Here is a 72,089-nt window from a genome sequence, read left to right as displayed (position 1 = left end):
CCGCTCATTTTGAGTGAGAAGTTAAATTGTTCCAAAATGCTGTGTTGACCCAAAATATGACCTCTTCTCACTTCTTTTAATAACTAAACATAAAAGGGAAAAGTCATGTAGCAAGACTCTATGAACTCTCGTTTGCACTGTGTCACATTTAGATCAGTTGCTCATCTCATACATTCATATTTTCTCTTCAATCTAAAGAGATTATTCAACGTACCTCCTTACTGAGGCTTTCTGTGACTGATGTCAAATGAATAATCCCAAAAGACAATGTTGCGGTCACAATAGGCTGACTACACTAAAGCCTGAACCTCTTGGACATTTTCATTTAATTAGTGAAAGCAGGGGAAGCAGACAGTTAAAGGCTGCTGCAGCATCTTTTGGGATGCCTGTCAATCAAACTTGGAGCCTTCATAAAATCTGAATGTTTTTGTTTTTTTTTTAATTTAAGTAATGTCCCCTCACCCTTCCAACTGCTGGTTATGAAGGAGTGAAACAGCAACGCCTTTCTTCTATTATTAACACGGTGTCGGTGTTTTCCCCCGCAGGTTTTTCCCTGTTTCCTTGAACTTTGAACGTGACTTTTGCCTTGGGTGGTGTTATTTGTAAAAGAGCAGTTCCACATTCGATGTTTAGAACTTGCATAACATCTTGGGAAACTACAATCTCGGAAGTGAATAATGAGAAAATCATTTTCCTTTTAATTTATGCTTTAAGCGCAAAAGAGCAGCGATCTACAAGTCTGTTCAGTCTCACCAAAGAAAGGTGTCGCAAACTGAACGAGAGGTGAAAGCAATACTTTAAGCTGCAAGCAAAGTGCTCTCAGGCTGCACTGAAACTCATTTAATGAACACTACCTGCACCTTCACACAAGTGGCAACTTGCACAGTTTCTACAGTAGGAACCAAAGAAAAACGTGACTTAATGCTCTGCACACACAGACACACACAGACTGTCCTGCAGGTCATACAGGGTACACACAGGGTACACACAATAGTTCTTTTATTACTCAAGCATGTTACCACATTTGTTTGACTGATATCAGTTGAAACTTGTTGTTCTTTGTGTGGCTCTTTGAAGGCAAAGACACCATTTAACAATGAAGCCTTTTATCAGGTTCACATGTAGCAAGTAAACCATACGTTTATCAATGCAGAGACATCATCAGCAGTTAGGAGAGAAAACTCAAAGGTGATATAGAACAGAGAGAAGGATATCAGCATAGCATACAAAGCTTGACAAGAAAATATGCAGACAGGCAAAGGTTAGCAGCTCCCAAAGGCTCTTTATTCTAATCCACTGCTGCCACCTGTTGGTAAATCCTCGCACATACACGTTCTCTGAACAGGGACCATGCAGTGAGTAATAGGAACACTAGATGGCTGCAGACGACTAGGTTTTCAAAACACTATATACTATCGTTTTAAGGTTAGGCTTCATGAGAAGATGATGCAAGAGAGGCTGAAGGTTCAATGGAAGCAGGCAGTAAAGACATCATTTCATGGCGGCAGTCCACATGCTGCTGCAGTCAAGCAATCCTCAGATAGGGCGCGGGGGGGTGCTCAAAATTAACCGGGCTGAGTCACAACAACCCACATTCATCAAGAATCTAATATGGAATCACATCTATCTGTCAGCAGGTGGAGACAATGCAAAGCGCGCATGTTTTGATTGACAATGTTGCTGCTGAGGGGTTACTGCTGCTGCTGCTGATAGTGCTGGAGGGCGGGGCTGTGCTGGGCTGAAAAAGTCCATAGGAGAGATGGTAGCTGATTACAGTTTTTTGCAGTCGCTAACAAGCGTTTGTCCAAACAGTTGTCACATTTGCAAAACTCTAAACACAATTAGCACAGCATCGGTCTGTTGTGGCCATACCATTCACACATTTCATGTCGTGTTCACCCAATATGCAGTCAGTGAACACATTTCCACGATGCTTACATTTTCTTAACAGTCAAGCTATACCTCCCAACAAAATTATGGACTGTTTTTGTAGTATCTACGAATGTTAACACACAACATCCCACAATAGCAAAAACAATATTCCAAACCTTAGATACAGTATAAAAACCTCTGCCTCTGCAATGATATCAGTACAAAAACAATATCAATATCAAAAATATATCTCAGCTGATAATAAACAAACAATTAAATAATTGACACACAGCTGATTTATGTTGGGTAAATTGGGCCAACCACAGCTTCTTCCATTCTGGCTTAGACTCAGTGGGGTTTATAAGGCAAGACCTTGAGGAGTGATGTTTTTGGAAACAAAAAAAAGACAAACACTGTAATGTCTGGTCGAGGAAGAGTAAGAGCAAGGGGCCCAGGGAGAAGAGCAGGCCCAAGGAGAGGGCAAGGTAGAGGTGTAAGAATGCGTGGTGGTGGCATTCCAAGGGCTGCAAGAACAGTAGTCAGTGATGAAATTCGTGCCACTATCATTGACCATGTAATCAACCATGGTCTTTCACTAAGAGAGGCTGGTGAAAGAGTGCAGCCCAATTTGAGGCGGTCAACGGTTGCCTCCATTATACGCATCTTTCAACAAACCAACAGGTAAGTATTGCATTTTACATGGATTGTTTCTATTCTCACTTGACATGTCAATATGGTCATACAGTAATGCATATGTTGAATTTTCTGTCTTTCTAAAGAATGCAACGTCTTCCACCCTCTGGGGGAAGAGGAAAGCTCCTCAGTAATGATCAGGAGCTTGCCATTGTAGAAATGGTTACTGCAAATAATGCAATAAAACTGCGTGAAATTCAAACTAGAATTGTGGCGGACCATGAGATATTTGACAATATCGATAGAATCAGCCTCACAACCATTACGCGGACATTGTCCAAACACAGAGTGCGGATGAAGCAGCTCTACACTGTTCTCTTTGAGAGGAACAGTGAGAGGGTCAAGGAGCTACGACGACAATATGTCCAGGTATAGTGTATATTCAATCCAATGTCCAGTTCTATAAGCTTTGCACTTTGCAAGTAGGTAACCTACACAATACTAGGTTACAGTACAGTATGGTATACAGTAATAACATGACTTACATAAACTTTGTTTCAGAGAGTTATGGAATTGGAGGCCAACCAGGCCCCTCATGAATTCATATACATCGATGAGGCAGGATTCAATCTGGCCAAAAGGCGTCGACGTGGACGAAATGTAATTGAAAAAAGGGCCACAGTTGATGTGCCAGGACAGAGAGGGGCAAACATTACCATGTGTGCAGCAATTGCAAATGCAGGATTACTCCTTCACAGATGTCAGGTTGGACCCTATAATACAGAGCGCTTGCTTGCCTTTCTCAATGATCTCCACCAGCGCCTGGTTCCAGAGCAGGGTCAGGAGGGTGAAAACATGAGGACCTTTGTAATTACCTGGGACAATGTGGCTTTCCATCACTCGCAAGCAATAACAACATGGTTTGAAGTCCACCCAAGACTGGTAAGTCTCTTCCTTCCACCCTATTCACCTTTCCTCAACCCCATAGAGGAGTTCTTTTCTGCATGGAGGTGGAAGGTTTATGACCATCAGCCACATGACCAGATGTCCCTCCTTGAAGCCATGGATGCTGGCTCCAGGGACATCACAGTTGACGATTGCCAAGGGTGGATCCGACATACCAGGCAGTTTTATCCCAGGTGCATCGACTTGGATAACATCAGATGTGATGTTGATGAAAACATGTGGCCTAACCCTGAAGATCGCAGAGATTAGATGCAAAGTTTTTGCCTTTTTTTAGCCCCCCTCCCCCCTTTTTATCTTGGCTTTTTGCTGTTGTTTTTTTGTTCAGAATGCTCTTGTGTGTTTCATGGATATTTTGTTCACTGTAAGCAATACTGTAAAACTTTCTCTGTCCTATCATACCGTGTTTCTACTGTACCTCCTGTAGTAAACAGTAAAGAAACAAAAACTTGTTTGCTTTTTACTGGAATGCTTTTGAATGTGAACATTACTGTACATGTGGACATACAGTTACCAACCAAGACATTTCTGGTGTCAAAATGGTGGATTGCATGTTTCGCATGCAAATACCTGTAAAACTGAAACATAAAAGTCTATGCAGTTTTTGTAATGTCAATACAGTTTTTTTCAATCGCTAACAAGCGCCTACCCATACTTCAGATACTTTTTCTAAACTCTTAACACAGACTCACACCTACAAAACACAAACTTTTCTTCTCAAAAATACATTTTGTTAAATATATATTAACTCTTCATTTCAAAATAGAACACATCTTTCTCTGCACACACTAACATGACAAAAACACTATAAATCTGACTCAAAATGAAATTAGTCTGTCAAAGAATAACACTTGTTTTCACCTCACAAGGTACATGCAGTCAATCAAAGTACACCAGGTTTCAAAATACTGGCTATTATTGACATTACAAAAACTGCATAGACTTTTATGTTTCAGTTTTACAGGTATTTGCATGCGAAACATGCAATCCACCATTTTGACACCAGAAATGTCTTGGTTGGTAACTGTATGTCCACATGTACAGTAATGTTCACATTCAAAAGCATTCCAGTAAAAAGCAAACAAGTTTTTGTTTCTTTACTGTTTACCACAGGAGGTACAGTAGAAACACGGTATGATAGGACAGAGAAAGTTTTACAGTATTGCTTACAGTGAACAAAATATCCATGAAACACACAAGAGCATTCTGAACAAAAAAACAACAGCAAAAAGCCAAGATAAAAAGGGGGGGAGGGGGGCTAAAAAAAGGCAAAAAATTTGCATCTAATCTCTGCGATCTTCAGGGTTAGGCCACATGTTTTCATCAACATCACATCTGATGTTATCCAAGTCGATGCACCTGGGATAAAACCGCCTGGTATGTCGGATCCACCCTTGGCAATCGTCAACTGTGATGTCCCTGGAGCCAGCATCCATGGCTTCAAGGAGGGACATCTGGTCATGTGGCTGATGGTCATAAACCTTCCACCGCCATGCAGAAAAGAACTCCTCTATGGGGTTGAGGAAAGGTGAATAGGGTGGAAGGAAGAGACTTACCAGTCTTGGGTGGACTTCAAACCATGTTGTTATTGCTTGCGAGTGATGGAAAGCCACATTGTCCCAGGTAATTACAAAGGTCCTCATGTTTTCACCCTCCTGACCCTGCTCTGGAACCAGGCGCTGGTGGAGATCATTGAGAAAGGCAAGCAAGCGCTCTGTATTATAGGGTCCAACCTGACATCTGTGAAGGAGTAATCCTGCATTTGCAATTGCTGCACACATGGTAATGTTTGCCCCTCTCTGTCCTGGCACATCAACTGTGGCCCTTTTTTCAATTACATTTCGTCCACGTCGACGCCTTTTGGCCAGATTGAATCCTGCCTCATCGATGTATATGAATTCATGAGGGGCCTGGTTGGCCTCCAATTCCATAACTCTCTGAAACAAAGTTTATGTAAGTCATGTTATTACTGTATACCATACTGTACTGTAATCTAGTATTGTGTAGGTTACCTACTTGCAAAGTGCAAAGCTTATAGAACTGGACATTGGATTGAATATACACTATACCTGGACATATTGTCGTCGTAGCTCCTTGACCCTCTCACTGTTCCTCTCAAAGAGAACAGTGTAGAGCTGCTTCATCCGCACTCTGTGTTTGGACAATGTCCGCGTAATGGTTGTGAGGCTGATTCTATCGATATTGTCAAATATCTCATGGTCCGCCACAATTCTAGTTTGAATTTCACGCAGTTTTATTGCATTATTTGCAGTAACCATTTCTACAATGGCAAGCTCCTGATCATTACTGAGGAGCTTTCCTCTTCCCCCAGAGGGTGGAAGACGTTGCATTCTTTAGAAAGACAAAAAATTCAACATATGCATTACTGTATGACCATATTGACATGTCAAGTGAGAATAGAAACAATCCATGTAAAATGCAATACTTACCTGTTGGTTTGTTGAAAGATGCGTATAATGGAGGCAACCGTTGACCGCCTCAAATTGGGCTGCACTCTTTCACCAGCCTCTCTTAGTGAAAGACCATGGTTGATTACATGGTCAATGATAGTGGCACGAATTTCATCACTGACTACTGTTCTTGCAGCCCTTGGAATGCCACCACCACGCATTCTTACACCTCTACCTTGCCCTCTCCTTGGGCCTGCTCTTCTCCCTGGGCCCCTTGCTCTTACTCTTCCTCGACCAGACATTACAGTGTTTGTCTTTTTTTTGTTTCCAAAAACATCACTCCTCAAGGTCTTGCCTTATAAACCCCACTGAGTCTAAGCCAGAATGGAAGAAGCTGTGGTTGGCCCAATTTACCCAATTCGTAGATACTACAAAAACAGTCCATAATTTTGTTGGGAGGTATAGCTTGTCTGTTAAGAAAATGTAAGCATTGTGGAAATGTGTTCACTGACTGCATATTGGGTGAACACGACATGAAATGTGTGAATGGTATGGCCACAACAGACCGATGCTGTGCTAATTGTGTTTAGAGTTTTGCAAATGTGACAACTGTTTGGACAAACGCTTGTTAGCGACTGCAAAAAACTGTAATAGCCAGTATTTTGAAACAAGGTGTACTTTGATTGACTGCATGTACCTTGTGAGGTGAAAACAAGTGTTATTCTTTGACAGACTAATTTCATTTTGAGTCAGGTTTATAGTGTTTTTGTCATGTTAGTGTGTGCAGAGAAAGATGTGTTCTATTTTGAAATGAAGAGTTAATATATATTTAACAAAATGTATTTTTGAGAAGAAAATTATCCATTTGGCCAATTGTGTTTTGTAGGTGTGAGTCTGTGTTAAGAGTTTAGAAAAAGTATCTGAAGTATGGGTAGGCGCTTGTTAGCGATTGAAAAAAACTGTATTCCTAAATTTATCAGACACTTTTCTTATACCTTGATCGAACCAAAATTTAAAACCTGCATCCGCCCTACCAGGAAGAAAGCTGTTATTTCCAAATATCAGAGTAAACCGAGACAGTTGTAACATTTCTCCCAAGTAGTTATGTGTTTCTAACCAGATCATTATAGTGTTTTTTAAAAAGGGGTTCTTAGTTTGCATATTTAGTGTCTTCCTGTCGGCTGAGTAAAGATATAAGTTAGGGTTCTGTGAAGGTTCTCAGTCAAAGGAGCTTGCAAAGAAAAGCGTCTGGACTTCTTTAAGTTGCTTGAAGACGTTTCACCTCTCATCCGAGAAGCTTCTTCAGTTCTAAGGTCAAATGGTGGAGAGTCCCAGATTTAAACCTAGTGGGAGTTTCCCCCCACAGAGGGACAAAGGACCCCCTGATCGCCTGAGACAAGGTGTGAAACTGGGTGTGGGTCCCAATCAACCAGAGTTTCGGGTGTGTTCATTGTGAAACCTGGCCCCACCTTATCATGCGAATTCCTGAGGTCAGATGGCCCAGGATGTGAGTGGGCGTTAAGGCGTCTGGGAAGGATCTCAAAACTGGATTATAGATGGCAGAGAGTTGGTGTCGTAAACCCCGCCTCTGTTCAAAGATGGTCGCTCACAGTGCACATAGATGCTTCTTTCACTCCTCTTTCAAACCATCTGTCCTCTCTGTCCAAAATGTGAACATTGGCATCCTCGAAAGAGTGACCTTTGACCTTAAGATGCAGATGGACTGCTGAGTCTTGTCCTGTGGAGGTGGCTCTTCTGTGTTGTGCCATGCGCTTGTGAAGTGGTTGTTTGGTCTCTCCAATGTAGAGGTCTGAGCATTCCTCGCTGCACTGTACAGCATACACCACATTGTTAAGTCTGTGTTTTGGCGTTTTGTCTTTCGGGTGAACCAGTTTCTGTCTGAGCGTGTTGCTGGGTCTGAAATGCACCGGGATGTCATGCTTGGAGAAAACTCTCCTGAGTTTCTCTGATACACCGGCTACATAGGGGATGACAATGTTGTTGCGTCTGTCCTTCTTATCCTCCCTCGCTGGTGTCTGGTCTTCTTTTCTGTGCCTCTTTGCTGACTTTATGAACGCCCATTTAGGATAGCCGCACGTTTTGAGTGCTTCCTTTACATGCGTGTGTTCCTTCTTTTTCCCTTCAGGCTTAGAGGGAACATGTTCTGCCCGGTGGTGTAGGGTCCTAATTACTCCAAGTTTGTGTTCCAGAGGGTGATGGGAGTCAAAGAGGAGGTACTGGTCCGTGTGTGTGGGCTTCCGGTAAACTTCGATGTTGAGGTTGCCGTTCTCTTCAATGTGCACAGCGCAGTCCAGGAAAGGCAAACAGTTGTCCTTTGTGTCTTCCCTGGTGAACTTGATGTTTTTATCCACAGCGTTAATGTGCACAGTGAAGGATTCCACTTCTTGTGTCTTGATTTTGACCCAGGTGTCGTCCACATATCTGTACCAGTGGCTGGGTACTCTTCCTTTGAAAGAGCCAAGAGCCTTCCTTTCCACTTCCTCCATGTAAAGGTTGCTACAATAGGTGACACGGGGGAGCCCATGGCACAGCCATGCTTTTGTCTGTAAAAGCCTTCGTTGTACTTGAAATATGTAGTGGTGAGGCAGAGGTCTAACAGTGTGCAGATCTGATCGGGTGTGAAGTTGGTCCTGTCCTCCAAGGAGCTGTCTTCTTGTAGTCGTTTTCTGACAGTCTCCACGGCCTCCGTGGTGGGTATGCAAGTGAAGAGAGAGACTACATCAAAGGACACCATGGTTTCATCTGGATCCAGGGGAAGTTTCTGGACCTTGTCGGTGAAGTCGGTGGAGTTCTTGATGTGGTGTGGGGTGTTCCCCACGAGAGGAGCAAGGATGGTAGCAAGGTGTTTAGCAATGTTATAAGTGGCTGAGTTTATGCTACTGACTATGGGTCTGAGTGGGACAGCTTCCTTGTGGATTTTAGGAAGTCCGTAAATGCAGGGTATGGTATCCCCTGGGTAAAGGCGGTGATATGTAAGGCGGTCAATGATTTTGTCCTTTTCAAGGTCTTGAAGGCTTTGGCTACACCTTAGTTCACAGATTCACTTTGTCTAAGGTTTATTTCTGGGATTTCACACAACCCAGGATTCAAATCATGAATACATAATGGGCTTGGATTTATATTATTATGAATGAAATGTGCTCTATTTGGAAGCAGCCGCCCCCCTATCGACGGGTTGTGTGTGAGACTTTAAATCATCAAACAAAATATAAAATAAATATAAATATAATAAACGTGCACTGAAGCCACAAAATTTAGAAATACACAGTTGCAAAAACTTCAGTGACCAATTACCTTTCCTGAATGACATATGCAATGCAAAAAATAAGAGTATTGTCAATAGGGACCAATTCCCACATTTTACATGATCAAAATTATTCACAAAAGGCTTCAATAAACAGAAAATGTGTGCCGACAAGAGAGCAGTGCACAAACATGAAAAGATATTTGAGCTCGACGCTTTAATGGGTTTAACATGACTTAGTCAGCACTCCGCACCGTACAGGTAGTACAAGCACACCTGAAAACACTGACCAGCTAACAGCTTTAAGCATTTGGGCGCAACCTCGGTAGTTCACCGATTCACCTGTTGCAAACGTCCAAGTTTCTATCAAGTCTCATAAATCCATCGGCAAATTACCTAACTAGTCTTTTGAGTCTCCACATTCAGAGATATTGACAATTTGTCTTTAAATGACAATATCCTGGTAGCTTAAAAGTCAAAACAAACAGTACTAAGAACGCATTTCGGACTTCTCTCGAATAAGTGAAAAAAACACTTACCTTCAGACTGATTAGCAGGTTCCGATCCAACTTTAATGTGTCCCATGTCAGTCCGTTTTAGGGAAAAAGTGTTAAGTGGTTTCATTTAATTTTGAGATACTCCCGCATGGACGAGGAATTTGGAGTCTAGCAGAGTTACCACGAATAGCATATGACCTTCAGATATAATCCAATCAACCTTGCATTTAACCCGATTGAACATCCAGTTACCTCTGACTACTTCTAAGTTGCACATGTTAACGGTCTCATCATCACTCTGTGCTGCAGCGAACTGTATCTGTGGCACAGAATAGTTGATGGCCATGTTGTTCTCCTGCTTTGCAGCTTTTTTTGAGTCTGAATTGCGGCTTAAACGTGCAAAACTAAGAGAAGCAGATCAATATTTTCTTCTTCTTGTTATTTAATGGTGGTTGGCAACCAGCGAAAGGAGCATTAACCACCTCGAGCAATATTTTCTATCCCCATTGTTGTTTTGAAAGTGAATACCCGACGTGTGCGTCATACGTCACGTTGTACGTCAGGTGAAGGTGTGGCGTCGGCTATCGCACCTGTCACATTACAAAGCTTTAAAAACGTAACCCGACACGCTAAACATGAACAAACATGAACAAACTATATTAGGTCAGTTCACTGTAGTTAGGCAGAGGTGTCTTAAAAAGTACCACCTTATACAAAACAAATGAAGGTCCAGTATAAGAAAGAATAAGAAGAGAAAAAAAGCAACATCCTGCTAAATGAAGTCATTTTTAAACATTACTCTAAATGTAGCCATTAGTTTTTGTTGCTGGCCATACAAAAAACAAGCATACTTCAATTATATTTCCCAAGTATACCTTACCTAGTACGTATACTAATAATGCTTCTTGGGACTATATTGGCCCCCGTTTTAGTACATAACAGTATTCTTGAAATGAACTTTTAGATGTACTTTTTGTTCACCATAATTGTACTAGCATAATGTCATAATGTCTACAAGGGTATAATTAAAATATACTCGACTCTATCACAATACTAACCTTACAAGTATACTATTAATTAATAGTATTACTAATGTTTCACATTGTTTGAATAAACAAATACATTTATTAATATATGAGGTTCCACTCAGTTCAAGGAATTAAATTTTAGTGTGGCTGCAACTTACTCCTTAAGTTAAAAATGATGCTGTATATTGTAGTTTATATGTTATACTGCTTTCACAGTGAATCACATTTTATAGTAACACACTCTGAATGAGGATTTAAGTAATTACTCTTAGATCTACAGTAGAAAACAACATAAATCCGGATGGTGTAACAGTATAATCTCAGTAACATCACCAATTGTTACATTTGCTGTATTTTACAGCTGTTTCCATGAGTACGGTGAGTTACCGTAAAAATAATGTAATCTCATGGAATTTTCATGCAAATTACAGTACCAAACTGCTAACATCCTTTAGAGTTTTTTACTGTTGATTTTGCAGTACTAAGCTATGGAAATTACTGCAAAGGCTAACAGTGTGGGCAGCTCTCTGGGTGCTCAGCACCCCCAAAGCTCTGATCCTAGAAACGCCCCTGGGTATGAGGACCACTGTGGGTTAATCTTTGTAGTGATACTCACTCCTTTTTTTGTATTTAGACCTGGTTTAATTCTGGTATAGTTGAATATTTGTATATAATCCTCGCAGCTGTCAGACTCTATAACAGGGGTCACCAGCCTTTCTTAAAACTGAGAGGTAGATAAAACTGTGAACAGTTTGGTTCATCTTTAGTTACATGGTTCTATCTACACTGAAAAAAATGCAATAGGGTGGTTGTTGAATCTGCATAGAATTACTTCATATATCCAGCATGACTAATTTAAATTTCACATCTAAACATATTTTTGTCTTTTAATTTTCACATATTCTTTAAGAATATTCATTCTTTTAGAACAAATCATGTTGAAAAGAAACAAGTTAGTCGTGTTTTATCCTCAAGCTCCGCCCCCTGGAAAGGAAAAATCGGCTGCACTGTCCGCCATTTTTGTCTCTCGCTTTGGAAAATCTACTACCATCTGGAGTTTTACACTTGAAGGTAAATAGGATTTTAAAGCTAATGTGGCGAGACGAGGTTGGGATATAAAGTAAATACTCTTCAGTTTTAAAGAACGACAACGCCACCCTGGGAATTTCACCCAGAGAATACTGGAAATGACACTAAATCACCAAAAAGGCACTTAGGTTCGCTATACTCAATCCAGAGACAAGGTTCAATAATAAACAAATTGACAATTTATTGGTAATTATTTAAAACACCGAATAAAAACATAATCATAAATATTCAAATACAAATATGCTTAAAAAGGTATTCAGAGCTGAGGCTTACCAGTGGAGGGGCAGGGATGCCACACACAACTAAAGAAAGAAAACACACCAAAACACAAGTGCAACACACTATCACACACTCACACTAATAAACTAGACAAGGCAGGTGTGTACACTCAAGGGATCCCACCACCAAGGCACCCTAGTCTCCTCCACGTCGGCACTCCGCATCTGAATAAAAGAAACAAAGAAAATGTTAATATATTACAACAAACTAATGTGTAGCACCGGGGGATAACCCAACTGCAGGACCACACTGGTGATCCACAGCTAGAAAAAGGGCCTCCCACCAGTGGTGTAACAGAAAATCCAAACTACAAATCAAAAAGCAATAAAACAACATACAATCTGAATAAAACTCTAAAATCTGGAGCAAACGGAATCGCCGTACTGCTCCAACTTGCCGTCCACACGACGATAAGTTAACAGGCAATCAATATGCACGCCAGCTGACTCCGATAACCGGCATGCATATGGCCGTTGTCCACGCCGACGTCCACTGTAAAAGCTGACAGCAGCAGGGAAAGAATTCTCACAACGGGAACAGACGGTAAAAGCACAGCAAGGCAAAACAGCAGCACTTCAGTTCGCGTAGCTTGGCGCAAAACTAAGGCCCACACTTCCAAATAAGCCGGGTCACAGAACGTAAGCAGAATAGCTCAGAGGAGGCTTCTATAGCTACGACCAGCCGCGATGGGGGCTTCAGAAGAATAACCCGCAAATGATCTCCACCACACCGAGGGGAAGTCAGGTGACCAAAAAGGAGATCACAGGCAAGCGACGCAGAGACACTCAAATGGCCACTATTTATACCAGCGCCCCCTAATGGGCCAGGCTGAAAGTGGGTTGGACCGAAGGATAACATTCATCCTGCCATACTAACACACCAGTGAGAAAGAGTGTAGACCCTTTATATATGTGGACTTTTACTGGGGTGTTGTTATTTTACAGGTATGTGGGCTGTTTATCGAAAACCATGAAAGGCCAATGTTAGGCTCCAGTTAGCTAATGGTAACCGAAATTATGCGATAAGCAAATTAGTAATTAACATATATAATGTGAGTTAATATTGTTTGTATATTCTTTCAGTCTAAATTAACAGACTATTACAAACTTGCATCGGTGTCTGTAGTAAGTGGTGGTACCTGCAGTGTCTTAACCATTAAACAAGCTAATGTAGGGCCGGGATATGACTAGTTTGTTGAAACATGTCTGCTGCCAATGTGACTGCTCACACACGGTAACATTACCAGCACATAGCCACTAGGGGTGCAACGATACACAAAATTCACGGTTCGGTTCGGTTCGATACTTTGGTGTCACGGTTCGATATTTTTTCGATACAAAAAAAATGTTCATGCCTTTTTAATTTGTCATTTATTAAAATTATAAATATATATTTTAACTCAAAAGTACAGTTTTTAAATTTAACCCTAACCCTTGTGTGTGTTTTTTATTTTGACAGCGAATGCGCACCTGCGGACCACTTATGTGCAGCCCTGGTTATTTAGCTCGTCATATTGCAGCCACAGAAATTCTTTTGTCCATAAAACCATAAAGCTGCACTTTCTTTTTGCCTTATAGTCTGATTTGTCATAACTTCTCCGTTTTGTGGTAAGCTTTTCTTTGGCTGTCACTTCTTCACCCTGACCTGTCTTATTTGGCTCAGCAGAACTAAAATATATATACTGCTGCTTTTACACACGCACTCACATAAGCTCAGCGATTCTCTGCGCGATCAACCTCTCACATGTTTAAGCTGCGGGAGATTTCACTTGTCATGTTTGCATAGTAAGCTAACGATTAATAAGACGATGTCAGAGGAATTGGTGCACAAATTATCATCACTCACAGATCAGTGCTGTCGCTCTCTATACACAGTTCGCACGATTGCAAAGTGAAAGCAAAAAAACAAGCGCAAATTCAAACGCGACTTCAATATGTCACATATTGACAGTGGCTCACCGATGCCAATGACATAATTACCCAGCTACATTTCTGAAAGAATGCAAAAGCATTGACATATATTTTTCCTACAATAGCCCGACGGGCAGGGCAGAGATAGATTTTGGTAGCCCGACTGAAAAGATCGCTAGCCCCGGGACGTCGGGCTAGCGATATTGCGAGCCCTGTATCTGATTGAGGAATCACTCATCTTTGGAAAAGAGAGTTTATTACAGAGAAATGGCTCTTTCCAAAATAAAAGCTATACTATCCGCTTCTTCTGGGCTATATTCTCAGCAGCATATTAAACACATAAGGAGAATCATGTGCTAACAGCTGTCTAAATGACTCGGCTAAAGTTAGTAGCATGCATGCTTGTTTTTTTTCTGCTTCAACTTGTCCTTGCACTAGGATGATGTCGGCGTAAATGTGCAGTCATATTCGTTGTGTTCCCACTAGTGCTTTCAGGTTAATCTCGTTGAAATGACCTTAACGCCACAACACGGCAAATCTCCGTTAATGAGCTACCGCCGATCGCCCCGTGCATGGGGCTAGATGGCCAACATGTTAACGAGCTAACTGCGCTAACACACTAGCTCCCACCCATGTAATTGAGCATTGCATGGCACATCCAACATACTGTTTTACTTTAGTCCATGACTCGCTTACCTTCAGGGTCATACGTCACATGAAAACCAAAATAGTTCCAAACGCCAGATCTGAATGCCCTGCGCTCTTCCTTCTGACGATGCTGTCTGTGTTGAGCGCTCAGTGAATCTGCGTTCGACTACTCCGCCTAGGCTGCACTGTCGAGCCTAGGCGGAGTAGTCGAACGCAGATTCACTGAGCGCTCAACACAGACAGCATCGTCAGAAGGAAAGTTGATAAAATAAATTAAAAATTTTGTATTGTTCGATACATATGCGTACCGAACCGAAAGCACTGTATCGAACGGTTCAATATCGATACGAATATCGTTGCACCCCTAATAGCCACAGCCGCTATAAACATGCTGAAAGGTCAATCTAGCTTCTGTAGTCAGCAGCTGGAAGACTCAACACAGACCCAAGATTCAGTGTAACGGTTATCTAAATGTTGTGTGTCCTGTTTGTAAGCCCAGAAAAAGAAATTAAATAAAATGACGACCTTGAGCTTCAAGCTAATGTAAGCGTAATGCTATAGCATAAAGCGACTAATGCAATGATGACGTTGTTAAGTTAGTAAAAATACAGTAAATATATCCAACATGAATCATTTATATTTTTGGTCTAAACATAATTAAGTCTCACGCCTTTCACTTGTTTTAGAAGGATGTTCAGTCTTTTAAAACCAGTCATATCAAAATAACAGAAAATAGTTGTGTTTTCTGTTGAAACTCCACCCCCCAGGGTGTGTTCTGCGAGGGAAAATTCACTGTGGCGGTCCGCCATTTTTTGTCGTTGCTTCGTTTACGTTTGGTGCTGAGCTTTACTTTGTCGAGGTAAACTGAAAACTACATGTTTGAGAGGAAACGAAGAGAACATCCATTATATGGGGAAGTTTTTCTCATGAATTCCTGTTGAGCAACATAATGGAAAAAACAAGTCATTCCTTAAGTTAACTAACGATAATGCTAGCTTAAGCTGCGAGACAATATTATGTGCATTAGCTTTTTTTCAGTGTGTGCCCAGTCACATTCGCTTGTTTTTTCTCAGTGAATACAGACTAACAAACTCGTGTCCATTTAGTTAACTGGTTAACTAAATGGATTAGCTGAAAAGCCTTCAGCTAATCCAAAATGCTGCAGCAAGAGTCCTGACAGGGACTAGAAAGAGAGAGCATATTTCTCCTGTTTTGGCTTCCCTTCATTGGCTTCCTGTTAAATCCAGAATTGAATTCAAAATCCTGCTCCTCACATACAAGGTCTTAAATAATCAGGCCCCATCTTATCTTAATGACCTTGTAGTACCATATCACCCTATTAGAGCACTTGGCTCTCGCTCTGCAGGCCTACTTGTTGTTCCTAGAGTATTTAAAAGTAGAATGGGAGGGAGAGCCTTCAGTTTTCAGGCCCCTCTTCTGTGGAACCAGCTTCCAGTTTGGATTCGGGAGACAGACACTATCTCTACTTTTAAGATTAGGCTTAAAACTTTCCTTTTTGCTAAAGCATATAGTTAGGGCTGGACCAGGTGACCCTGAATCCTCCCTTTGTTATGCTGCAATAGATGTAGGCTGCCGGGGGATTCCCATGATGCATTGAGTTTTTCCTTTCCAGTCACCTTTCTCACTCACTATGTATTAATAGACCTCTCTGCATTGAATCATATCTGTTATTAACCTCTGTCTCTCTTCCACAGCATGTCTTTATCCTGTCTTCCTTCTCTCACCCCAACCGGTCGCAGCAGATGGCCGCCCCTCCCTGAGCCTGGTTCTGCCGGAGGTTTCTTCCTGTTAAAAGGGAGTTTTTCCTTCCCACTGTCGCCAAAGTGCTTGCTCATAGGGGGTCATATGATTGTTGGGTTTTTCTCTGTATCTATGAAGCGCCTTGAGGCGACTTTTGTTGTGATTTGGCGCTATATAAATAAAATTGAATTGAAAATTGAATTGAATTGAAAATTGAAAGTTGTACCTAAAATGTTTTAGTTAAACAGTTAAATAAGCTAGTTTGCCATGGGGAGGGCTCTGTTGGGGGGGGGGGGGGGGGGGTGAAGATTTGCATATGTTATCTCACATTCTGTAAGGTAAATTTTCTGGAAAGGTCAAATTAACTAATTTAACTAAGTATTAATGAAAGACCTTGATGTGTATATGACAATAATAGGAGGCAACTGCTGTGGTTGCAAACAGGCTTTGGGTGGTATGGAAGTAAGGGCAACTATGGAACTGCTCAGCAACATGGGACCCATAGCTAATAAATAGTAACATGACAAAAAATAACAACTTTGTGTGGATGTAGCCTTGTGAGATTTGAGATTTTGACAGCATTTTTATGTGACAACTTGTCTTTTTAGATAAATGCAGAGTTTAAGCGCATTACCACCATGCCACTGCAGTCCAGATTACTCTCGCAGATAGATGTGCTATCTGACAAACTCATAAAGGTCTTCAAAAGGTGAGGAGGACAAATAGGAAGAAGACTGCAGAACATTCTGGAGCCCACGGCCCAGGTAAGAAAAAAATAATTTGTGTATACACTTTAGGGAAAATAATAATTTTAACAAAATGCTGCTTGTCACTCTATGCCAGGAGTATGTTGAAAATCACCTGGGATTTTCACAATTTACCATGGGTGCGTTTTTTGTTTTTGTTTTTTCTTTTACCTGCATCAGAACGATGTGTGGAGTTCATAGTTGAACACCTTTCTATGCTCTGACAGTATTCTGCTTCTTTGCATGGAGATTTCACTTCATGCATTACCTTTTTAAGCATTCTGAGGACTCAAATCACATGCTGTAATGAATCCATTTTTGTTCACCTAATGTGTTAATGTTAACATTTTTTGGAATAGTGACACAGATTAAAATAAGATTTGGTATAATGTTCTTTGACCAGTGTTCTGTTTAATTAAATTTTGGAATTCTGCATTTTCTAGGCCACAGATGAAGCCATTATCCAACGATCTAATAAGGAAACAACCATGGGAATTTACATCATAAAGTCAAGAGATGCCAATGGCAGCCCTGAGGACATCGGGATAGTCCTTGAAGGCCAGAGAGTCTGGCAGGATTTGGATAACTATACCCTAGCAGCTGCAATGCTGTTTGGACTAATGTACACTTTGAACCTCACCTACCCACTGGAAAAGTATACCTTCGAGGTATTATAGAAACTGGTTATGGAGCTCAAAAGGAACAGCCTTTCAAAGAAGGCCCAGGTTTTGTATGATTGAACAGTTTTCCAGTTATGATGTGGGAACAACATGTTTACCTCTTCGAATATATACCATCCTTTCTTTTAAGCCAGCACTGGTAAAGTTGCAGTACATAGTGAAACTTATTTTTCTGGCACTTTTCAACTTGGGGCCTTTATTACTGCAGTTTTCACTTTTCAAGCCATGGTTTTTTTTTTTTTAAAAAGAAATTCAAACTTTGAATGTCCATTTTTCTCAATGGAAATGGTGCCTTGCACCAATTTCACCAATTTGCAATTTTTTTCCCAAGGTGCACCACTACAAACAGATTGCATTGTCTAGTATTAGTGATTGTGATGTTTAGTGATAGAAGCAAGCCAATACTAATCAGTTTAGGTCTCTTGGTTGTGTGCCTGTGGGTTATAATGTTATTTTAAGTCTCTTCTTTGTGTCATTTTAATAATTACACCCCTGTTGCCATATTACCTTATGGCTCTTACATTTAAAAAACTATTTTTTACATAAGTGCGATGTCACAAGGCCCCACAATGTTGAATTCAGGTTCCAGCAGATAACTTTGAGGAATGTTGTGGAATGTTTTTCAAGAGATGCATTGTACAAATATGACTCATGTATATTTTGGAAGCCTGAATTGAAAGTCCATTGTTACAACTGTGTAGTATTTTCAAAAATACAGGTCATTGTTCAAAAATGTTTTGCTTATTTCTTTGATTGAGAGAAAGTGTACAGCACATACAGTAAGATCAGCCTTAATTTAGTTTTATTTATTGAACACTCAATTATATATTAGATTATATATTATATATTAGAAATTTGTTATAAAATAAAATAAGCTTACCATAAAATAATCTTGTCAATATAACACATAGTAGTCCAATACAATTAACACAAAAAGTTCATGTCTGATAAACAAGTGGTTTCTATAAATATTTGACCGGAATGAAAAACATAACAACAACATAAAAAAGTCATGTTCATGTTACCAGAAAAATGTGTGCAGGTATAACATAAAAAACTGGCTGGCAGACTGTGGGGAGATGGGGAAATAGGACCCAAACGCCGGACTCTTCAGTGCAACAGTGTTTATTTACAAGGTGGTGAAGTAAACAACAATAAATCCCCAGTTTCCCAGACTCCCGTGTAGTGTCTTCTTCCAAAAGTCCCCGTGTAGTGCTCTCTCCTCCAGTGTCCCTGCACTCCTCCTGAGGGGGAAACAATAGAGGCAGCTGTTACACACTTGTCCCAGCAGGCATACACTCACACTTGACTGTGCTTGAAGACTGACGTGTAGTCAAACGCAATAATCCAGCGTCGGTGGAAGCTCCATCGCTCATCTAAATAGCTCCCCCGACAAGCCCAGATGAGGAGCAGGCGTGCGGCAAGGACTTTGGGCGTGGCCAGCCCTGAAGTCAGGCCACGCCCCCAGGGCTGAAGGTGCCTGTAACTTGGCCACAGAAGAAAGGCGACACACACACACACCTGCCTACATACAGATGTGCACAGGGGCAGTGCAGACAACACACCAAATAATAATAATAATAATAATAATAACAACAACAACAGTCGTAGTCCCCACTGCCCACGGACCACGAGTCCCCAGAGTCGGGTCCGTGACACACCGTAGGGGTAAAAGTTGTTACCAATCAAATTATGATATGTTAAAGTTAAAACAAAACAACTGTTTTAGATATGATCTAATATACATTTTGTAGTTATCCTTATAATTACAAAATGTTTCATGTAAGATTTAAGTTTTGTGATTTAAATCTGACATCACCAAAGTATTTTGGAATTTGAATAATGTATTTTGTAACTGCAGTACACATGGGACTGTCTAGTGGAGACTTCATGGCTGTGCCTTCACCTGGAGACTGGCGCTCCATCACAGAGGGACTCCAGGAGCGCTGGAACTTCCCTCTGTGCTGTGCAGCTCTGGATGGGAAGCACGTCCAGACAAAGGCACCCCATATATCATATAGGAGACACACACATTGATATACACTAAATATTCATTTCATTTCTTTTTTGTGGTGCCCAAATTTATGCACCTGCTTGATTTTGTTTAAACAATTATTGCACACTTTCTGTAAATCCAGTAAACTTCTTTTCACTTCTCAAATATCACTGTGTGTGTCTCCTGTATAATATTTAACTGACATTTTTTATTGTAACAACGATTTATACAGGAAAATAATGTCTATTAACAAGGTTGCCCAAACTTCTGCATCCCACTGTATCAGTATATTTTGTCATTAGTATAATATGAAATAAATTCTACATGTGTCAAGTCGTGTGCCAACATTTGCTGTGTAGTAGAACTGAGACATTAGTCATTATAAACATTTATTTGAAATAATATTAAAATTCTCACACAGAAAAACATTAAACATAAATATATAAAATATAAGAATTTACAGAGAGACAGGAATAAAAAGGACCAGCTGCTCTCCAGAGCAGGAACAAGGCTGAGGAGGAAATGCTCCATTGGAGACTGGTGTGGCCTCTTCAGGGACACCAGGGTGGCCAGCTCCAGCGCCGATGGACCGTCCTGGGACCCGTCCCTCATCTGCCTCGGAGCCGTCCTCCTCTGTGGGCCTGTAAAACAGCACAAAACACAAAGAAATGAGAAGGCTGCTACTAGATTTTAATTTCAACATTGAAAAAAACAATAACAGGATATAATCAGATTGGTTGTAGATATTTAGTAAAGGTGATCACAAGGGAATCCCACCGACTAAAAAGGTATCAGTGCTTGCTGTACATACCTGTGGGTGCAGCAGCAGGAGCTCAGGGACTGGGGAGCCAGGAGAAGCAACGGGGGATGCTCTGCTGCAGAACCAGTTGGTTCTATCAATACAGTATTAAATGTTAACATGTTGAATATAATCAGAGAAAGTATATACAGTGGTCCCTCATTTATTGCAGCAGGGGTTCTCAGAATAACTAGCCCCTGGCCACGCACTTTATACACTTTTTTCCCCACACACATGAACATTGGTCACAGTTCTCACAATTGATTCTCAAAGTGCAAACCTTTGTAGATTGCAAAACGTAAAAGTATTAATATGCCGCGGTTTGTCTTCATCTGCCCGCCACTTTCGTGCGCCTTTTTCCCTCACGGTGCAGGTGTCTATTTCCGAATGAGGCTCATAGTTATGGGTGTTTTTGTGCTGTTTTTTCTATTGGACGCGATGGTTATCAAAACCAAACGTGATAAATTTGGCAAGCGCAGTAGATTTGTCAATCAGGCTGCAGAATGCAATGCTGTACTGTGCAATAAAAAATCAGCGAAAAAGCGAAGCAGTGACGGATGAACAGCGGGACCACTGTGTGCTGTTTATTAATAAACAATAAAATATATTCCTAAATGACAACATGCATAAAAGCAGAACGGTATTTGTACGTCAGTGGGAAAATAGCGGTGGCTTGCTAGCTTTTGTGCGGCTTCCCCGGGTCAGTGAAAACTTTCAAAAGAGAAATGAATGAACTTACCAGGTTGCCCGATCTCTTCACATATCTTCCTCCAAGCTCGGTCCTTTTTATTCCTGTCTCGGTACTGAAAGCAGCTGGTGTTGTACAGCTCCGAGTTGTTTGCTACGCGTTGATGAGCCTTCCCTCCATTGAAGTATGAAGGGCTTTGGCTGGATCTGCCCCTTTGACCTAGGTCAGAGCCACGTCACCAGGCTCCTGATTGGTTGTCGCGGCGCGATTTGACGCTGGAGTTCAGATTTTTCCAACTCGAGCCGTAGACGCGAAACGCGCGTATGCACAAAATGCAACACAAAAACTGAGGAGCGTGGTTTTCACGCGTTTTTGCGACGCAAATCTGCTTCTGAATTTTTGCAGGACCCGCAATTGCGTGTCATCGCGCTTCTACATTAACTTTACATGTAAATCTGATGCTCTGATCGCGTCTATCGCGTTCGATTTGAGCAGACCGTAATTCTGTCGCACGGAGACCTAGCTTAGCACTTGCGCAGGTGAAGCCAAAGGGAAGATGTGCTTCACCATATTTTCTAGTCTTTGGCTTGGAAGGAAATTGGTTTGGAAACATATTCAGCGATGCTTCATCTCCTGCTTTGCGTTTGTGTAGGAGCCCCATCATAAACCTGTCCATTATGCTAGCAGTGTCCAAGAGTTCTTTTTTTTTTCATACCGCGACCCCCCATAGGGGGTGGGCCCCACACTTTGGGAACCTCTGTTCTATGAGCAAGCACCTTGGTGACAGTGGGAAGGAAAAACTCCCTTTAAACTCGCCTGTCAGTGCGCCCCAGGGCAGCTGTGGCTACAATGTAGCTGCCATCACCTGTGTGTGAATGTAGTGTAAAGCGCTTTGGGGTCCTTAGGGACTAAGTAAAGCGCTATATAAATACAGGCCATTTACCATTTAACAGGAAGAAACCTCCAGCAGAACCAGGCTCAGGGAGGGGCGGGGCCATCTGCTGCGACTGGTTGGGGTGAGAGAAGCAAGGATTTAATTAAAAACTCAATTTACATGCATCCTATATGTGATCAGTATTAAAATAACATCTAATTTAGTAGAAATGTTCTCAGCCAGGAATAAAAGTAAGTCATGCAGGATGATGACATGGAAAAAAATCTGCTTTGTTCAACATCACTACTTTTTCTTGCCATTTGAAATAAGCCTGATAATAACTACAAGAAGTGCAAAAAATACGCTTTGGATGTCCTGGAACAGGGGTCGCCAACCTTTCTGATGGCGAGTGCCATTTAAAATTTCCTCAGAAGTCAGTGTGTCATATGATTGCATTAGCAATAAATTTAATAATGCTCTATATTAACAGTTACACACTATGTATCAGAATCAGAATACTTTATTAATCCCGAAGGAAATTATAGGTTACAGCAGGCAGCACGCTAATGGCGCATGCACACTTACAAAGGAACCTTCTGACCAGACTTACACAAACAACACATTGGGAAGACATGTCAGAAGGTAGGCTGATAGGAAAAAACAACGACAATACATAACATGAGGTGAGAGGAGGAGAAAAAACTCCACTCAGACTGAGCTCCTAGTGGGAGAACAGTTTGATAACAGAAAAAAAACACCTCAGCACAAAAAGCACATGACTATCAATACACCATGAAACACAAGATAAGCAACAGGGCGGGTAAAGGGTAAGAGAGCCGGTGTAGACAGCGCATCCGGTCCTGCAGCATGTCTGCGCTGGTCCAGTCGACCACCATCTTCCCCGGGAGGGGACAAGCATCGAAGGCGTTTGGAAAGGGAGGGGGGATCAGTGTGTATCAGTGTATGTGTGTGTGTGTTTCCAGAGTTCAGCTGAGACAGTGTCCTTCGCCCTGCCAGGCTAAGTAAACCCAGGTGGCCTTGCATAGGAACAGACTCAACACAGTCGTCATCAGGGTGTTGTTGTTCGGCTCCAGCCTTGAGCCCACAGCTGGCGCCGAAGTGGTAGCCGGAATAAATGGTGATTTTTGTTTTATGCGAGCAACTCATGAGAATTTCAGAGCTGTTCTTTAACACTCCGACACTGGTCTCTCAATCTCCCGTTGGAGAGCTGCGAGCTTTTCCCTGATGTTATCAAACTTGTGCTCTGTGATGTTGCCATTCTTTTGCTCAAAGAGCAGATTTAGAGACCTCACGACCGCAGTGAGCTGTTCCACGATGTGATCCAACTTTCGCTCAGAGGTGTTATTCTGAGTATTCACGGCAGCCGTTAGCTTCTCTCAAGGTGTTAACCATGCTGCTCTCAGTGAGCCCGTTCGGAGAAGTCGCGCCTCGTCCCATCGTTTGAATCCCAGCGGGCAGCCTTGGGGTGTTTGAACAGCCGGTTCCGCTTCCTTAATTCTCCGATAAGCCAGGGCCAAGCCAGCTCCGATCAGCAAGAACCCTGTTATCATGGTTCCGAATAGGGAGATATCTTCAGCGTCCTTGATCGACAGTCCCGCCAGGCACATGATCCTCCATTTCTGCCACCCGTCCATCGTTTATCCGGCAGGGAAAGTCCCTCCAGGGCACTCAGGCTCACCGAGCCCAGACTTCTCGTTGAGAAAAGGGTGTCAATAGCATTCAGAGACCAGTTGATCAAATCCATAATTCCTCTTTTAGGTTTTAGAAACAGACTGTGAGAGAGTGTCCAGGGAAAGTAAAAACACAAGACAAGACAAGGACACAAGAGGCTAAGCAGGGAAGATAAGGGAGAGGAGGAGAGGAGAAAAGTGCGACCGCCTTCGCCGAGAGCTAAAGAAAGCTATATAGAACCACTTTATAGGATTATATTTGTTCGCAGATGTTGGCAGCTGTCAGCAAATAGTTTTCAGCTATTTTGAAACAAAAAAAAGACTTTTTATCCATAACAGCAAATGAACTGAACAACAGAAAATACAAATGCTATTTATGGCCTCCTCACAACAATGATAAGAAAAATAAACTGGGCCAATATGGCATGTTTGTTAATACAGAGACACACATGTTAATGTGATCTCTGGTGCCCCACTCAGAGACACAGGTCTCCAAATGTCCAGCATTCAGAGGCTACCTGAGGACTCATGTGAGAGAAAACCCGCTCACACAGACATTCAGAGCCAAATACTGTCAATAAGGCCTCTGCAATCCATCACCAGTTCAGCTCTGATGATTCAGTAAGGACATCTCCTGGTCTCATCTTCATGTTTCCCTCTCACCACATATCCAAACCGACATCATGACCAGCTTTACAGCTGTGGCTCCAGCAAACATCAGCTGATACTAGAAAGTGATATTAAATAAATTCTAACAACAGCTGATCAAACGTGCTGCTGTTGTTTAGCGCGACATCCGCTGGTTTCCTCTTTCTGTTGTGTTAACCAAGATGGCGCCAGTGTTCACGGCAAGCCGTCTCCTCCGCTTTTGTTTGTTGTTTATTGTCCTTCTCTCTATGTGCTGCCCTGATGTCTCCACGTTACTTGTCTATGATCGCCAAACGCTTTTGAATCTCCGGCCTTTGGACTACCAGACACAAGATTTTAAATGGAGATCTGACAATCCTCCTCCGCTTTCGAAGGACTTTCCTGATTACCTCCGCCACTTACCATCTGCCTTCTCTCAAAGGAAACGTTCACGGAGACGGGGTAAACGTGGCGGCATCCGTGTTCGTATCAAGGCCCTTTTAAAGTCCTATGTTGCAATAAATGATCGCTATTCTACAAACATTCTGTCATCTATTTCTGCCCTCCGAGACCATGCTAACTTCAGACTGTTCTGTCATCGCTGGATTCGCCCTGTCGGACCTTATGGTTACCTGAACCTCCCAGCTGATCTTCCACCCGGTCGGTGCTGGGTGCGGTCCTCCAGAGGAGGCGCGAATCTCGGCAACCTTCGCCTGCTGCGGCGTTCTCCTACCAGTAACAGTGTGACCACTCTCCGTATGGCCTTATTAAATACAAGGTCACTGACGAATAAGACTTTTATTTTAAATGACCTTATCCTATCGTCGGGACTGGATTTCTTATTCCTGACGGAAGCTTGGCTTCGCCCCGGCGACCTTTTTCCCTTCTCGGAGCTGCTCCCACCTGACCACGCTTTTATTAGCTCACCCCGGACCACTGGAAGAGGTGGAGGGCTAGCTTCAGTTTTTAAAAACAAACTTCGATGTCGGCAGCTGCCACCTGTTCTGTACCGCAGTTTCGAGGTGCAGTTATTGGAAGTGAACTGCGTCCCCTCCATCCTCTGCGCTGTGGTGTATCGTCCCCCGAAACTTATCAAGGATTTTCTTCCAGAATTTGCTGATCTACTGGGGAGCCTAGTGCCACGTTATGACCGTATATTAATTGTTGGTGACTTCAACATTCATGTTTGCTGTGAGGACAGTTCGCTAGCTAAGGATTTCCTCGCTCTTATTAGCACCCTCAATCTCACCCAGTGGGTAAGTGAACCAACTCACACTAAAGGTCATAAACTTGATTTGGTCTTATGGTCTGGATATTTGCATCACGGACATAGAGGACTTTGGGATTTCAGATCACTTCCCGGTTTTGTTTAATACTGTAGCGAGCGATGTGGAATTGAACAGTGATGGTCCTGTGCGGCAATCGTGCACGATTAACTCCCAGTCAATCGCCCACTTCATTGATGCTTTCCTTGACTCTCCCCTCTCTGATGCTAACTGTAATGGGGTTTTATCAGCGGATGAGCTTGCTAACCTCTTTTATACTACATGCGCTGACATCCTTAACTCTGTGGCACCTCTGAGGATTAAACAACCCTGGCTAAATGATACTACTCGCGCCCTTAGGCGTGAATGTCGTCGTGCTGAAAGAAAATGGAGGAAAGACAAACTCCACGTCTCTCTGGACATCCTCCATAATTGTCTAAGTATCAAAAGTCTGTTAAAGCTGCCAAATCTGCCTTTTTGTCTAGCATTATTATGACTAATAGCCACAACCCCCGAGCTCTTTTTAATACTTTTAACTCTGTGATAAACCCTCGCACTACCACTTATAGGGATGCCTCCCCTGCTCTTTGTGATAAATACTTAAAGTATTTCTCTGATAAAATCTCAGCTCTAAGGGCTTCTCATCCATCTCATCCATCATCAGTTTTAGACCCAGTTCCAGCTCCTGAATGCTTGACTGTCTTTCAACAGTTTGAGCCAGTGTCTTATTCTGCTTTAAAAGATATAATTGATCATCTCAAAATCTCTGGTTCCCCGCATAATATTCTTCCTTCTCGTTTCTTTAAGGAAGCTTTACATGTTATTGGTCCTTGTAGCTTATCTCTGCTGAATGCATCATTGTCATCAGGTTGTGTACCGTCTGTCTTTAAGCATGCTGTTGTGCAACCTATTATGAAAAAGAAAAATCTTGACCTAATTGGTCTCACTAACTACAGGCCGATCTCCAAACTCCCTTTTATTTCCAAAATATTGGAAAAGGTAGTTCTAAAACAACTTCAGGCCTTTTTAGATGCAAATGGTATTAATGACAAGTTTCAGTCTGGTTTGAAACCTCGCCACAGCACAGAGACAGCCTTACTTAGAGTTGTTAATGATCTTCTTTTAACTGTTGACTCTGGATATTCTGTGGTCTTAGTTTTACTTGACTTGTCTGCTGCTTTTGACACGGTTAACCACAACATTCTTCTATCAAGATTGGAACATGTTGTTGGTCTCAAAGGTTTTATCTTGGTTTAAATCCTACCTCTCAGAGAGGTCGTTCTCTGTTGCTATGGGGCAACACTCCTCGGCTTCTGCCCCTATTTACTGTGGTGTGCCTCAAGGGTCCGCGCTCGGTCCTGCTCTTTTCTCTTTGTACATGTTGCCGTTGGGATTAATTTTTAGAAAATACAACATCTCCTTTCACTGTTATGCCGATGATATCCAGATTTATTTACCTTTGAAATCCGATGTGTCTGCTTCTTTGCAACCTCTGTTCAACTGTTTGCATGAAGTTAAAATCTGGTTATCACATAATTTTCTTACATTGAACAAGAATAAGACCGAAATCATAGTCTTTGGTAGTCACACTCTGCTAGACCAGTTAGCTGATGCCCTAGGCCCTCTCGCTAGCCATCTTTCGTCCACTGTAAGAAACCTCGGAGTGTTCCTGGATGGCTTTTTTAAACTCGAGAAACAGGTCTCCACTGTGGTAAAAAACAGCTTTTACCAGTTGCGTCAGATTTCCAAAGCAAAGCCGTTCCTTCCTTTAAAGGACCTTGAAAAGCTTATCCACGCATTTATTACATCCAGATTGGACGACTTTAACTGCCTCTACTCGGGCCTCCAACACTCCTCTCTTTGCCGGCTCCAGTTAATTCAAAATGCAGCTGCGCGTCTTTTAACAGGTACGAGAATTCATGAACACATAACTCCAATCTTAGCCAAATTACATTGGCTCCCTGTTAAATATTGTATAGATTAAAATTAAAATTCTTTTGTTCACTTTTAATATTTTGAATAATTTAGCGCCCAGTTATCTTTCTGATTTACTCCATTCATACAATCCCAACAGAGCACTTAGATCGTCCAACCACAGGCTCCTAGCACAACCTAGGACTCGAATGAAGTCGAGAGGCGACCGGGCCTTTGCATCCGTGGCACCCAGACTCTGGAATAACCTCCCCGTTCATATTCGCACTGCCGAGTCTATCCAGTCTTTTTAATCATGTCTTAAAAGTTATTTTTTTACTTTGGCTTTTGATTCTGTCTAGTTGGCTGTTTTAGCTTGTTGCGTTGTTACCTATTGTTTGTTGTCCTCTTTTATTGTTTGTTTTAACTGTCTCATGCTTTTACTGACTGTGAAGCACTATGGTCAACACTGTTGTTTTACTATGTGCTATATAAATAAATTTTGATTTGATTTGATTTCTGGCGCAAAGTGGGCTGTTACACCCCAGCCTAGGCAACCGGCGTGCAACGTATGAAAATAAAAATAAGAAAAAAAAAACACACGAGAAAAAAACTACAGCTCTCCACCAAAATCCCAAAACGAAGGTGTCACAAACGAACATATTAACAAACCCATTCACAGCTATTTACAACAGACTATTTATTTACAACAAAACACCAAACTACTTACAACACGGGGGAGATCGCAACCATGACCAACTGACACACAGGGGCCTGTTCTTCGTACCGCGCTAAGTGAGTTAGCTGGATGAGATTGTTGACGATTTCGCGTGATCCTGGATCGTTCGGTTCTTCGAAGCCCATCCGGGACTTGCTGTCATAGCAACAGAGCCGTAAGCGTAAACCTGCTCGGGAGCAGGTTTACTTTATGTAAACAGGATTAGATCGCGGCCACGCAGGTATGTCCGCGTCATTCATACGAAAGCAACAGCGATATTCCACCACTGTTTCACCATAAATAAATAACATCAATGTAACTAAAGATAATGCAGCACTTGATCCTTTTATTGATGTCACACAGATACATACAGGTCATTTCCTAAAAAAGGGAAATGTACTATTAACATTCTATTACATGTATGTGATTATTACAGATGTAATTCATATTTCAGAGTAGTAATTGTAAATTACTTTGTGTAATCAAGATGAGAGACCACGGCTATAAAAGCGAAGGTGGATTTGGGAAGTCTGTCGCAGCCATGTCCTGTCCGTTTACGCGAGCAACCCATTGCGGAAGGTGCAAGATTGATAAGGAGAGTCCTCAGAATTCAGCGTATATTGCGGGACAGACAGGATCCTTTAGCTCAGCGCGACAGTGTGCTCATAGAGAGATATCGATGTTCCTGTGAGGGTATTATTCACTTAACCAACTTGTTGACGAGGGGGTGCAGGACCACCACCTGTCTTTTGTTGCTCTGCCCTTTTCTTGGTTGCTGTTATGAAAAAAATTAACAGAGTATTCCAGGGTCTCTTTCCAAGAGACGAAAAGCAATATAAGTGATAAATATTACCATTCTGTAGAATATTCTTATATTTCACTTTTACTTGTTCCCAAGTTCTAGTGGGTCCTGTTGTGGCTCTAATGTGAAAGGGGATATAATATAACATATTATAATATAATATAATGTAATATAATATTGGATAATATGGTGTGATATGATAAATCTACCCTACCGCCTACTGGTGTTGGCCAGAGGGGCCGATGGCGCAATATGGCAGCCTGGCTTCTGTCAGTCTGCCCCAGGGCAGCTGTGGCTACAACCGTAGCTGCCTCCACCAGTGTGTGAATGTGAGAGTGAATGAATAGTGGCATTGTAAAGCGCTTTGGGTGCCTTGAAAAGCGCTATATAAACCCACTCCATTATTATTGTTATTATTAAATTACTTACGAGTTTGATTTGTCAGCAACTTTCTGCCAGCCCTCTCTCCTTGCTTTTGCAGCCTTTGCAGTGTTCCCTTGCGTTTTAATTAAACTCTGAAACTCCTGAAATCCCTCACTCAAGAGTTCTTGCTCTGCTGCCGAAAAATACCGAGCGCTCTCCTTCGACATTTTCGCCGACCAATCAAAGGGTTGCCGATCAATGTTTCTTCTATCGATGCGTAGCCCCTGTTGGGCCACCCAGTGATCTCACATTACTTCATCCAGCTGTACTAATCGTCAACAACAGGTGTGTTCGGGGAACCGGAATAGCGAGCTCAGAGTTAGCGCGATGATTTGGTCTTGGATGTTTCATTTGATCTTGGATGTAGTAAGCGACGTACGAAGCACAGGGCCCAGGGCTTAAATACATAGAAGGAGCAATCAGGGAATGGACCACAGGAGGGAAACACAGCTGGGGCAAATTAGACCTGACGAGACAAGGAAACGTAAACTGAACACACTAAGATAACAACAGACCTTCAAAGTAAAACAGGAAACACATGACAGTCACGCAAAAACAAAACACTGACAACACCGAAACGTAACAGGGCGATAAATAAACAAGAGAGAAAAGCCGATCAGCTGATCATTGATCAGTTTCATGATTGAAGTAGCAACAGGAGAGGGAGGGGGAGAGGATGAGAGAAGAGGCAGCTGCAGCGTAACGACAGAATAACTCCAGCTTTGTGTCTTTTTCCATCCTAGACAAACTGCGTCCCTTCTCAGCTCAACATGAAACGCGTAATATTTTCTCTGAATGCGGGACGATTGTTTTTTAAGGAGCAGTTGGCAACTCTACTAACTAACCTTATGTTAGGTTTTGTATTGTTGATTGTCATTTATGCTTAGAAATATTTACTCATATATGCTTAGAAGTATATAATCATTTGTAGATTGAAAGAATGTCTCATCCTAGGAGGTCTGTAACAACTCTGTGTAGCATGAAGAGGGGAGTGAGTTCACTCCTCTACAGAGTGCTCTGGCATAGATCACACACCTCCTAGGAGAGATCGTATCTTCTCTTGCTGATATATGGCATAGCAAACACACATATATATCTCTTTAAGTATAAGAGCCTTTTGTTCAGATGGACCCGCTAGACTCCTGGCACCAGCTTTGGGGAGTCTTCACAGGGTCACATCTTGACCTCACACACACACACACACACACACACACACACACACACACACAAAGGCAAGGTACTCTTTGTGTGTATGTAGACGTCATATGTTAATGAACCTATGCATATTCATGTAACCTCAATAAAAGAGCAGTGTTACGGGAGAACGGACGAGAGCAACTGGGGTCAAGCGAAGGAACGGCGTTTGTCTGGTTCTCTCCCGTGCACGAGAAACATGAAGAACTTTGCCTACTTCGTGTCTTGCTTGCTGTGTAATTTTATTGCCTTCAACATTCCAGCGAATAGGTTCAAGCTACAAACCTATCATTAATTGGTCCTTCGAGAGCCGGAGCCCTGGAATCGGCATTCACCGAGGGGAGAAGAGACACACTGAAAGACTGACGTCAGCCAGGAAGTTCCTGTGGATTAACTGTCTGTCTTTTCTCCTCGATGAATGACGATCGGCGGGATCCGAGGCTCATATTACACGCTAAGCAACACCAAGTAAGTTTAAAGAGCCCGACTCTATAACCGTGTGGTTGTGCAGTCTCCGCCACTTTGTGAGGCGTTGAGAAGTTCGCTACTTTGTGGAGCAATAAGTGAGTTTTTCGCTGCTTTGTGGAGCGATAACTGAGTTCCTCGCTGCTTTGTGGAGCGAGAGGTGAGTTCTCCGCCGCTTTGTGGGGCGTTGAGAAGTTCCGCGGGGTCCAGAATGTGCTGGACAAAAGGCCTATTTTGTGTTGTTGTTGTTGTCGTTGTTGTCGTTGTTGTTGTTGTTGTGTGACTGTGTGCGGAGCAGAACACGTGGTCTGTGACACCGACTGTTGTTGTTATCATGGGTTCCTAGGCAACCAAGAGTGAGTCAGAGGGTGACAGACGTTTATGCTGGACTTTGCTCCTGGCAGCGCAAAGTATTTAAAAAAAAAAAAAAAAGGAGAGCGACGGCTCCTTAGCTGCGCGGGTTCACGCGAGCACGGTCGCGTGGGTTTCACGCGGACCTGAGCCGTGCGGTTAATCGCAGGCTTATAAATGGAAGAGATTCAAATGTTAGAAGTTTTCAGAAAACACACCAGCCTTGAAGAGCGTGTGGAGAAGGCCAGCCCACATCAGCAGCTATGCTCTGGTGGGTGGCTTTCCCTCCACCCCTTGCTGACACAAAATGTTTATTCTTTAACTTGCCCTGATCGACAGCAGCCTGTGTGCCAGACCATAGATTTAATTGAGGTGGATAATTGTTAAAAGCAATCTGCATTAAGCTTAGGGTTGCTCAGATTTAGTACAATGACATATGAGGTGAAGTGATATAGATAAATATTTAAACTAATGAAGTGCATAGAGGCACTTGACCTGTGTGAAAGACTGTCGTCTTATTATGAGCTATTGTTGAGATATACAGCACACCTGTGAAAACAACTAATATGCTGAACCTTGTATGAAACAGCTGAAAACTACATGATGGAGAAGCTGAATTGAATATGAAAGTGTAAGACTTTGCCACTGTGGGCAAAGCATGCGACCACTTTTCTGAGCTGATGAGCAAGCTACACATTATCAGATCGAGAGCTGTCTGAGAACTCCTCAAAGAGAGGGAAACAGTACTATGATAACTATGATAACTGGAGTGTGCAGAGTTTCCGTGAGCAGTTTTCCTGCATCTTGACTCATGTGTGTGGAGTGTTCATAGCATCAGCATCATGTTTCTGTTTATTTGTTTTGTTGGGTTAAAAATAATTAAATAAACTTGTGATCATACATATGGATCACCATGGCACATATCATCAGCCATATGATTTATTTATGCAGATGAAAAAGTGAGTGTGAATGTGTTTGACGTCACAGTGTCTTTGTGCGCTGTGTAAAAGTAATTGCCTCCAATTGTGAGAGCGGTGATTCAGAATCAGAATCAGAATACTTTATTGATCCCTGGGGGAAATTATTTTTTGTTACAGTGCTCCATTTTAAACCAACATTAAGACAAGACAGACAATACGCTAACTAAGAATAGTACAATATATACATATATATACATACATACATACATAAGTCACTTATAAATAAATAGTTGGAAAGAAACATGTGTAGTTGTAGCAGCAAACAGTGTGTTAAGTGGATGCGTTGTACAGGGAGATGGCCACAGGCAGGAATGATTTCCTGTGTCGTTCAGTGGTGCTTTTCGGTAATCTCAGTCTCTCACTGAACGAGCTCCTGTGACTGACCAGCATGTCATGGAGTGGATTCTGCAGGTCACCGGCTATTTGAAAGAGAAAAAAGAGTGAAAAAGAGAGAGAATTTATATTGTAGATAAAAAATAATAATAGGAAAAAGGTTTTGTGTTGATCAGCCAAGAACAACTACAATCTCATTTTCTGCTTTTAAGAAAGGACTGTTCACAAAAACAGAGAGAGAGAGAGAGATGAAGCAGTGATAATAATGAAAATGTCTTAGTTTGTCACTTTCAGGTGAAAAGCAGACCTGAATCAATTTTCCACATGCAGCGGTCGGAAGAAAGTTATAGTTTAACATCATTGGAAACATTCAGGCCAAGTTTCTGGCTGACTTATTTACAGCACCATGTGTCTCTCAAACTCACAAGCAAGCTCTCACCCCTCCCTGAAGACAAGGAATGCAGCTCCAAAGCAATAACATGATAAAGAGACAGCAGCAAGTCCTGAGCAAAGAGTCCCAGCAAGCAGCAGCAGTGTGGACAAACAGCATCAGAGAAGAAGAGCAAACCCATCATCCTGACTGATCGGATGAATGGCACTGTGTTTACAACAAGCTACAACTTCACTGTGCATGTGAAGAAAACTTTTGAGGAGAACTGAGGAGACTGTTGGAGTTTGACATTTGCCACCTTTGGAGTAAAATGGCAAGAAGAGACAGTGGAACACAGGACAAAGCTGAAGTGAGGTGATGGGGGTTGATAGAGGCCATAAAACTTGAGTGCTGAAGAGGTCTGCAGCTTTGGAGATAGCTGAGACCCATGTTGACAAACAACAAAACCAACTGGTATGTTTGAATGTCTATTCTACATACATTTGGACTCTGGTCCTATGGACAATGATGGAAACAACTGGAAGAGACATTTATGACGTCCTGCAGAACTCAAACCACTCTGCAGAGAGACATGTGATTTGCACACCCGGAGGAAGCATCACCAAGCTGAGATGTTTTTGAAAATGTTACTTTCTTATTTTCACTATTAAATTAACAATTTATTTGTTTGCTCGTAGGATGCAGGTTGCCATTGGATGAGATCAATGAGGAATGGGATAACTGCTAATACATTTGTCAAACTGTGTATTTATACAGTAATTTAGGGTGATTTGACATATGCTGTGTATAACAATGTTTGCATTGAAACTGTCAGACATGAGGTATTCATAACTGGGAGCTTTTCTAGCATAAAGGTCAAAAAGGGGGGAAATGTTAGGTTTTGAATTGTTGATTGTCATTTATGCTTAGAAATATTTACTCACATATGCTTAGAAGTGTATAATCATTTGTAGATTGAAAGAATGTCTCACCCTAGGAGGTCTGTAAAAACTCTGTGTAGCATGAAGACGGGAGTGAGTTCACTCCTCTACAGAGTGCTCTGGCATAGATCACACACCTCCTAGGAGAGGTCGTATCTTCTCTTGCTGATATATGGCATAGCAAACACACGTATATATCTCTTTAAGTATAAGAGCCTTTTGTTCAGATGGACCCGCTGGACTCCTGGCACCAGCTTTGGGGAGTCTTCACAGGGTCACATCTTGACCTCACACACACACACACACACACACACACACACACACACACACACACACACACACACACACACACACACAAAGGCAAGGTACTCTTTGTTTGTATGTAGACGTCATATGTTAATGAACCGATGCATATTCATGTAACCTCAATAAAACAACAGTGTTACGGGAGAACGGACGAGAGCAACTGGGGTCAAGCGAAGGAACGGCGTTTGTCTGGTTCTCTCCCGTGCACGAGAAACATGAAGAACTGTGCCTACTCGTGTCTTGCTTGCTGTGTAATTATATTGCCTTCAACGTTCCAGCGAATAGGTTCAAGCTACAAACCTATCACCTTATGAATAAAATAAAGTTCACTGTCAGTAACATCATAGCACCCGCCCAGCTGTATAGAAACTCCGTCATGCTAGCTAGCATGCAGTACGAGTTATTGTAACTGACTGTAAAAAGTCAACACAACAAAAATAATCTCCATCTAAACTTGGTTTATATCTGACCCAGATGGACTGCAGGTCATAACTTCTTACCTCAAGTTCACCTGACACTCAGACTGGCGGCCTCCTCCTGCCTCCCCTCTCCCTCATCCACCTGCTGGCCTCCACCACTTGTTAATGTTACTGAATCTGTGGAAGCTCTGCGATGCCACCACCAAACAACTGAGTTATTTTTACACACCGGCCATCATCTGGCCAATCCACCACCTCTCATTGTTTATACCTGTCCTGGAATGTGACACGTGTCACCAGTTTCTCCATTCAGATGGGATTGGTGTGAGAGTTTAGGTAACAAGATTTCAATGAGAGGTCTAAATAATAAACCTGAATACAGATCACATGGAAATTCCAGGCATAAATTTAATATAAAAATCTGAGCTGATCTTTCAGAAAATACTGATGATTCATACCAGAGGTGTGGACTCGAGTCACATGACTTGGACTCGAGTCACATGACTTGGACTCGAGTCAGACTCGAGTCATTAATTTTATGACTTTAGACTTGACTTGAAAAAATGTTGTAAGACTTGTGACTTGACTTGGACTTTTACACCAATGACCTGGGACTTGAATTGGACTTGAACCGGTTTACTTGAAAAGACTTGATATTTTACCCCAAATATAAAATTTAACATGCATATTATATAGAGATTGAAAATGTGACGTCATTCACGGGTAGAACCGCAAAGGATTCTGGGAACTCGTGGCAAGAGGTACTAGCGCACGCAGGCTTTCAATTGAAATCAGTCACACAGCGATAAAAAGAAACACAAAAATGTCAAGAAGCTGTTGTATTATTAACTGCAATAGCCGGTCGCATGACAGCCACGGGAAGCCGACGGGTAAAGAGATCGGTTGTTATCGGATTACGTCGTTGAAGAGAAATTGTTCAAGCCATGTTTCCGAAGTAACAAAGAGGCGACTGGATTGCAGCCATTCAAAGATCAAATATAACGTCCCAGAACCCTCCAGCTCACAGGTTAGTCTGCTCCAAGCATTTACACGAAGGTCAGTCTGCTGTTGTAGTTAATACGTCATTTTCATAACATAATTGGTGATATAGGTTACAAGCAAGTCTGGCGCTGAACAGAAATTGTCACGCTATGCTCCTTTGTTTATTGTGCATAAATAGTGAATTGTCCTGACACAATATTGTGTTTCGCTTCTGTTATTATGGTACATTGACAAAAACATACTTTTATTCACAGGATAAAACAGGTTTTTTGTATCACTAATTGCCCAGTACGATTACAGCATACAGTCTTATTGTCACTGCTACATTTCTGTGATGCGAACCAGAAATTATTTCCACTACTAATTAATTACCGTTGAGCTCAAAGGTCCTATTAATAAACGGTTAATGAATGTGTATTTATGATGACGATTTGTGAGACTGGTAAACTTATGATACGTACGATGGTCTTTCGTTCTACACGGTGCATTTCAAGGTCCTGCACCCATCCGTCGGTAAACTGTACCTGGGCTTGTTGCAGTGACCTGAAGTTACTAAACTTCATGAGTGTATGCACTCACTCCAAGAACCGTATGATTATAAATATGCATATAAATATGCTACGATGAGATAGCTGACTTCATCTAACTAGCAAATGTTGTCCAGGCTACGTTGGTGATACAGTTTTTTTTTAATGTGTATGATATTTTTGTCATGCGATTTTAAAGCCGGTCCTACAACCGCATCCAAGAATAACATGCAGCTTATCTCAGAACTGTCGGTGAAAATTATTCTTGGAGCTAGGTTTAATTGAGCTGCATTTTAAAGAGGTGCAATTTCACAATTTGTGTATATTTTCTAAGTTCACTATTTTGTCATGTGTTGAGAAAAACACAGATTTAAAAATTACATGGTCTAATATTTACATTTAGCATAACTGCAACATTATTTTTTCGTTTGGACTTGAAATTCAAAGTTTCAGACTTGTGACTTGACTCGGACTTTGTCCCACCTCTGATTCATACACATAACATGCTGGTTATTTGTTTTCTGACAGTTGGTTAAAATTTGCCCTACAGAATAAACAAAAGCTAATTATACAGATAGGGCTTGGCTCTAATATTCCTGATATATTTTATGTACATTAAAGTTAAAGGCACTTAAATTTCTTTAATTATGCTGCCTGCTAGCCTTTAGTGCCACAACAGATAGTGCCCTATCCACATGTGACACAAGTATTACAAGTATTTCACACAGCAACACATACATGTTTTCAACTTATTTTAACTTTTACTTATTTGTCTCCATGCTGGGGGAGCTGCTTCTGCTTAGCTCTGCTGGGAATCCTTAAAGCTGTTTGGGACTTCCAGTCAGCAAAATAATCAACCATAAGGCCACCCCTATAAAAGACATTCTGGAGACGCCAGATGGTTTCCTGTGTCAGCTGAAACACACATTATACAACTTATGAATCGTGTCTTTGTTGCTGTTTTGGTTTGGGGGGGTCAGTAGCCTCACCTGTCCCTGTACTGTGTCTGCTTTAATCTATTTTGCTTTTCAAATCTGCTTTCAGCACAGACACCAGACATTCCCATTGAAAAGATCTTTTTCAATGGGAATGTGTGCCTCGGGCAGAGTCTTCATCAGCAGTCATGTTCAAGCAGGTCTTACTGGATGCTTTGCATTTGGTTTGTTAACTTCAGCCCTGAACTAACATAGTCAGTCTCTGTGTATAACTGAAGCTTCTGATCACTTACGAGCTGAAATGGCAAATCACCATATCATTTATTTCAGTGCTTCACTGTGAGAATCTCCCCATCACTTAATACACATTTCTATAAGTACATTGCAATAATATGATAATTATGTAAAAGCATAGTTTTCTAGTCTTCTTTTCTCATATTCAAGTATTGCAAGTTATTTAACCGGTGAGAGTAAACGCTGTACTTGAGGGTGAGTTCATATTCTTTCTATGCGAAATCAGAGCAAGAGATTTACAGTTACATTAACATCGTGGGTCCTGTAGCCATTTCTCTCAGGGCGCAGTGTCGGTATAGAGGCCTGCTCTAAAACTGTAATGCAAACACTGCGTGACATTCACACTGCTGGGCGTGGGCATCGAGCAGCAGGCGGGATCGTCTTTGGTGCAGTTCCCGTCGAGCTGCCAGTGGGCAAACAAACAGGTGAGTCCTCAGCCGTGCAGCCGGTCGAGGCTCAGGTTCCGCCCAGCTACAGCAGCTGTCAGGTGTCAGTGCTTCAGTGGTGGGAGCCGTGTGTCGCTAACTCAGCTTTGTCTGTTTACGATATGAGAGGACGGTACAAAATAAATGAGCGCAGGGGCAGACGGGGAGAAGCCGACTCCTCTGCTCTGCTGGGGGACACCGCGGCGGGCTCACCTGTCCCAGGTGCAGCAGTGCGTGATGTGGGAGGCACTAAGAAAGGTAGGCGAGAAGATGTTTTATCTCTGAGGAAAATCTCTGAGGCAGAACATTTATTATTAAAGGACTTTATCGCAGCTCTTGTACTTTTACAGGAACGATGCTCGGCTTTTCTCTTTGTTGTTTGTGTGTTTTATCTAAGGAACTCCTAACAGCTTGTAGTAACTTTACAAACTCACCGGACACGTTTTTGGGTACACCTGTTCGACTACTAGTTACCACAGATATCCAACCAGCCAATGGTACACTGAGCTAAAGAAACACGACTTTAAACGTAGCATGGTCGTCAGATCGACTGTTTGCTGATCTACTGTCAGCGCCTGGGCGTGTGTTGTTTAGAGAGAGCGCTCCAGACAAGAGAAACTATGATGCGATAACAGACATCAGACTTCGAGCTTGGTCCTGCACCATGAAGCCAGGACTTCTTTACGTTTTTGGATTGACCCTAAAATCAGCCTAAACAGTCACATGGTTATCAAACGAGCTGTGGGCCACTTTAGTGTTCAAGTGGCACAAAAACAACCAAACAAACAAGAAAACAGCCACAAATATTTCAGAAAATGTTTTGTTTGTTTGTTTTTATTTCAAATATTGTATAAATAGACTCTTAACTAACTGAAGTCTTTCATTGAACAAACAAACAAACACACTGGTCCCTGTCATTGTGTTCATATTTAACAAAATCAAACTGCACACATGAGTTTGTGACTCTCTCACTGAGCGAACACAGCCTCAGCATGTTTGTGCTCTCTGCTCATATTGGTTTCAAAAAAGTCCCTTCAAGGGCCAAACTGCCTTACATTTATTCACATCGGTATACGGGCCACAAGTAGGGCCGACATGGGCTGCATGTGGCCCCCGGGCTGCGAGTTTAAGACCGCTGTACTAAATTCAGATTTCTGCAGCGCATCCATGTGAAGAGGGTGACGTTGGCAGCATGTGGCCAATCTTAAAGGGTCGTTTAATGGATCATACAACCTTTTTTTGCACAGATAGTGATCGCCTACTCCAGAGAGGTTAGCAAATGGTGATTGGAAATCTATAAAGAATCTAAATATATAATAGTCAGATATAACACTGTGGTTAATTATTAATCTGGGGGCACAGAGTGGTAAAATAAACATTTTATTTCCAGTGAATTATTTTAATACTGAGCTCTCAGTCCTGCCGTAGACGTCTATGGTGACAGGTCAGAGCTCTGAAACTTTAGCCTGCATCCATTTAAACGTTGAAGCTTACTGTTCCACAGCCCGATGAAGGAGGCATGGAAACTGGAACAAAGTTTGGAATTCTAGAGTCCTGACAACCCTGCTAAAAACAGGAATGTGAGGATTCACTTCACTCATCTAAAGGTGTTGTTTAAATGGGACCTGCTTCGTTCTGTGTGCATGTTTGAGGAAAAGACAAAAGCAAAGTGCAGGGAGCTGAGCTTGTACAGGTTACACTGTGAGCCACTTTACTCTTATCAGTCTGTGTTATGCTGTTTATTTATTTTGTTTGCTTCAATGCATTTTATTGAGCTTTTTTTCTCTTTTATTGCAACTATATTTAGCCTTTAAAAACATATTTCATTTGATTGTATTTACTTGAGCTGCGTTTATTCTTTCTCTTTGACTGAGCTCTTTTCATTTCGGTCTTATTTTGAAAAGTTCTTCGACTCTATGCAGGCGTATATGTTGTAGGTTCTGTTGACTTTTTTGGCATCTGTAATGCAGAAGTTACCCGTCATTTAAACCTGACGCTATACTGTGTTGATGATACACTGACATTCAGATAGGTGTCATACAGTAGGTGAAGCACGGCCACATCTTACAGCTACAAGTCATTATGTGTTAAATATGACACTGTTGAGTGTTAAATGATCACTTTTGACAGTGTTATATTTTTAAAAGTAACCTAGTCAGAAGATTAACAATGGCTAACACTGAGCAGTGCTGGTTTTCTAACATTTTGAGTTACTTTCCGGTTAGAAAATCAGCACTGCTCTGTAGAGAGCTGGTTCTGTGTCATGGCGCCACAGCAGTCTGATCCTTCATGTTTTCCTGCAGGTGCCAAACGTTCCATTTATGGTAACGACAAGGTCTACCTCGGAGTCCGTGTCAGAATGCCAGTAAAGGATCTGCTGAGAAACATCCGCCTCACTCAAGGCTGTGGCCAAGATTTGAAGGTAGGCTTGAGGTTCAAAACACACGCGTACAATAAAAGTGTGACAAAGATACAGCCGCACAGAAACACATTTCACTGCTTGGAAAAGGAAATCTTGTGTTTTCTGAAATCATAGTGAGGTTTACAAGTTCCCCCAAACGCTGCACCAACTGAAGCCAAGGCAAAATAAGAAAGTGCGTGTAACATGTGACATGCTGTAGTCATCAAATGTGAGATTATCACAACAGCGTCTTAATAACTGATAACTGCAGGCAGCAGCGCACAACCGGCTGCCGATCACACCCGTTTTATCCTCAGGTAGAGAACTGACCGTGTTCATAATGTGCAGCCGAAAACTGATCTAATGTATCGTCTGCAGCGTGAGCTCACTTCTCAGACGGCACGATGGTGGTGCTGGCTGTTTATGAGCTGAAAGTAAAGGTTCTGTTAATCATGCTTAAAGAGTGAAAGTGGCTTTGCATTAGGTTCACTGTAGGGTCAAAAAAATACTGCATGAATAGGTAAAAATTGGACTTCTGTATAAGTTCTGTATAGTATTATATTTAGATTTATATTCACACTGACGCACTCTTTGTTTTTATCCCTTCATCATCCAACTGTGTGAATGCAGGACAGATGCAGCAAAACAGCCAAAGGTCAGTGCAATCTTTATTTAACGCGGCAGTGTGCACCACGGAGGAGGTCGTGTGTTGGGTTGGTTGGCTTCTTTGCATGAAAATGTTGGCAGTGGTGGGGTTAGCCTATGTTGGATGGATGTGCGTCATCTCATGCGTGATGTTAAGAGAATTTTCCGTCGTGGCAGATTTATAGTGTTGTTTGGGGGTGTTATGGTGTCACGCAGGCTTTTGGGCCTGGCTTAAGAAGAAGCCAAACATCCTGCGTAGAGGTGTGCTGACTTATACTTGACTCTTTGTTCCCCAGGAGACTTAAAACGAGCTAAAACGAGCTCCAGGCGCCGAACTGTCAAGGTCAGTGTTATAAAAGACAGAACTCTGCTCCACCCAGAAGGTTTCAAAGTGCAAAGCTTTGGTATGCTGTAAGCTACATGTCATTTTGAAGAGCAGCTCAAATACTCTGCAGTACTCTTTGGCTTTCAGACACAACAGCCGTCACAAAGCCTGGAGGAGCTGTCAATCATCGTCGAAGTACTGGAAGAAGATCTCAGGACTGGCAGCAGAAACCCATTGTCTCCCCCACCCCTGTCCCCCACTGATCCACCAGTTTCTCCTCAGCTGTCTCCAACTGGTAATATGTTTTTTAAAGCTACTCCTTAAAGTGAGACTGTGACTGGCAATTACTTCCACCCTTGATGTACCACGCTGTCTCCGCTCGGTGCAGGACTTAACGGTGACGAGTACGATGAAATCATTCCCAGCCCCCCGTCCTACATGACCTACTCCCCAGGCACAGCAGAGTACCACCAGACCCCTCCTGGCTTCATGTTTCCCAGCTGCCCGCCCTCGATCTTTGGAATTGTGAGCAAAAATGGTGAACAAAGGCAGGAGTGGTTTGGTCCCAGGAATTACAGTGAATATAACGTGAACGGCGGCGCTTTCTTCTGGACACAGCTGCAGAAAGAGGAGGGCCAGCTGAGGGATGTCTGCGATGCAGAACTGCTGTCCGCTGATGAACATGGCAGGACGTAAGTTTGATAGAAGACTGTCTCTGTATGTATGTTAAAGGTAATGGCCACCAAAGAGGAGGCGCTTTTACTGTTCACCTTGATTGGACGCCCACGAGCAAAAAAACTAGCTGAAATTTTCAGGAGACACAGAGGTGAAATGAAACTGCAGTAATGTACAGTATGAAATATAAATGTTGTTGTTGAACATTAAGTCTCATACATCTATCCTAGCAGAGCATCTACTGACCAGAACTATTTCAAAAAAGAGCCCTGAGGGTAAATTATTCGTGTGGACCAGATCGGGGTTAGTCAGCCGTCGTTATTGCACGGCTGCAGATTACTTTTTAACTTTTTAACAAACTAGAGCATTTAAGCTAGCCAACACATGTCATTAGCCTAATGCTACAGTTATTTTACAAATATAAAAACGACTGAAGAATTAAGAGTCAAAAAGGAACCAGACGATACTACGACTCGTTTGTCCTCCTGCAGTGGTAGGCAGGTTAAATCGTTTACGACCACTGTCTCTCACCTCGCACCGACGGCTGGGCTGCACGGTCCTGCACACGCAGTCGTTCCAGCTTTTACTGCAAAGGGACAGATTTTTACTACACTGTAAAAAAATTGTAATTGTAATATAAAAGTATTTTACAGTTTTGTACTGTTTTTCTTGAATATCATTAAATTCACATAAATAGACTGATTTTACATTTTTACTGGTGATGGTCAGAGGGGAATAGTAAAGTGGAATTGTAAAGCGCTTTGAGGGTCTCATAAAGCGCTATATGAATGCAATCCATTATTATTCAAACCAACTGTTAACTGTATATTTCTGTACATTTAATGGTAAATGGCCTGTATTTGTACAGCGCTTTACACACCCAGTCATCCACCCATTCACACACACATTCACACACTGGTGATGAAGCTACATTGTAGCCACAGCCACCCTGGGGCGCACTGACAGAGGCTTTAAGTATATATTGCTGCATTCATTGACTTTGTTTATAGGTAATTTCATTGTTTAATCACATTAAATTGTTCCTAATTTAATGTTTAAAAGCACGTGAAAAGGCAAAATCCCATGTAAAATTAGGGCAACAAACTGTATTGTCATTACTGAAAATAACCGTATTTTCATGGGAAAGTTATTTCCTGGTATTATTTTGGCGCCCCAGTTGCTGGGATATTACTGTTTTTTAGGAATTTTTTTTACGGTGCAGGGAACCTTATGCTGGAGCTGACAGTCGAAACTGTGCATGTACAGCTGTGGTCAAAAGTTTGCATCCAGTGATCATGGGCAGGAATGTCATGGACGTTCTGGGCTTTTAATGATTTCTTTTGAACTATTGATTTTTAAATTAATAGTTAAATTTAAACAAGAGCTGGGCGCACTCGTTTGAATTTATTTGGGATTTTCTCTAATCCACACAGGATCAAAATATGCATATACCCCCATTAATACTTGTCCCTTAGCATGTTCACCCTCAGTGACATCCGTTTGGCAGACATTAATAAGCTTCTGGATGAATACTTGCTCACTCTGCTTGGCAGATAACTATAAATCTCTTGTCTTAGCAGCAAAAAGATAGATGCACTGGAAAATCAACAAATGTGTCATTTAGAAAAAATCTGTATGCGTTTGTATTGAGGTAATGGGCCCTTTTCAAAATAAAAGTTTGAGCTTGTTGGCTACACTAACATAATGTACTGTTTTTTTATCATTGTGTTGACATAAAGGTAGACAGAGCCACTGTCTAACTTCAGCTTGTGATCTCACCTTTAAAAAATCCAGATGGTGCTTTCTAAACTGCAAATTTCGTGTCTTCTGCAAAGTCAACAAGCTGCCAGCAAATTTCTGTTTGGCAAAGATTCATGAGATCTTCTTCTTTCATCGCTCTCTCATTTTTTCAACCATGTACTTACGGGATCCTGTAACTGATGTCTCAGAGCTGTGCTGAAGGATTGACTTGCAAAACCAGGCTTCAACTAGTTTGGTCACATTTGTTGTCGTTCAACATTTAAGTTCCTTTTTTTCAAAGGGCGTTTTGACATGCTGGAAACTCACGCTCGGTTTTTGTCTTCTGCTGTTACTTACGTTCACCAGGGCACTGCTCTAATTAGTCTGCTGCAAGGAGGACACAAAGAAGCTCACTCAAATGTGCAGACGTCCTTGGACACAAGACAAACTTTCAGTTTACACAGACACAGCTCCAGTTACATTTGCATTTATTGTATTTCATGTATTCGATGTTCGTGTATGAAAACGTTTTTTGTTAAAGAATTTGTCAGACCACAGGAAGAGTAGCTGCCGCAGAAGCTGATGGAGATCTTAATACACAAACAAATAAAGTGTCCATAACCCACCTTTACCCATTTCTGTAGCCCTGTGTCAGTAAAAACTTGAATCGCTTATTTGTGTTTCTCCTTCCAGAATTCTTCACAGAGTAGCATGTGTTGGAAAGAGGGCTCTGGGCTTTGCCATTGCTAAAAGGATGGCCACATTCAACAGCCTGGACCTAAAAGACTCAGATGGCATGGTAAACAGATTTCTATTTTTATGAATATTACAACTATCTGTTGCTTTATACAACATTTCCCTCCAGTGTTTTACAAGCCTGGCAACATGTCAGGCATCATTTTTCTTTGCTTTTAAGCCTGTAACCAGTAAGTTAGCTAACACCACAACGTGACCAGTTTATCAGCAGTACTGGGATTAATAACAGCCAATAAATGAAAATGACAATTGAGTGTTGACATTGCACAGTTTGTCTAACGGGGGAAATCTGCAGTTTACCTCTTGACAACCTGTCGTTTAGAACACTTACAAAAAACAAGTATTAGCTAATCCAAGCTAATCCGAGCTGATGTAAAACACATGGTAGGTGATGATAATGGTTCATCTGTTTCAAAGAAAAAATACCAGCCAGTATATCAAAATATCAGATTTTTAATCCACCAAATATTGCTATTGGCCTTTGAAATCCTGCATTAGCTAATGTGTCCTCGTGGTTTTTCCTGTTAGCCATGTGCAGATAACAAGCACGGGGGATAAAGACGTTTAAAATATGAACTTAATACTGTGTCACCTGTTCAACTAAGATTCTTCCAGCCCGTTCTCCCTCCTGAGGCGTAATATGATGACGATTTGTCACGTCCCACGGCATTCCTGAGGAGCGCGACAGGTGACCGCCCATGTTTTTGTTTTTTTTTTGTTTTGTTTTTTTGGCCTGTCCCGTTTGGCTCTTTTGCATCAGAATTGTTGTCTAAAGGCAAAGAAAGATGCCCAACGGATTTACTTTACCAAACTGACCATCCCAGCCTTGCCGTAATGGTCCATTTGATTCACCTTTTATTGTTTATTTTATTTTCACTTACTGAATACGGGACAGACTTGACTGGGGGAAAGAAGGGGAGAAAGAAAGAGGGAAAGAGAAACAGCTGAGAAGAGGGACGGGGGAGAAGGGCAAAAGACAAAAACCAACAGAATGAGCAGAAAGAAAAAAATGCATATATCGATCACCTGGATCACCTGCTGAGAAAGAAAAAAGAAAACAAGCAGAAGAGAACAAGAGTAATAGCATAAACAACATCACAATGATATATGGGAACATGACAGTAAATACTAAATGTTAAACATTATTGTGCAGCACATAAGATCAACAGAACACAGTGTGCTTTGAGGTAGGAGCCAAAAAGGGTGTAGTTTGTGGGTGTGATCACCCGTGTGTACACCTGTGAGCATGGACGCGCTTGTTTTTTTTAAAAGGTTCCTTCATGTAATGATCTGCTAGAGGGTGTGGGGGGGCCACAGCCCCGTCCTCCAGGGCATGAAGCAGGTATGGAGGAGATCAAAACTCCAGACATCCAGAGGCCCCCAGAACACAAGAGACCAAGGAAGACCAACAGAGGGGCAGCTGCGCCACTGTCCCAGAAAGAGCTGAGGAGAGTCCCAGATGAGGGGTCACTCAGCAGCCGCGGAGCAGAAGCCAGGGGGAGTTGCAGTGACGCGGCCGTGAGCTCCGCCGGCAGCCAGCCGTGCCTGAATGACCTCCGAAGTGGCCCGAGCGAGCCCCAGGCTCCAGGCCCCGATAAGCGGCCGCCAAGGAGTGAGCCGGTGTGTACCTCTACGCCCATCCCCGGACACAAAGAACCACCAACGCACCGATGTCTGAGGGAGGGGGTAGGGGGTAGGGGGAGATAGGCCTCCAAACCTTGGAGGGCCTGAGGTGTCCCCAGAGAGGTGGCGCCTGACACCCAACCTGACATATAGACACAGACATACAGGCACACACAGACACAAACATCCATTCCCACCCTCATGCTCTCATATGCACTTACTCCACACTCAACCAACGTGGAGACAGACATAAAGAGACGCTGTACACACGATCACACTCCCCAAGCGTACTCTACAAACCGGATCTAGGTACCCTTGCCCCTGGAGGGGGAACTGCACCCAGACCCAGGTGGTGTTACCCTTTTCCCTGCGGTGGGGGGAGGCAGACCACCCCGACTCCGCAGCAGCAGGGAGGCCCCACACTCCAGACCGCAGTCGGACGGCCAACTCCTCCTCCTAGCCCCCCCGCTCCAGCAGGTCGCAGAGAATGGGGGTGAGAGAAGATTCCAAACCTCCCTCCACCCGCTCATTGTAGTGTTGATGCATGTGTGTTCTAAGGTGCATTTAAAACCCAGGAGGGCATGGAGCTACCTGCCAGAGAGCAGCAGGTAAGCGCATAGTCCCTCCTGCTAGCCCTCAATGTCTAAGTGTATTTAACATTGAGAGGTGGGCAACGATGCCAGGGGTGGGGTGTACACCCTGATGGTAATTTGGAGTCCGTGTATCGTGCCCACCCCCAAGATCCTATATGTATGTGTAATGAGAGTGTGAGTAATGTGAATGTCTAAGTTGTGGGATAAAATTGAGGCAGAGGCAGCCAGAAGGGGACAGAGGGGGGGGGGGGGGGGGGGGGGGGTAGCCTCCTCTGCACCCTGGTGACACACCCCTACTCCAAGGCCCTGCATGTGTGGGTGGTTGTGGTGGAGCGGGAAGGGGGAGGCAGCTGGAGATGGGGAGGGAAGGAAGGGAGGGGCAGGTAACCCCTCCCTGGGGCCAGCTCCCCCGCTGACCCCAGTAGGCACCCCCATACTCCGCGACCCGCCAGGGAAAGGGGGCCCAGGCCCATCCAGACCGGGGCCCAGTGCAGCAGCGCCTCCCGGCCCCACAGAGCCCGGGACAGTCCACCCAACCCCACCACAGAGAAAACTGCACCCACCCCACCATCCACTCTTCTTCCAGACTACATAAGACAATAAACACCCAGGCTGAGATCTTCCTCCACCTCTCCTGTATCTCCCCCTCCTGCAGAGGCAGCTCCTGAGGAGAGGAAAGCTCCTGCAAGGTGTGACAATCTCCCCCACCAGTTGAAGAGCCCCCCAGGTGGCTCGACGCACCGGCGGCACCCTGCTCCAGGGCTGGGCCCCCATGCACCCACCCGCCCACAACCCCGGCAACACACCAACCAGGACCCAAGTCCCCGAGGCCCGGTCCGGGTCCCAGCCCAGAGACGGAGCGCCCCCAGAACCTCACGCCCATCCCGGACCCACCCAGGGGCAGCCAGGCTACCAGGTCAGTAACCCACGTCCGTCAGCACAGACCCTCCCCTAGCCCCGCTGCACGCAGCCGCGAGGAAACAGTCACCTGAGAGCCAACAGAGCCCCTAACCGGACATGACCGCTACCCCGGGTTGAGCCCCCCAAGGAAGATGCCTCCAGGGAACCCCCCGACGCCCTAAGCCTGTCCCTACCCCCACACCAATCACAACAGTGAAGGCGGGACCAAACTATGACCCCCCACCCCCACTAGGTGATGGAGCTGATCATAGGAGCCCAGAGCAATTGATCTGATGTGGTGGCCGAGGCTGTATCAAGACTAATGTAATCTAATAGATAATTTCTATATTGGTTAGAATTAAGATTATTTTTATTTTTCCAGTTCATGAGGACTGTTTTCTTGGCTATGCATAGGGCAGTGAAGATCATATGGGCTATATTCTTTTCTGAAGTGACATTATCTAAGCTGCCCAACAAACACACTAAGGGGGAAGTTGGAATGTTACATTTCAGACACTTCGATAAGTCTTCACATATCTCGCGCCAAAACTTCTGAACTGGTGGACAGAACCAAAGAGCGTGGATATAATTGTCCGGTGAATTGGTTTGGCAGTGTGAGCAGTTGTTGGTAGACGTAAAGCCCATCTTGAACATCCGATGACCTGTATAGTGCACTCTGACCGCCCATGTTCTTATGCTACGCGCCGGGTGAAATCCAGGAGAATGACGCTCCCGCAGTAACGCACGCTCCAGCCACGTCTTCCAGCACTAACCATAACCTTATCCCTAAACGTAACCAGCACTTTCACGTTACATACTGTTTTCCCAAACGATTGAACTAAAACGAACGTACATGTGTAGATTCATTCCAAATGGTTCTCATGTTTCCTCATTTTTCCGATCTGGTAATCTAGGGAAGTGTTGGGTGCGCAGAAGCGTAACATATCGGCGATACCTAGCGTAAAATGTTACACTCTGGAAGTGAGAACGTGTGGATTCTTCAGGAACATATGTGACTCATCGCTGTATTTCAAAAAGCTTTCGTATACTTTTTATTTTTGCCGTTGGTTTAAGTGGAGAATGATTGACACCCCCCCCCCCCCCCCCCCACCACCACCACCACCACCACCATGACTCCCTGTGACGCTCCTCTCACCTCCTGCGTACAGAGCTGCACGTATTCAGCTTCACTGTTCTATCTGTGTGTTATTGCACATGTTAAGGTCCATATCAGGTGTTACCCATCAGTATGTAATTAACAGGTAACCACTAAGTCTTCCATCAGTTTGCACAACGTCTTGTTCCTAGATATTGTTTTGCAGCCACATTCATGGTAACTATTCAAAGACTTGAGTGCGTTCTGCACCAACATGTTCAGTTCATAGCTTCATGCTTTCCTTTGCTCTCTGTTCAGACTCCTCTTCTCTATGCATCAAAACACAACCACCACCTGATGGTGGCCGATCTGATCTATCTGGGAGCCAACGTCAATGAGACGAACAACGCAGGAAAATCATGCCTCCACCTCAGCGCTGAGAGCGGCTACATCAGAGTCCTGGAGGTCAGAGCCGTTATCATTTCTGCTTGTATAGAGAAAGAACCTGACTGTGTGACAGTACGTCTGCTGTTGGGCTTTTGCTTTTGTGTCCCATCTTTCTGCACAGTTTACAAGCAAGTCAAGAAGCATTACAAGTTACTGTCAGAGACGAGGCTTAGAAAACAGCTGTGATGAAAAATTAAGGTTGTGTAGTTCACTGTGCAAATTGTTAAAGATATTTAAAAAGTTGCCGTATTTTTATTTTTCTAAAGTCTGTCCTCACAGTACAAACATGTATGACAGAGGGCTCAGGCTAAAGGGCTCACTGAATTCCAGAGTGGTGCTGTAATGTAAGCTCTGGCTGTACTTTGATGCATGGCGTCAAGTTTGGGCTGATCAACCTTTGCTTCTTATCTACTGTATTCAATCCAGATGTATTCAAATGTTTTCTAACAGGTTCTAATGCGTGCAATGATGGATGGCATATATGTGGACGTCGAAGCTACTGATAACTCTGGTAAGTCCTCAAATCTTTAAAGCTTTCAGATCATTTTATTCGTGCATCACTGTTTCAAAAACATAATGAGACGATAAATGCAGAACATGGTTATATAAGAAGACAACACAGAACTAAGAGAGAGAAAAGTAAGAGCTTTGATGCCAAAGACGCCTTTGTCATTGCACGATCTTCTATGTTAGTGTGCCAGCAACATGTCCGTCTTTAAACAGCAGCACTTTCTTTGTGGCTTCCTCTCATGTGCTGTAGAACAAAGCCAAAGAAAGACATCTGGCAGTGCTTAAAATCCACAAACAGTGACCTCTTGTTTATTTAATGGCTTTAGTCATTACAGCATGGTTAGCCATGACTGACTAGCCAACTGTCATCAACTAGAATAGAACAAGGTTTCCTTTTTTCATCTTTAACACAAATGAGTGTAAAGAGCAAAGCACGCGAGAACAGAAGACAACAAAACTTCAGTCACAGTGACTAAAAACCTGAAAGCTGCACTTCCTGTTTTTGTCTGCAACTGATTGCAGTTATGCTTAGAAGCACCATTATCCTGCAGCCCTCTGTGTTTCTGCAGGGATGAGTGTGGTACAGTGTGCTTCCATTGCTCTGAAGGCCACCATCTGTGAGGTGGAAAGCAACGAATCCCTCGGTCACAGCAAGCTCCGCACACTCCGCCGAGAGCAAATGATGGAGACTCTGGAGTGTGTGCTGCAGATGTGCAGCTACCTTCATGTCATGGTGAGTCTCGCAGTAACCATGAAACACACATTGCTGCAGCACTATTCATACATTGTTTCTTCTGACCTCTCGAGCCAGGTGACATTTACACACTTAAATAGTCCTCACGTATTTCAAGACAAGCTGTTTTGTAAGGCAGCACTAAATTGTAAGAGTATAAAGAAATAACGACCCAGGATGAATCTGAGCTTCTGCGTGGACTTCACACCGAATCATTGGCCCCACTGATGCTAATCAGTTCGTAAGTCTCACACTTGACAGGAGAGACTAATGATTTTATCATCAACTGTAAATAGGCAATTATCCACTCATGCTTCCAAGTTTGGCAGAATGAAAACAAGCAGACTCAACAGCTGACTGAAGGAGTGTAAGAAACATCAGTATTTATGTTCCTGCAACAACAATGTTAGACTTCAGTCCATCCTTCACGGCAGTGTGGGACTGCTGACCAGCCACCATGTGGAGCAAAACATAATGAGAGACATGAAAAGTGCCAACGTGAAACTGATGTTAGTGATTTTATTGGTGCATTTGCAGCAGTGTAAAAGAGACATTAAGCACAGATTGGAGAGGCAGCTGAAGGGAACTTCTTGACTTCAGTGCTGTCCGTGTTTCATATAGACTAAAAGTACAAAAGTGACAGGTCCAGTTAATGAGGATTCCAAGCTACAGTACACAGTTCGTCTTCAGTGCTTTAAAACTGAACAACATGGTTCAGAATGCTCTGGGTCTACATCTCCTGCTGAACTACAATTTTCTGTTCAGATTTTTTTGTTTTTACAAATTTGAATTTGAGTGAATTTGAAACGATTAACCCGACTGTCCTTCTTCCTCAGAGGGGGCAGCCCAGAACCGGCTGATCTGCCTGGCAGGGCGTTTCAGAGACCCCGACGGTAACGTTTCGAGTACATTCAGGCTTGTCTTTGTCTTAGAGAGGCTGTAATTACTGGTGTGTGTTTTTCTCTCCAAGCATGTGTTCAGGCCTGTTACAGAAACATCTGACATTCTGTGTTTGGCAAAAATGCCTGACTTGCAATCAGGTGTTTACTGTAACCTGCACAGAAATGTTAGGTTCTCATTAGCTGGTTTCTATGAAACTTCCATTGTTTGTTACATTGGAGTAACAACTTGTCCTCAGTTAGGGTGTCCAGCTGATCCAATCTCTTTAAGCTGTTAATGTCTCAGAGCTCTTTGAGGAGAGCTGTGACATTGTTACCTAGAACAAGCCATGTTGGATCTTTAACCTCTTGAATCCACCAGTCAAGCCTTAGGTTTGGGTTTGGTTAACATCCAGCCACACAAACACTGCTGTGCACGTGTGAAACACTTCATTCAAAATGTAACATCTTCTAGTTTCTGAAAATATGGCTGTTTAGCATGTGGCTAAAAACAAAACCCAGCTCTAAGTCTCGACGGGTGCCGGCGACGTGGTGGACGTTAAGAGGTTAAGAGGCTCTGATACCGGAGGACATTAAGTAGTGCCGGGGGACGAGGAGTCCCTCGATCTCTTGTGCATGTATAACTTTCTTTTCTGTCAAATATCATCTCTGTGTCTGTGAACAGTTGTCACTGATTAGTAATCTGGTTAAACACAGAAATGTACGAGTATTACTTCATTCTTGTTTCGATGTTTGAAAAATGAAACCACGGCAGTGAAAAGAAAAACAAAATGATCAAATAAAGTGTAGTCATGTTCATAAATGACATGAAAGCTCCTGTATGAGTCTTTAAATGTCTGATGTGTTTCCATATGTGCATGTGTAGTTAGCTCGGTCACTGCAGCAGATGGTACACTGGTTATAGAGGAGTAAAGACTGATGGAGGAACGTGGGCCGCGCTGCAAACCAGTGTGCCTGTGCTGGAAAATGATAAATATTGGGAATGCACCAGTATATTGGCTGATGGATATTTACCAGAAGTGTCCCATTATTTTTAAATTCCTATTGATATTCCTGCATAACTCACCACAAAGCTGAAAATAATGACTCTTAATGCCAGCACTTACTTTAAGCTGTGGTGAAAACGTTAACAAAGTCAAAGTCCATCTGCCAGCTACGTTTGGTGTTCCAGTCACTTATTGCTTTTTGTTTGATGTATTTGGAGAAGAATGTCAGCATGTATGTAAGACAGCTCGTTGTTAGCACGTTAGTTATCCTTTTAGTTTTCCAATAGTGCCGACAACATAAATGTGACATAAAATTAATATTTACTTATTTGTTTGGGGTTTTATTTTTCATGTTCCTTGTTTGTTCAGGTCTGTTTTAATACTGACTTTTTTCCCCAATTTTGTTTAATATGTTTTGACTCTTTGACTCTGTACATGTGAGTTTGAGCCATACAAAGAAACTGACCAGACCAAATATATGAACATATCTGTATATGTATATACAACACAGTCCTGAGCAGGCAGGGAGTCCACCTGCATCATGAATGAGAAACAGTGTATTTCAGGTGCTAATTTTAAACCACTCGGCTTATGTATTAAAAACAAATGACATCCTAGTTTTAAAAAACACTTTCCTTTATTGTATGGGATTTGTACTGCTGTTATTATGGGATATTATATAAAACATGGGGATTAAATGGGCTCAACTAGGGGCTCCATGTGTGTTTGTGTTATGTAAGCATTATGTCTTTTGTTTGTGGACGTGAGCTCCAGTGTTCACCTGTGGTTAACATGTGTTTGTTCGTTTGTTGTCTTATATGGAGTGGTGCCAACAATTTGACCTTTGGGTTGTTTTCACACGAGTCATAATGAGTTGGTGAATCATCAGGTAGAGCTGTTCCTGCACGTTTTACACTTGTGTGATAAAACATGCTTTTGCTTTTTAAAAAGGTCAATAAAGTTTGGGTTGAGTAAACTTCACGCTGTCAGGTTCATTCATGCATCCGGAAGGGTTTCAAACGTTTGTCGTGCTTGTTTGACGCTGCTTAGCCAGAGGCTAGAAAGCAGAAGCCGTGAGCATTTCTCAGTGTCAGGCTCTGACAATAAATCATGTTTACGAGATCACATCTGCTGAAACCGTTTACTGGGATCAAACGATCCTCAGAGGACAGGTTCACACACAAACTCTCTGTAGTCATCTCCCCTTGCCCAACTTCTGATTACGCAAACATCCAGATTCTGTTCCCACTGCTCGAGTTCTCGTATGAGTCACTGATGAAATGATTTTGAAGCAGACCGTAGATAAAAATGGATGTAGCTAGTGTGAGTAAAGTCTAGTTAGTTCAGCCTAGAGCTGACTGTTTTATCATCAGCGTCTTGATGTTAAACCTGACAACTTTGATCTAACAAGAAGCCTCCTCACACACACACCAGCAGACCCTCGTCTTATGTGTCCTCCTGTGTCTCCAGCAACAAACAAAGTTACTGACTACTCTATAATGAGAACTGTCAATTGTTCCCTTTCAGTTTAAGGCAGAGCCAGCCAACCAGGAGCAGTCTAACATTTGGCATTTTTCCACCTCGGTCACTGCTGAGGTCAAAAATGAGAAATAACCTGATAACCTTCATCTCAGTTCAAAGATGTGACGGGGAGAGGGATCTAAGCTGAGGGGAAATGCCCTTTTGCACCACTAGATGGTGCTCATGACTTTGTCTTTTGTTGCAAATGGGGTTGTGAGGTGCTGTAATACATGCGATACAGTTTATTCCAGTCACATCACCTGGATGGACCCCTGCATTAATCCCTGGTCACTCAGTACTTGCCCGTGGCTCTTCAAAGTCTCCTTTATGGTGGCACAGAATTTACAGTGACTCAGTGTTTCGACCCGAAGCTCAGATTTCCATAGAAGGCCTTATATAAAAATAGTTATGGGTTAGACAATAACAAGCAGCTGGGCAGTACAATGAGACATCACTCACATAGCAGTAAGCAAGTTGGAGGTTTCAGTGCTCCAAACACGCCAATTAAACTGCAAAGACAGTCTATCTGTGGTCTACACCACAGGTATAAAATGTAGTGAAATATACACACACTACACACACACCACAATAATTTACATCTTTGTAATGCATACATGTAGAGACTGATACGGGCTGGGAACCAGGTCCTTGCTGTTATACTTCTGCCTGAAGTCCACTTCCTGGGCACATGCATAATTGGTGCATTGAAATATAAATTCTCCATGGATCCTTGCACTCACCGTCAGATGATGTATGTTACTGGAAACCAGCCATACCTGCTGGACTTGCAGTCGTGGAAAATATATAATAAAAGTCACATCGCAGCACACGTCCAAGTTTCTTTGCATGTTTCTACATTCTTCCAGTCTGCTGGCTGCACTAATGTCAAACATCACATCAGAGAAATAATATGATGCTGATGACTGTGATGTTACAGACTGGTAATATGAAGTTATTTAGTATTAGACTTCAGTGTCTTGCTTTTTTTCTTCACCATTTTTTTGTTTTTTTCACTTCCAGAAGGATAACTGCTCTTCATTTTTATTGACTGGCATCCGTCACTGGGTTAGTTTGAACAGAATCATAAATATCAGTTGCAATATGAGTGGGGGGATTCGGGTGGAGTCGGGTGGGGCCCCATTAAAGAGGTCAGGCGTCTTTGATTGTTATGGCAAACTTTGCACAAATCATTGCTCCAGTTTAAAGCTTGCCAGCTCTCGGGGGCCTCCGTACTGGCCTGGGGCTCCGAGGAGCCGATGGTGGCAAGTAGCACCTCTGCTCCAACCTCGAGTCGTTAAACTGGACTGGACCAGTGTGTGTGTGCTGATCTGACTAATATCCAGAGTTGGTAAAAGTACAGACATTCTGTACTCAAGCAGAAGTACAAATACTACTATTAAAAAATATTACTGTAAAAGTTGAAGTACAGAATCAACTTCTTTACTCCAGTAAAAGTAAAAACGTACAGGCTCTGAAAAGCTCTTTGGAGGATGTTTCTGTTTCTGTGCAAAGCTAACTGAACCTTGTGCTATATTAGCATAATATTAAAATAATATCAGTAGATTTTAATACAAACTTTATTAAACTCTAAATATTCTCATCTTGAATCAGAAGTAAATAGAAAGCAGCTCTATTTTCTTATGCCTACATTATAGTTGGGGACTGTAAACAGGGAAATGTGCACCGTCAGAGGTTAAAGTGGGGGAAACTAAACTAAACTAAACTGGTTGTAATGGTTCAGTGTGGGGAAAAGAATCAAACTCACATTCATTTCCAGTAGATTTTCTTAGTGTACAGGCTGTGATCAGCGGAGCTGCTGACACACCTGGATTCAACCAGATGTTTCCTGCACCGACTCTACACTGTTTATGCCGCCTTTACGTTAGACTGGATGAAGTTGGTGTGAAGGTGGAATTCAGTGAATGAATCTGTGCTACACTGTGAGCTAACTGTGACCACGAAACACAGCCACTGTGCAGCAGTCACTGTTCTTTACTTTAAACCAATCACAGTGCAGCAAACTAACCTGTTTATCCTGCACTGACCTGTGAGTGACAGCAGTTAGTCTGCCCGTCGTTCTCATCTTTCTCCATCTCTGAGTGAAGCTCGCGCTCTTTCTTTTCTCTCCCTGTGAAATCCAGAAGCTGCACTTTAGCTGCAACACACTGTGAGACAAACAGCACACAGTTTGTGTGTTTGCTGATGTTTGTTGAGTTGTACTTCATTACCCACCACCTAAGGTAATATCAGAGCTGAAACTTTATCGAAAATGAAGCACAAACCTCACCATCACAGACGTTTGTGCTTCATTTTCAGTGAGTGACTGTTCAGAGTCAGTGGTGTCGTCACAGCTGCTACAGCCGTCCGTCTGCGGTAGCTCTCAGAACTTATTACCAATATATCAGGAAACATTGATTCAAACCAACAAAGTGTGGCTCAGTACTCAACAGAAACAAACTCTCACTTTGCTGATAAACTAATGACAGATACCATTTTTCAGCTTTAATATTCCATAACATAGTACTGACTCAACCAAGAGGATTTCAGTGACTTGGAACGTGGCATAGCTGTTAATGCCAAACACAGTGAGTGTTTCAGTACTGCGAACATCCTCGAGGAAATCTTACAACATGCTGGCATTTCTGTAGTAGTGTAACTAAGTGTAACTAATAAAGTGGCTGGTTAAGGCGTAATTATCAAATTAAAAAGGACATGGACTCAGATTTGTCACGGCGGGGTGCGCCGATGTGTGTGGAAACAGGACCCAAAAGCAGATGATGACGAGGAATTGTAATGATTAACAGAAAGGTGAACCTTTAATGCGATGACGGCAGGGAAATGAACCAAGAGACCAAAAACAAACAGGCAAAACACTAAGAAACAAAATACTAAATGGTACTGAGACCAAAACCTAAACTATGACTGTGGTGGAAAAATAATAAACAAAGACCATGACTAAGACTAATAATACATAACAGATGAAAACTAAAACTGTGACCCTGGTGAGATAAACAGACGACCCGACAATGGCATGAAGAAAACAAAAGGCTTAAATACAGACATGAGGTGATCAGGGGAAGTGGGGACACATGGGGGAAAACAGCTGACAGACATAAACCTAATGACAGGACCAGGAGAGAAAGCTAAATACAATGAACAAAGACCACATGACATTGTCAAATAAAACAGGAAATACTAACAACTAAACATGACAACACAACTCAACAGACCCAACACGTGATGAATAAATACCAAACCCCAAAACATAGAAAACCCAGGAACAATAACCAATAACTGCCTAAACTAAAGGCAAAATAGGAAATAACACAAACTAATAACATATCAAAAAATACAAAGAAAACTCAGAGTGCTGGGTCGGAGACCCAGCCTGTGACAAGATTTTTAGATGTATCATCAGTGTGCTCAGGTGGATTCAAAATGCTTTGAATGTCCTTCGTGTGAAGAACTTGGCTTACATCTTACAAGGGCAGACTTTTTTAATGGCATGGTTCTGAATGAGTGCGACTGCATTAGCAGACGTATAGCATTACACGCACACACAGACACACACACATGCCACTTGTGTCTAATGCATTTCTAATTTGAAAGCACGTAGCAAGAAATGTTACCTCTGTTAGCGAAGGTTCAGCTCTGCTGGAAGGACGACCCAGTCGAAGGTGACCTGCTATGATAGAACAATAAGCACTGTTTGGTAAACAGCACGTCTGGCTCATCACCTGCTAGGAACCCTCTCAGGCAGACATTCTGAGCTCTATATGCACACCTCCCGTGTTTCAACATTCTGGCAGACTTAGCCTGAGAGAATCACGCACAGCTGGTATCACTGTGGCATGAAACGATGGGTTCCAGGGGATGCCTAAGGGAGGGGGGATTTAAAATAAAACAAGACGCATAGGAGGAGCAACCAAAAAGCTACAAGACAAAGTTTACAAAGTTTGAAATGAGAGGAATGCAGCACGTTTCAGTATGCAACTTTATTCATTAATCATGACTGTAGCGGAGGCGTGGCCCCGGGCGCAGCTGCGGGGGAGGAGTGGAGCGGAAGGCTCAACAGGGCGGCGCTGCGAGGCCGGTAAGAACAGCTGATGTTGTTTATGGACTGATGATGGTCTCCCTCCGCTGTGTTTATAGTGAGACGAGGAGGAGCGGCCAGAGGAGAGATCAGCTGGGCTCGTGAGCTGTCAGACTGTGTGACTGAGTCAGCTGTCAAAACAACAACACTTGAATAAATGTGGAAGTTGGCTGTACCTGCCTGTGTGTGCGTGTGTCTGTGCCTGGTGTATTCTACAAGTGGTGCCGAAACCCAGGAAAGTGCCGGTGGGGAAATGTCCGACCCACAGGCCGCGCCACCCGCCCAGCCTCTGCAATTCTTGGCGCAGATGCTGGCGGAGATGGCGACGATGAGCCGGGATCAGGCGGCCGACCAGCGTGCCCACCTGGCCGCGCTGCGGGAGCAGACGGACCGGCAGACGCAAGTTCTGGAGCGGCTGGTCGGGGCCGCTGCCACGCCGAAGCCCTCGCCAATGTCGGTGGCGGTGCCCCGGATGGGGGACGGGGACGACCCACAGGTTTTTTTGGAGACCTTCCGTGCCACGGCGGAGGCTTGCCAATGGCCGCGGGAGGAGTGGGCTCCGCGGCTGCTCCCCCTGCTGTCCGGGGAGGCACAAACAGCGGCCCTGAGTCTGCCTCCGGAGTCGAGGAGCAGCTTCGCGGACGTGAGCCGGGCGGTGGTGGACAGGCTAGGGCTCACCGCCGAAGACCACCGCCGGCGGTTCCGGGCCTGTCGGCTGGCTACAACGGACCGACCATTCGCCTGGGCCCGGCAGCTGCGCGACGCGGCGGTACGCTGGCTGCAACCGGGAACATCGGAGGGGGAGACGAAGCTGGTGGACAAGGTGGTGCTGGAGCAGTTCACGGAGGGATTGCCAGCGGAGACAGCGAGATGGGTCCGGTGCCACCGGCCCGCAAGCTTGGAGGTAGCGGTGACGCTGGCGGAGGACCACCTTGCCGCTGGAGCAGGGGAACCCGGGGACGCCGGACGGAGGCCGAACAAACAGGCCCCAGTGCCGGCCCCGAGGCACCGTGTGCCGGCACCAGGGCAGGCAGAGCGGCTGCCGGCGCTGAGCCCCACTAACCCTTTCGCGGCGTTGGTGCCGTCCAGGGGAGCCGAGCCAAGTGGAGCCGCCCCCGAGCCACGGAGAGCAGCACAGACGCCGGGGCCGGAGTGTTGGAAGTGCGGGCAGCCGGGGCACCTGAGGAGGGATTGTCCGCTTATGGAAGTGGGGCAGGTGTTTCGTGTTGCTGGCGCCCCGGCACCCTCCCCCGGTCCAGGAGGGACATACAGTATTCCGGTAAGGACTCGAGGGGGTATACGCCAGGCGTTGGTGGACACGGGCTGCACGCAGACCCTCGTACACCAAAGCTTGGTTCGCCCCGGGGCATTGCTGGAGGCAGAATGGGTGGAGGTGAGGTGTGTGCATGGTGACGTTCACAGGTATCCCATAGTGCCGCTGTTATTAAAGTATAAGGGCAAAACGCATAGAGTAACGGCGGCGGTTAGCCCGCGCCTGTCGCACCCCCTGATTCTGGGTACCAATTGGCCGGGGTTTCATCAGCTACTGGGGCAGTACGCGGGGGTGCGATCACGACCGGAAGCGGGGTGTAGCGTGTGCGCGGCGTTCAGCGGTGACTGACTCCGGGGGGGAGGAGCCTCACGGGACGTCCCGCCGGCCCCGGAAGTGTCCCCCATGGGTGATTTCCCACTGGAGCAGTCTCGTGATGGCACCCTACGCTCAGCCTTTGACCAAGTGATGGCTATTGATGGTCACGTGGTGCGCCCTGAGGCCGCGCAGACCTACCCGCGTTTCGTCTTATTAAACGACCGATTATATCGAGTGAGTCGTGACACTCAGACAGAGGAAACACACACCCAGTTGTTGGTGCCGCAGGGCCGCCGGGAAACGCTTTTCCAGGCGGCCCACTATAACCCCATGGCAGGGCATATGGGCTATGAGAAAACTCTGGAGCGAATAACGGCCCGATTTTATTGGCCGGGCATCCGAGCGGATGTGCGCCGCTGGTGCGCGTCCTGCCCGGACTGCCAACTTGTTAACCAGCCGGCCATACCGAAGGCGCCGCTGCGCCCCCTCCCCCTCATTGAGGTCCCGTTTGAGCGCATCGGCATGGACCTCATCGGGCCGTTTCACCGGAGTGCACGCGGCTACCGCTTTGTGTTAGTCCTGGTGGATTACGCAACGCGGTACCCGGAAGCAGTTCCGCTGCGCACCATCTCTGCAAAGAGTGTGGCGCAGGCACTGTTTCAGGTCATCTCCCGAGTCGGAATCCCGAAAGAGATACTGACTGACCAGGGCACGTCGTTTATGTCTCGTACACTGCGGGAACTGTACGAATTACTGGGCATTAAATCTATTCAGACCAGCGTCTACCACCCTCAGACTGACGGGCTGGTGGAGCGGCTGAATAAGACTTTAAAGTCCATGATTCGGAAGTTCATTAACGAGGATGAACGCAATTGGGATCACTGGCTAGACCTTCTGTTATTCGCAGTGCGGGAGGTGCCCCAGGCCTCCACGGGATTTTCTCCCTTTGAACTGGTGTTCGGCAGGAGGCCACGTGGGGTGCTCGACCTGATTAAAGAAAGCTGGGAGGATGGTCCAAGCCCCGCCAAAAATGAGATTCAGTACATGTTGGACCTGAGAGCAAAACTCCACACTTTGGGGAGGTTGTCACGGGAGAATTTGCTCCAGGCTCAGCAGCGTCAGCAACGCCTGTATGACAGAGGGGCTAGGCACCTGAGCACATGCTGCCGCCTACCTGGATGACGTGATCATCCACAGCGACACCTGGGCGGAGCATGTGCTGCGGGTGGCCGCGGTCCTGGAGTCCCTGAGGGGGCGGGGCTCACGGCCAATCCGAAGAAGTGCGCGGTTGGACGGAGGGAGGGGCAGTATCTGGGGTACCACCTGGGGGGCGGGCAGGTGCGTCCACAGGTGGAGAAGACGGCGGCTATCGCATCCTGCCCGCGCCCCAGGACGAAAAAGGAGGTGAGACGGTTCTTGGGGTTGGCGGGTTACTATCGTCGCTTTGTGCCGGGGTTTGCGCAGCTAACCAGCCCCCTGACCGATCTCACTCGAAAGGGTGCCCCGGATCTGGTCCAGTGGACGGGGCCGTGCCAGGCGGCGTTTGTGCAGGTGAAAAAGGCTCTCTGTGGGGAGCCGCTGCTTCACACTCCTAACTTTTCCCTCCCTTTTGTTCTGCAGACTGACGCCTCGGACAGAGGGCTGGGAGCCGTTTTGTCCCAGCAGGTGAGGGGGGCCGACCGCCCTGTCCTATACATCAGCCGGAAGCTAGCAGAGCGCGAGCGCCGGTACAGCACTGTGGAGGAGTGCCTGGCCATCCGGTGGGCGGTCGGCTCCCTGCGCTATTACCTCCTGGGACGCTCATTCACCCTCTGTTCGGACCACGCCCCGCTGCAGTGGCTCCACCGCATGAAGGATGCCAACGCCCGGATCACCCGGTGGTATCTGGCGTTGCAGCCCTTTAAGTTCAAGGTGATCCATAGGCCGGGGGCGCAGATGGCAGTGGCCGATTTCCTCTCTCGCTCGCGGGGGGGGGGAGTTGTTGTTTTGAGTCAGCTGTCAAAACAACAACACTTGAATAAATGTGGAAGTTGGCTGTACCTGCCTGTGTGTGCGTGTGTCTGTGCCTGGTGTATTCTACAATGACAAATGTGCTTCGTCTGATATTATGATACCTCTTGGCTCCTCATGAGATCCTGTCACACCATTGGTCCTTTTTTCACCAGCCATGAATAATCTATTATTCTATTAATCTAGAATTAATTAATTAATTATCATCTATTACTTTAATCCCTGCTGCTGCCACTGTTGCTGCACATATTACCTTTTAAGTCTTTTCAGACATTGTTAGACAGTTTGGCTGGTTGCTGTTATAGGTCTCCTCGAGCATGAGTGTTAAACCCCAAGAACACAGACACACTCTATAGGAATAAATCTGCAATAAACTCCTGCTGATGTTTCAACAGTCATGTGTGAAGCTCTTCTACGCTATCATTTGCTGGGGAAGCAGCACTAAGAAGATGGACCCGACGCAGCGGGTCCAAAAAGAATACAAATCTAATTAATCTGCATTGTAACACAAAACATACCAAATGTTTTAATTGAGGCATTTTACGATCATGAAAATATTTTGCAGTTGGTGGCAATTAGTGGCGCAACGGATCAAAAATCTCACGGTTCGGACCAATTTTCAGCAAAAAAAGAAAAACGAAAAAAATTGAACATTTACTTATTAAAGTATTTTTTGCCTGTTAAAAACATTCAACTCAAGACTCAATTATTAAAAAGAAAATTATGGTACAATATAGGGCAGTACAGTCTTTGTATCTACCACTCAATTCAATTCAATTTTATTTACACAGCGCCAAATCACAACAACAGTCGCCTCAAGGCGCTTTATAATGTAAGGCAGACCCTACAATAATACACACCGCTCATTATATTGCACTCCGCTACAATGAGCGGTCACAGTCACGTAGCTTTCCGTTGCCCATTTGTAGTAGTTGGGCAATAGTGATGGGTCGTTCGCGAACGAAATGGCTCTTAGAGCCGGGTCTTTGACGTGTACGACACGAGCCGGCTCCTTATCGCGAGCCGTCACGTGAGGTTTTTTTTCTTTCTCTGACCCTTTTTCCCGCTTCAGTCCACACGAGCCTTGTGCTTTACGCTGGGCAGAGGGGGGAGGGGCGGTAGTTACACTCAGTAGCACAGGAACAGAGCGGGAGGGAGAGAGAGAGAGAGCAGGGACAACAACGTCACATTAGAAAGGTATAGTAATCATCTACAACTATTTTCAGTTGCAGATGATAAAGGATTCAGAAAGTTTATTCATGCAGGTTCATATGACAGAGAATATGCATCTTTTTTTTGTTTTATATTTTAATTTATATTTAATTGTGTTGTGATTTGCTGTGTTTTGTGTTGTTTCACGTTAAATTTGTAAAAGGAAAAAGCTAAAAATTTTAATAATTAAAAGTTGAAATGTGACTAGTTGGTTTTTGTATTATATGATTTATTTTATGTGGAGTGAATAAATAAAAGTATATTTACGGTGGCCCCTACAGACAAAGCACATACAAACTTCAAATCACATAAAAACTCAAAACGTACAAAAGACATCAGAAGTGCTCCAGGATGCTAGGGGGCAGTGTTGAGCTTTTGTTACCTCGTGGCTACACAAGCCAGCAAGTACCAACGACCGGATTTGGTGTGTGGTAGTAACAGGTAAATGAACATATTTTTTAAAATTATTTGAATATATATGAGTGCCTGTGTATAAATACATAAACAATACACACATGCTTTCAATTGTGTAATTTTGTTAGGATGCCTGGGTCGTTGACCCAGGGTTGTTGAGTTTATTATTTATTATTTCCAGTCTTTGGTTTCTTTGAGTTCTGTCTTATGGTTTATGTCTCTGTCTTCTCTAGTTGCTCTGTCTCCCCTGTCAGCTGTATCCCCTTGTCTAGTTGGCGTCTCTGTGTATCCTTAGTTGCTATATCCCCGTGTCCAGTCAGTGTCGGTGTCTGCCCTGGTCCCACGTCTCTGTTCCCTCTGTTGTAGTGCCTGCATGTGAGTCTGTGTCTTTTGTTCAGTCTGTGTTATGGGTTTCCTGTTTTACTTTGAAAGTCCATGTCTGATGTTAATGTGTCTGGTTTTGCTTCCCCTTGTCTCGTTAGGCCTGATTTGCCCCAGCTGTGTTTCCCTCCTGTTACTGTTGAGAAATCAGTTTTACCCCGGTTCTTTTATTAGTCGAAACTTCCAGAGACGGCACTGGAACTCAGTAGTCATTTCACAAAACCTTTATTCATCTTTATTCATCTTCATCTAAGCATGCACTTCTAGAAGGGAAGACGAGGCCGGTGTCCCTCTCCAAATCTTCACCCCTTTGTTAGTTACAGCCAGCTTTATAGAGGTGATCCCATCATAAAACCCCCTACGGTGTGCTGCAAACTCTGTGTCTGTGTCTATGTGAGTGCTCGTGTGTGCCTGTGTATGCATACCTGTGTGTATGTGTGAGTGCACATGAGTGAATGTGCGTGTGGATGTGTGTGCGTGACAGTTAAAACACTGTGGGTGTAGGTGACTCCCTAGAGGTCATAAAACCCCTCTCCCTTCCAGACCACAGTTATCCTGTTATAAATGTTGAGACCCCCACCCCAAACATCCTCTGGGGAATTTCCACTCAGTGGGGGAGGTCTACAATCTACTCCTACAATCAACCTTTATTATAGTGAGGGCAGTGTCAGTGTCTCTACAACAGTTCTACATTATATTTTAACACATTTCTAAACTCTAAATCAGCTAAATATTCTACATTACCCATTCCCTGATTGCTTCCTCTGTGTATTTGAGCCCTGTGTTTCTCTGTGTCTGTGTTGTGATCTACCGTTTACCTAGCTGTGTGTTCTGTCAGTCCTCCGGTTTAAGTAGTTTGATTTTTATCAGTTATGTTATATTTTGAGTTTTACATTAAAGCTGTTTTGAGTTCACGACTGTCTCCGGAGTCTGCACCTTGGGTCCTATTCCTGTCTGCACACCGCCACTCATAACAGATTTAAGTGATCTAGTAGCTCTGCTTTGGAAGTTCAGTTCATGCTAGAAATGTGTTTTGGAGTTTGTACGTGTTTTGTCTCTAGGGGCCACCGCATATATTTATATATAAACATATATAAATAAAACCACTTTTTTTTACATTAGTAATTCCTTTTGTGCATAATTTTGTATTATTGTTAATAATAAATTAATTAAAGCAACAAAACAACCCGAAGAGCCAGGTTGGAGGCTCTTTTTAGTGAGCCGAACCGAAAGAGCCGGATCTCTAAAAAGAGCCGGAAATCCCATCACTATTGGGCAACAAAGATGCCTGGGACAGTTCAGCCACAACTTAAATCTTTTCCTGCTTGTCACTACCCGATCCGTACCGGAACCCGATCGGTACCCCGCATGCGCAAATCTTACGTCACTTCCTCTCTTTGCGACATTCAATATATTTGAATGATACGGTTAGCGCCCAGTTAGCTCCTAGCATTTCTCAACAGCTCTGCCTTCTTTTCGACTGCCCGGGACATTTAAACAATGGATAATCCGTATACAAAGAAATTCATGCTTTTCTCCTCAACAGAGAGTGTCTCCCGATTGAGCAACAGCGCCGTAAAATAAGAAGAATGGCGCCGAATTACAGAGTTAATAATGCAGACTTTGTAATATCTCACGTGTAGATTCATCAGCCAGATGAAGTGTTTACTGACAATTGACAGTGATAGCGGACATCATCATCACTATTCCAACAATCCTCTCCTCACAGACAAGCATAAACACACTCGACTATCGCTAAATCAGATTTAACACACGTTTGTAATGACGATAATTCAGTTTATAATAGGGTTTATTCGCTCGGTCAGCAGGTGGCGGTATCCTCGTACACTGGGGAGTAAACTGCCATTAAACGAACAGAAGAAGAAGAAAACATCTGCACATGCGCGGTACGGATCGGGTATGTCACTACCCGATCCGTACCGGAAACCCGATCGGTACCCCGCATGCACGAAAGGTTTCTACTTCCGGTCGTAGTGTTTTACGATAGTTACAGCCCAGAGTATCTGTTAAGATGTTAAGAATAACAAGTATATCTTAAAATGTTTGCAATAATGAAGCATTTCAGTACAATGTAGACAAAAATGAAAAATAAAAAGATAGTTGCGGATCAGGACTCCCCGATCCTTACTGCGCATGTGTAAAGTCTGACCGTACAAATCGGGTCTACTTGTTATTCTTAACATCTTAACAGATACTCTGACCGGAAGTAGAAACCTTTCGCGCATTCGGGGTACCGATCGGGTTTCCGGTACGGATCGGGTAGTGACAGACACTGCTCGTACATGCTTGGAACGATCTTGCCACTAAAGTGGACTCGAACGGGAGCACGTTCATCATAGTTCAATCCAGTGGCGGAGGGGGGGTATGGCTTACTGGGCTTAAGCCCGGGTTGTTTTGTCAGAAGCCCGGGGTCTTTTGGAGTGTAATTTTTTCATAGTTAGATGCCTGGCTGACAACTGTATAAAACAAAAACTACACACAATATTCGAAGCACATAGTGCACACTGTGGGAATTTACGACTGTGTGTGAATCCCCCCTGATATTGGTATGATCCGAGCTCAGGCACTAAGCAACTGAGCGAGGGGGCGGGGCAGCTGCTGCCTGTGAGTGCGCTGTTAGAGAAACGGAGCCAGGCAGACAGAGGAGAACTGAAGTTCGACCAGGTAGCAAAGCAAATCATTCGTACCGTACAAATAATGTAAATATGACGGTGTATCACGAAAGATTGATATATTACCTTACTTGCTCTTTGAGTTAATCAACAAATGGCGAAATGAAAAGCTGAACAACAACAATGCTGTTTCTTTAGAGAGTCTTAGCTTACATGTGTTTATTTCATATTTTCAGTTGTTACCCTCCATGACTAAATAAATCGGTTTCAGTAACGCACTGATATACAAGAATGGACATAAGGAGCTTCTTTCAAAGAAAAAACTCTGGTAGTATTTTATATATTATGCTTTGTATGTTGTTCAGTATATTTCTATGCAAAACAAGAGGAACTTCAATACACAGCAGGATATTCACAGTTTAAACCAGATATTTACACTTTATGGAAAACACAAGAACATTTTTTTACTGTACAACATCAATTTAGAGTAAACTTGTTTTGTTTTGGATAAATAAATATTGAAATATCTTTTGAATTAGTTAAATGTCAGAATAAAGAGAGAGAGAGCTTCTATTTTTATCACTTTGATCAAATTTAGGAGTACATATACATTAAGTTTATTGTTAATTAATAAGAAAACTGCAGACGATTCCATTCTGAGCTGAAGAAGCTTCTGATTGGTTAGTAGAGTCCATGTGAGTAAACTGGTGGCACAGCTGTGGATGCATATAAGGCAAAACACAGAGTCTGTTTCTGTGACATGGGAACATCAGGAGATGTCAACCAAAACACCAGGAACAGAACTGTGGAGCTCCATAAGTGTGGCTCAGTTTGAATACAATTTGGTGCCATTTACAATTAAGAGGGGGAGAGAGAGGAACAGGGAGAGAGGAAGAGAGAGGAGCAGAGAGGGAGAGAGAGGGAGGAACAGAGAGGGAGAGAGAGAGGAACAGAGAGAGGAGCAGAGAGGGAGAGAGAGAGGAGCAGAGAGGGAGAGAGAGGAGCGGAGAGAGAGAGGAGCAGAGAGAGAGAGAGGAAGAGAGAGAGGGAGGAACAGAGAGGGAGAGAGAGAGGAACAGAGAGAGGAGCAGAGAGGGAGAGAGAGAGGAGCAGAGAGGGAGAGAGAGAGGAACAGAGAGAGGAGCAGAGAGGGAGAGAGAGAGGAGCAGAGAGGGAGAGAGAGGAGCGGAGAGAGAGAGGAGCAGAGAGAGAGAGAGGAACAGAGAGAGAGAGGAACAGAGAGGGAGGAAGAGAGAGAGAGGAAGAGAGAGAGAGGAGCAGAGAGGGAGAGAGAGAGGAACAGAGAGAGAGGAAGAGAGCGAGAGAGGAAGAGAGAGAGAGGAGCAGAGAGGGAGAGAGAGGGAGGAACAGAGAGGGAGAGAGAGAGGAACAGAGAGAGGAGCAGAGAGGGAGAGAGAGGAGCGGAGAGAGAGAGGAGCAGAGAGAGAGAGAGGAAGAGAGAGAGAGAGGAACAGAGAGGGAGGAAGAGAGAGAGAGGAAGAGAGAGAGAGGAGCAGAGCGGGAGAGAGAGAGGAACAGAGAGGGAGAGAGAGAGGAACAGAGAGAGAGGAAGAGAGAGAGAGAGGAAGAGAGAGAGAGGAGCAGAGAGGGAGAGAGAGGAACAGAGAGGGAGAGAGAGAGGAACAGAGAGGGAGGAAGAGAGAGAGAGGAACAGAGAGAGAGGAACAGAGAGAGAGAGGAACAGAGAGAGAGGAAGAGAGAGAGAGAGGAAGAGAGAGAGAGAGGAACAGAGAGAGAGGAAGAGAGAGAGAGGAACAGAGAGAGGAAGAGAGAGAGAGAGGAAGAGAGAGAGAGGAGCAGAGAGGGAGAGAGAGAGGAACAGAGAGGGAGAGAGAGAGGAGCAGAGAGAGAGAGGAACAGAGAGGGAGAGAGAGGAACAGAGAGGGAGAGAGAGAGAGAAGAGAGAGAGGAACAGAGAGGGAGGAACAGAGAGAGAGGATGAGAGAGGGAGAGAGAGGAGCAGAGAGGGAGAGAGAGGAAGAGAGAGAGAGGAACAAAGAGAGAGGAACAGAGAGGGAGAGAGAGAGAGAAGAGAGAGGAACAGAGAGGGAGGAACAGAGAGAGAGGACGAGAGAGGGAGAGAGAGGAGCAGAGCGGGAGAGAGAGGAAGAGAGAGAGAGAGAGAGAGAGGAACAGGGAGAGAGAGGAACAGAGAGGGAGAGAGGAGCAGAGAGGGAGGAAGAGAGAGAGAGGGAGGAGCAGAGAGGGAGATAGTGAATTGGGGTCTACTCCTCGTGTCTTGATGCAGCCTGACTTTGTTCTTTCTTGCTGCTTAATTAAAAAACTAGTCTAAGGTGTGCTGCACATGTGATATATATGTTTCCTTATATGAAGTCACTCTTTTTTGAACAAAACTCAAAACAGAGCCTATAAATCTTTCACTCATTTTCATTTTCATTACCCTTCATTAGAGTCATGGGAACAAATTATAACATTAAATTGATGGTACAATTTTACAGTAACGTTGTGGCATATGGTGACTTAGAGAAAGGCAAGCAGAGGCGATGCTGATGTCTTCACCTTCCTCGCTGTAGAACTGTGAACTATTATTACTTTTACGGTTATTATAAAAGGCTTTACCCTTACCTCACAATAATGAGTGATGGAGGAATTTTATTAAAAATTCCAATAAACACGCACACACACTGTGAAAACACTCACTACACGTAAAAGTGTTTAATTGGCAGATTTCATGGAAAGTGTTAAAGGTTAAAGGAATTATTATGCATAAAATATCTACAATATCACCATATGTTATAAAATGGTAAATGGCCTGTATTTATATAGCGCTTTTCTAGTCCCTCAGGACCCCAAAGCGCTTTTACACATCCAGTCATCCACCCATTCACACACTGGTGATGGCAGCTACATTGTAGCCACAGCCACCCTGGGGCGCACTGACAGAGGTGAGGCTGCCGGACACTGGCGCCACCGGGCCCTCTGACCACCACCAGTAGGCAACGGGTGAAGTGTCTTGCCCAAGGACAAAACGACCGAGTCTGTCCAAGCCGGGGCTCGAACCGGCAACCTTCCGATTATAAGGCGAACTCCCAACTCTTGAGCCACGATCGCCACGATTCGATTAATATGTTGAATAAAACATCAATGAAAAACGAAGACAGTGTATTAACAACATCTTTTGTTAAACCCATCTTACCTATAAGCAAGTAAATGAATCCTCTGCAGTTTATCATTGTTAAGCTGATAGCTGTTTCTACACAGTGTGGTAGATGATAACTGACCTCAGATCAGTGAAAGCAGTATCACCAGCAGCTTCTCCATTGTGCTCATCTCTCATCAATCAAAACACTAGAGGTTTATCCACAATACGGAGATGCAGACAACCAGAAAAAGCCTCTGGCCTCACAGCTTTGCAACATCAAGCTATTAATAGTGGAACATCGACAATCACATGAAATTAACTGGTACCAATGGCTTGTAGTCACACAGAGTTAACCCTGCTTCCAGAGACAATAGCCAACTGCAGCCACAAGATGGCAGTAATTTAAAAGACGGATGCAAACAGGTGAAACGCTTTATGACAGGAAGTTGTTTGAGATGACTGGGGAGCGAGATCACTTTGACTCTGGTATGTTTATTGATGGCTATTTTTTCATTTCAGTGGACTTCTTGCCTTGGTTGCCCTGACAGACTTCGTTATATATATATACTGCCAAACCCAAGGGCGTAGATTTGGTTTTGGCATTGGTGGGGACAGATGATTCAACCACTGAACCTGCTCTGTTTCTTTTTTCCCTTTTCGTCTTTGCTTCTTGATAAAAGGAGAAATATACTTGTCTACATATTGTTACAGGCATGGCCCTTTAAGGATGAAGCCTGATGGGAAATGTATTCGGGATGTGTGTAGCGGGACTGTCTGGTGGGTGTGCGAGAGAGAGCGGAGAAGGAAAAAAAGTAACGGTTAGCTACGGAAGAGACGAAGAGAAAATAAATAAAAGGAATATAATAACTCCCTCGACAGCCAGAGTTGTGTCGGCGATGCTCGCTGTGAGTAAACTGTTTCAGCCCACTGTACGCGGTGTTCGTGCCTTGGAGAAGAAATAAAGTTCGGTGAAGCAGTTTCCTACGCCTCCTTCGATCATTTTGCTAGCGGAGTTGACCTGTATAGTAAGCTGTTGCCGGCTACGAGTCAGTTACGGAACCTTCAAGTAACTGCCAGAGGTTTCCTTACTACGGTTCGGGGCCGCGGATCTGGCACGGTAACACTGGGGGCTCTTTTCCGGGATTAAACTCCGCAAAGTGCCGAGAGAGAGGGAGCGAACTTTTTTTTTCTCTTTTCCCTCGGACGACAGAGAAAATGGCGGCTCCGGGAGATGCTGAAGGGGATGACATGGTAATGTACTTCAGTAAGAGCAGCAACCCATTTTTGTCAGAAACCCCAGAGAGTGGCACAGCTAATGTGGACCGTGCCACTTATGTAAACAATAGAATCCACAGCAGCAACCCCTTCATCACAGACATAGAGTTAAGGCCAGCGGCGAGCATAGCAGCAGTCGATACGACAGAGTTTGAGGCTGCATGGCATCTCACCCTGCCACCTTCAGCTCACACCAACCCTTTCTTAACACCAATAGCGAAGCAGAATGCAGTGTGCAGTGAGTTTAAGCAGTTTCAGTGCTCAGACTGCGAAGGCCCTGGTAACACTACATCTACACCGCTTACAGGATTGTGAGTGATTGTGAGTGATTGCTGAAAATGTTGAAATGTACTCACTCACTTTTTATAATTATTTGTAAAAATGTGTACAAATGGTTGATTTTTTGTACTGTTTTTATCAATAAATCTCAGCAACAAAGGACATACACCCATGTGTGTTGATTTCTCCCTAAGATGGCAAACTGAAACACTCCAAGTTGGTGACTTTTGGAGATTTATTTCCCTGGATGATTGAGAATGCATCAAGACGAACACAAAAGGAAGTTCACAGCTTTTAGCAGCTCCCCCACCCCCCCATTCACACACCCCCACTCCCCTCCCTCCAGAATTCCCAGGTAACAACCTAATATACATATGAATGACTAGCCAATTTAGCTTCCACTTGGCTGAAGCTAAAGCTTAGCTAAAAGCCATTTGGCTGCTCTCCGGGTTTTAAAGGTAGAAAAAGCCAAATGGCAGTCCGTGGTGATGTAAGTGTCCCCGCAGAGTCAAGACCCCAGGTGCAGGCATTCATTGCTCAGACTCTACAAGGCATTGGTCCAGAGGGATTGGCCGTCGTGGGCGAGGTCATCCTGCCTGTACATGTGGGGAGTAGTGTTAAAAATGTAGACTTTCTTTTGGCCGACATGGCTGAGGGCACTGAAGTTATCCTGGGGCACCCTTTCCTGCAACAATCGTGCGCTTGCTTAGACTACGGCCGCCAAGAGATAACCCTGTTTAATGAAAAGATACCATGTTTTGGCTTGTGCCCTCAACCCCAGGTGCTTGTTGTTAGGGTGGCACGCACTACGGTTTTGGAAACAGTATGTGGTCCCCGGGTTTTCCAGCTTCCATTGTGCCGCTCATAGAGACATGATGCTAAGCCCCACAAAGGGCTTTGTGGAGAAGCACCAAGTACTGGTGGCTCACGCAGTTGTGCAACCTCGTAAACCCTCTAGCATCCCAATCAGAGTCTTTAACCCTGGGGCCGCAGCTGTCACCTTAAAGCGGGGTGCCGTGGCAGGGGTTCTTCAGCCGGTGCAGGTCCTGGAGCGGTCGGGGAGTCACCCACCAAGGGTCTTGGCAGCCCTCGAGCTTAATGGTACTCCCCCT

At 43.9% G+C, this 72,089-nt stretch overlaps 2 protein-coding genes and 1 long non-coding RNA gene across 4 annotated transcripts; all 3 read left to right on the top strand.

Moving 5' to 3' along the window:
• Window positions 1–11,496: 11,496 nt before the first annotated feature.
• Window positions 11,497–18,494, top strand: LOC146559044 (uncharacterized). The gene is made up of 3 exons (XR_014888281.1): window positions 11,497–11,740; window positions 16,965–17,120; window positions 17,546–18,494. It is a non-coding gene; the product is annotated as an uncharacterized LOC146559044 (long non-coding RNA).
• Window positions 18,495–38,107: 19,613 nt separating this feature from the next.
• On the top strand, window positions 38,108–53,428 carry LOC146559043 (uncharacterized). 2 transcript variants are annotated; one of them, XM_085244725.1, is made up of 11 exons: window positions 38,108–38,376; window positions 40,422–40,540; window positions 41,150–41,174; window positions 41,461–41,507; window positions 41,637–41,784; window positions 41,878–42,181; window positions 44,598–44,703; window positions 49,191–49,337; window positions 49,770–49,830; window positions 50,399–50,562; window positions 51,399–53,428. In XM_085244725.1, exons 1-11 carry the CDS (start codon window positions 38,241–38,243, stop codon window positions 51,420–51,422), a joined length of 1,281 nt encoding a protein of 426 aa, XP_085100851.1. In that variant the 5' UTR covers window positions 38,108–38,240; the 3' UTR covers window positions 51,423–53,428. The 2 variants fall into 2 exon arrangements, with proteins under 2 accessions (XP_085100851.1, XP_085100849.1); XM_085244723.1 differs by having other exon boundaries at window positions 50,381–50,562.
• A 4,745-nt stretch (window positions 53,429–58,173) lies between these two features.
• LOC146559042 (uncharacterized) lies at window positions 58,174–59,682 on the top strand. Its single transcript, XM_085245192.1, has one exon. It carries the CDS (start codon window positions 58,219–58,221, stop codon window positions 59,680–59,682), a length of 1,464 nt encoding a protein of 487 aa, XP_085101318.1. The 5' UTR covers window positions 58,174–58,218.
• Window positions 59,683–72,089: the final 12,407 nt, after the last annotated feature.

Source organism: Mchenga conophoros, linkage group LG14, assembly GCF_057382185.1.
Source record: "Mchenga conophoros isolate Kocher_MC1m ecotype Shallow Benthic linkage group LG14, M_conophoros_male_GT1.1, whole genome shotgun sequence".
NCBI lineage: Eukaryota > Metazoa > Chordata > Actinopteri > Cichliformes > Cichlidae > Mchenga > Mchenga conophoros.
The sequence above is the reverse complement of the archived record's forward strand: the minus strand, read 5'-3'. Positions and strand labels throughout refer to the sequence as shown.

Coding starts and splice junctions, on each gene's coding strand:
- LOC146559043 (XM_085244723.1), top strand. CDS start 38,241: ATGAGAGGACGGTACAAAATAAATGAGCGCAGGGGCAGACGGGGAGAA. Junction 41,785..41,877: donor TCCTCAGCTGTCTCCAACTG/GTAATATGTTTT, acceptor CGCTCGGTGCAG/GACTTAACGGTGACGAGTAC. Junction 44,704..49,190: donor TAAAAGACTCAGATGGCATG/GTAAACAGATTT, acceptor CTCTCTGTTCAG/ACTCCTCTTCTCTATGCATC.
- LOC146559042 (XM_085245192.1), top strand. CDS start 58,219: ATGTGGAAGTTGGCTGTACCTGCCTGTGTGTGCGTGTGTCTGTGCCTG.